The sequence below is a fragment of the Dendrobates tinctorius genome, unplaced genomic scaffold (genome assembly GCF_039654945.1).
Source record: "Dendrobates tinctorius isolate UK_male_01 unplaced genomic scaffold, ASM3965494v1 ptg000251l, whole genome shotgun sequence".
Classification (NCBI taxonomy): domain Eukaryota; kingdom Metazoa; phylum Chordata; class Amphibia; order Anura; family Dendrobatidae; genus Dendrobates; species Dendrobates tinctorius.
The window spans coordinates 9204102-9276190 of record NW_027361918.1 but is presented as its reverse complement, the minus strand read 5'-3'; the positions used below and the strand labels follow the sequence as shown (position 1 = coordinate 9276190).

General features: G+C 45.2%; 1 long non-coding RNA gene and 7 other non-coding genes across 8 annotated transcripts; 5 read left to right on the top strand and 3 right to left on the bottom strand.

Annotated features, from left to right (window-relative positions):
- Positions 1-10538: 10538 nt before the first annotated feature.
- TRNAA-AGC (transfer RNA alanine (anticodon AGC)) lies at positions 10539-10611 on the bottom strand. The gene has a single exon. It is a non-coding gene; the product is annotated as a tRNA-Ala (tRNA).
- Positions 10612-16052: 5441 nt separating this feature from the next.
- Positions 16053-20314, top strand: LOC141065381 (uncharacterized). The gene is made up of 3 exons (XR_012226406.1): positions 16053-16808; positions 17365-17642; positions 19434-20314. It is a non-coding gene; the product is annotated as an uncharacterized lncRNA (long non-coding RNA).
- TRNAE-UUC (transfer RNA glutamic acid (anticodon UUC)) lies at positions 17580-17651 on the top strand. The gene has a single exon. It is a non-coding gene; the product is annotated as a tRNA-Glu (tRNA).
- Positions 20315-27278: 6964 nt separating the features above from the next.
- TRNAS-AGA (transfer RNA serine (anticodon AGA)) lies at positions 27279-27360 on the top strand. Its single transcript has one exon. It is a non-coding gene; the product is annotated as a tRNA-Ser (tRNA).
- A 16003-nt stretch (positions 27361-43363) lies between these two features.
- On the bottom strand, positions 43364-43436 carry TRNAA-AGC (transfer RNA alanine (anticodon AGC)). Its single transcript has one exon. It is a non-coding gene; the product is annotated as a tRNA-Ala (tRNA).
- A 739-nt stretch (positions 43437-44175) lies between these two features.
- On the bottom strand, positions 44176-44247 carry TRNAE-UUC (transfer RNA glutamic acid (anticodon UUC)). The gene has a single exon. It is a non-coding gene; the product is annotated as a tRNA-Glu (tRNA).
- Positions 44248-58304: 14057 nt separating this feature from the next.
- Positions 58305-58386, top strand: TRNAS-AGA (transfer RNA serine (anticodon AGA)). The gene has a single exon. It is a non-coding gene; the product is annotated as a tRNA-Ser (tRNA).
- A 2861-nt stretch (positions 58387-61247) lies between these two features.
- Positions 61248-61320, top strand: TRNAA-AGC (transfer RNA alanine (anticodon AGC)). Its single transcript has one exon. It is a non-coding gene; the product is annotated as a tRNA-Ala (tRNA).
- Positions 61321-72089: the final 10769 nt, after the last annotated feature.

The following is a 72089-nucleotide window of genomic DNA, read 5'->3' as shown; positions in this document are numbered from 1 at the left end:
GGCAAACCGCAGTGGAATCCGCAGAAAGAATTGACATGTCAATTCTTTCTGCGGATTAGAAACCGCAGCAAATCCGCGTGGAAAATTCCGCACAGTCTGCACTGCGGTTTCCATTTCCCATAAGATATTATGGTACTGTACAATGCAGCAGAAACTGCTGTGGATCCGCAGGGCCGAATCAGCTGCGGATCCGCAGCCGAATCCCCAGTGTTGTGAGTTCATTTTTCCCTTCACCATTGAGGTCTGATGAACTCCCTCTTCTGGTGAAGGAAGGTAGTGAGGCTGATTACAAAGCACCTGAGCAGAATGATGATGACTGGGTGACTGGAATTGCTGACTGGATATAAGGCAGTCGATGCCCTTCTGCCTTGCGGGTGATTTCTCTGAGGGATTCTAGGAGACCAGTCTGATTACTGCTCCTCAAAAGCTAAGTTTTCTGCTCTGCTTTTTGCATTTGTGTTTTGGTTTTGTTTTGCCTTGTTTTTCTGGATTTCTGCCTTTCCCTGCTGGGTGAGCTGAATTCCTTTTTGCTCTGTCTTCAGAAAATACCTGAGTACTGATATAGTCTTTTTGAAGCCTAGCGTCTTCAGGGCTTTTTTCCCTATCAGTCTGTTGGCTCTTGTTTTTAGAGGGTTTTGGCGGATTGCAGACAGCAGCTTTTCTATCCTGTCCTATCTAGTTAGCTTGGGCCCCATCATTTGCTCAGCCTATCTTTCTATCTTTGTGAGTGTTTTTTCATCTTGCTTCACCGTCATTATATGTTAGGGGCTGCCTATTGCTTTGGGGTCTGCTCTGGGGCAGTTTAGATTTCCCTTTCTGTCTTTAGGCTATGTAGTTCTCCGGCTGTGATCAAGGGGTCTAGGGCACCGTAGGAACTCCCCACGGCTACTGCTAGTTGTTGCTGTTAGGTTCAGGGGTCTGCAATTCGATAGCTGCCAACTTCTCTGGTTTTCTGGACTTAGCTAGTATTTCTGTTTTTGCCTCCTACGGTGACTCATTCATAACACCGCAGCGTGTGCACACACCCTTAGACTGCTTCCCAGATCCTTCCTGGCCTAACCTCGCCATGATGACAATTCCTTCTGCCTGTTTTGCCACAGAATCGAAATCAGCCACCCGGATTAGTTGCCTCTGGTAAAGCATCCAGCCTGTCTGTACTGTTCCCTGAGAAGCTTCAACTTCTTTCAGTTCCTCACTCCAACTGACTCCCGCCCTAAAGGCGTCCACACAGGCTATGAGTCGCCACATCTTCTTCCTACTCTACTGGCCCACTGTAATGATGCCCATTGGCCGTGGATAACGTGGGCTGTAGCTACTTAACATTGCATGGTTGCCGAGCTGTCCTGGGCCTATAGCCCATGTGAACACTTTGGGCGCCCTGGCCCCGTCTGAACTAACTTCCTTTTAGCCTAGCCTTAACTCCCCCTCCTACACATAACCCTATACGACCCACTAACTATTTTATATACTAGAGTGCCCCCTCTAGTCTCCAACCAAAAGTACTACGCTTTCCCTAAACTGTACACAGGCCATAGTAAGCATCATCACACTATATACAATGAAGAACATGAAAACACAGCAATGATAACATCCAGAAGGGGTAACAGTACCATATCATCCATTAGGTAGTACATGGAACATGTAGCAATACCAGTAAGCAAAAAGGCATAAATACAGCAATGAACTGTCATGATCTGAATTTGATCTGACAGTTTTAAATTGCACAGGGTGAACTTTTTTTACTTTGGCAAGTGCCAAGTGACTTGACTGTCCCCGGTGGAGGTTAGTGGTATCGCACTTTAGGTTTAATATGCACGTAATTATGAATCAGGTGTGGGGCTCTATAAGTGAGTCTCAGGGTGTGCAATCACTGCTGGTGATATTGATTGATTGATTCATTCTGAGTTTGTGACGCCTGGGTGAACATGGAGCTGAAGAGGAGTCCTGCGCAGTCAGCCAGAGGAGACGAGTGGCAGCTAATGGTGTCTGCAGGAATTGCTGGCATGGCGTGGAGGAGTCGCAGTTTATGGTGTCGGCGGGAAGTGCGTGCATGGCTTTGTGGAGTGGTGACTATGGAGAGACTTGCACTCGGCATGCTCAACTTGGTGGCCGAGAGCTGGACTCAAGCATGCTTAGAATTTTGGCAGAGGCTGACTTATCCTTGGGACTTTGATATTGGACTGCTGCAACTGGAGATCGACTCTGCTCCAAGACTGCACTATGGTGTAGGATCCAGGATGGTGATGGATCCGGGTGGAGGAGAAGATGCACGCAGGTGGTGGGGCTCTGTTGCAGGAGCATAAGCACAGAGCCTAAAGCTAAGTGGTGTTTCCCCTGTATTGTCTTCTTTCCTCATGTGTGCTGTTAGTGCAGTGGTGGGATTAGTCTCCGCACCAACCAATTCCCTAGTGAGGGTTTAGGGTCAGGGCGAGCAAGGGTTTAAGGTTCGCGTGCGGTGACAGGTGCGGAGCCTGTATAGGGAACGTAAGGAGTGCAGGGACACTGGCTCAGGGGAGCTTAGGAGGTCTCCACGTCCACATTCCCTATCGCAGGGCCCACCATTGTTAATGTTTCCCAGGTTCCCCTTATTATTTAAATTCGCCACTGGAGGCGCTGTATCCAGGGTCATGTGTGTTATGGGTCCGCCTTGCGGTATCATCTGCGTCCAGACACACGTGACCATGACATGAACATTATTAAACCAACTCCTTTACAGCATCGGGAAAGTCCTAGGATTGCGATGTGATCCTCACATGAGTTATACGTCCATCTGTCTGTTCCCTTATGCTAAAACTTATCCTTGTTATACTAATACTTAAAGTGCACCTGTCACCTATTTTGGCCTCTATAAGATGCGGCCGCTGCCTTTCAGGGCTTATCTACAGCTTTCTGTAATACTGTAGATAAGCCCCTGATCCGACCTGCAAGATAAGAAAAATAAGTTTTATTATACTCACCTGGGGTGGTGGTCCGATGCTGTCCGGACTGATGGATTTTGCAGGTCCGGGTCCATCGCCTTCCATCTTCTTGCGATGCCACCCTCCTGTTGCTTCATCGCGCCCCGGCATCACTCCCCTGCGCAGGCATACTTATTTGCAGGCGCAGGGCCTCTCTGACCTTTACCGGCACCTGTGCACTGCAGTACTTTCCTCTGCCCTCAACAGGGCAGAGAAGTAATCCCACGCAGGCGCGCGATGCCGTGGAGCAAAAGGAGGGCGTCATCGCAAAAAGATGGGAGGCGCCGGACCCGGACCTGTGTCACTCATCGGACCGGACTGCCCCCAGGGTGAGTATAATAAAACTTATTTTTCTCATCTTGCAGGTTGGATCGTGGGCTTATCTACAGCATTATAGAATCCAATTTTACATTCAAAATGTCAAATGGGATGGGATCCAAGATGGCCGCCGACATGAACAGACACACATAGAGGAGCTCCAAGACTGGGCTTATCAATCCACTCCATCCAGCTCAATCAGGACCCCCACAAACAACAATTGGAACACACCTAAACTCAGGATCCCTGAAAGCCAATTATATTGGGATCTGGACTGTAAATTCTTACCCAGGGGAGTCAAAGGCATCATAGCAGATGTGAGGCCTGCGGCCCACACCGACAGATGAGAGCCTGACCAACAGTGATTGATGACCCACAGTAGAATCCCTGCAGCCACCACAGAAGCGGGACAGTAGAAAGGAGCCCCCGGGGTGAGCTGACACAGACCCACCACTGGATGCGCCAAGCCTGGACAATGATCCCACCAGATGAACCCTACAGCAGATGGGACTAGAAGCATCCTCCTCTCCACCTTTCCTGAGAGAATCTGACTCCCCCAGCCTGGCAGTGGATCCACAGCAGCACTTGACTGGTAGGTGCAGGCACTAGGGAGAGAGAGGGCAGTGCAGAGCCAGTGAGGCCATAAAGGCTGAGGGGTGAGAGTCCGGAGGCCAGGGAGTGTTGGCAGACACACATCGGCTGGAAAGTCCCCAGCACAAGCTGGAACTTTGGTGGCATCTTGTGGCCAAGAGAGGAAAACACATTATAAATTTATATTTGGTGTTTGTACACTACATAGCCTCTTGATCATAACACCGAGGGATGAAAACTGAAAATTTGACTACAACTACATAGCCAGTTATTGAGATAAACTTTTTTTTTACAACAGTGCCTGCTTACACCTACATGTGTTTGGATAAATAACGGATAAAGCCCCCTTTTGTCAGGGCTCGCCTTCCGTATTGCGGTTGACCCCGGCCCAATTTGGGATATACTTTCGATAACAGGACTATGCAAGCTTCTTTAGCCATATCTTGGCTGTGGTATTCCCCCCTCTCTCTGTGTATACCTCATGGCTGCATAACTCTCCTCCACCATCCATGGATAAATTCGTGAATCAGGGTAGCTCCAAACCGGTCAAGACCAGAGCTCAGGTTGCCAAATCTCCTCCTAAAACATCTGACTCTAACACCACCATGTCTGAGGAATCCCTGCAAGCAATTGCTGCTTCTATTACAATGAAGCTCATGCCGGTGATTGACGCCAGACTTCAATCCTTTCAACAATCACTGGAATCAATCACATCACAGCTAACTGAACACACCAATAAAATTTCAGTGGCAAAACAACGGATTTCTGACTTGGAGAACACGGTACAATCCTTTGTTACCCAGATAAAGGACAGAGACCACGAGGTAGAGCAGCTTCGGGAGAAATTTGATGACCTGGAAAACCGGAGTTGTCGTAACAATCTACAGATCATCGGTGTTCCAGAATCTGTAAAGGACCTCCACCACTTTACTTCCTCATGGCTCCCACGAGCACTCAATTTGGCTGACATGCCTGGCTCTGTGGTGGAGGAGCGAGCGCACAGAATTGGACCTGAGCGCTTTGATCCAAAAGCTCGTCCACGCCCGGTAATTTCCAAGTTACTCAATTACCAGGACAAACTTCAGTTGCTCCGGGCGTACCGAGTCGCCTCCTTATTGAAATACGAGGGCGATTCCCTCCTTATGTTTCAAGATTTCTCCTCCTTGGTGGTGACCAAGCGCCGTGCTTTTTCTTCAGTATGTAAACTATTACATGACAAAGGCAATCGTTTTGGTCTTCTCTACCCTGCACGCCTTCGGGTGGTGCTTCAAGGAAAACCGGTATTTTTTGATGACCCAGATAAAGCATTAGAGGAAGTTGAGCACTCTTTCCGGGCTTCCTCTCCGGTCACTTGATTGATTTGTAGCCATGTGTTATTTTGCCTTTAAGATTTGATTTTGAGCTTATGGCTTGATTTATATTGAACTTTTGTTCTTATCTCATGTTTTTCCTTCTAGGGGATACCATTAGTTAAGATAACTTAACCGGATGTTTAACTTTTTGGTTTATATGTTGTTTCTCAGTTCAGTTAGGGGTGGGGGGTGGGTTCCCTCTCCTTGGGCACGCTCTATGTCCGGTCTTTTTGGCTAACGTGGGTTGGTAGGTTTGTCTGCTGGGACAAACCTTTGCCTAACTACTCTTTTTTTTCTCATTTCTATGTTCTGGCCCCAATGTGGGATAGGTTAACATGGCCGCCCTTAATAACATAGATTCTCACATTAATATACACGCCATCGAACTTCTGTCATGGAATGTGGCAGGCCTCAATTCATCGGTAAAGCGCAGAAAAGTACTAGATCACATTACTCGTCTACGTCCCCATATTGTCTTTTTACAAGAAACCCACTAGCTATGCAGGCGTCACCCAGCGCTCCGTAATAGATATTATGCGGAGTGTTTGGAGGCTTCCTTTACACAGAAAAAATGTGGTGTGGCCATTTTGTTTCTTAAGGATCTCGATTATTCTATACAGGATGTGGTGAGGGACCAGGCAGGGCGATGTATATTAGTCAGAGCTATTATTGAACAGCGGGAATATTGCCTTATAAATGTTTACACACCCAATACTACTAGCCCGTCCTTCTTTGCTAAACTTGAAGAGATGGTTCACGGCTGGCATCCTAACAGTATATTATTGGGTGCAGATTTAAACTCCCTTCATGATGCTTTTTTGGACAGATCTTCCCCCCTGCCCGCATCTCATCCTCCATCCAGAGCGATTTCTACCTTGTTAAACAGGCTTGACTTAGTTGATACCTGGAGGTACTGCCACCCTACGGAAAGAGAATATACCTTCTATTCTAGGGTACATGATGTTCACACTCGAATTAATTATTGGTTAACTTCTGCCTCTCTTCTTTCCCTTCTAAAAACAGTTGACATTCTCCCTTCAATTATCTCAGACCACTCCCCGGTCTTACTTACTCTGGAACTCCCCACTAATAGATCTATGACTTTGCGCTGGCGCTTCCCCTCTTATCTCTATACTTCAGATGATTTCAAGTGCTATATGACAGGCTGGTCGGAGACTTTCGTGGAGGACAACTTGGAACACTTGGACGATATCAATCTATTTTGGGCCACTGCTAAAACAGTACTTAGGGGACATGTTATCTCTTATGTGTCCCAGAAAAAAAGGAAGTTGTTGTCCTCCTTGCGGCCTCACCTAGACCAGCTCACTCAGTCGTATAGAGACTTTAAATTACATAATACTCCCTCCTCCAGAGAGGCTTACCTGACAGCTAAACAAAATTTAAATACCCTATTACATGAGCAGGCACACAACAAATTAGCTCACCAACGTAACCGTTATTTTTGTTGGGGTAACAAACCAGGCCATCTCCTGGCATCTTTAACGAAGCCATTCAAAGCAGCTACTAGGGTTCCCAATATTGTCTTACCCGATGGCTCTATCACTTGTGACCAAACCCAAATTTGTGTGATTTTTAGAGACTTTTATACAGATCTTTATGGCCCATCTCTGGACTCTCGGGAGGATGGATATGCATTCCTATGCAAGGCTTGTCCACCAAGGCTTTCTGACTCTCAGTGGAAGATCCTAAACCAACCAATTTCTTCTGAGGAGGTAAGATCAGTCATTAAATCTTCAAAACAGCATAAAGCCCCTGGCCCGGATGGGTTCTCGGTAGAGTTTTATAAACTGTTACAACCCTTAATTACTCCACACCTCACCTCTCTTTTTAACCATATTTTGGACTCGGGTTCTCTGCCGGATCGATTTAATGCAGCCTGTCTGTCATTGCTACTAAAGCCGGGCAAAGATCCGTTCTCCCTGCCTCGCACCGCCCGATTTCCCTTTTAAATGTTGATTTTAAATTGCTCACCAAAATCATGGCTATTAGATTACAGTCTATGCTTCATGATATTCTTACCTCATATCAAACGGGCATTGTCCATGGTCGGTCTATCACTTACAATATCATTAATAACACATGTGACATGCACAAATGTGAACAAGTCGGTCAGACAGTGTTCACACCACCCACTGACTGAAACACAGAATGACTAATGTGCAAAAAATACCCTGCAGTAACAAATATGACAGTAGTCAGCAAGTGCTGGTAAAAAGATGACAATAAATACAGGTTATTTAGTCAATACTTTTTTTTTGCAAAAAAGTGTATCAAGCCACTCCACCTCGTCAAGGTAACCCTTATTGGAGCAGTCCCTATCTAATGTATTTAAAACCTGAACAGATGAACAGTGTCTAAATGAAAAGGATTCAGACAGGTGCTTCCTAGTATGGGCACGCGGTTTAAAATGGCTCTTTATATGCATGTCACACAAGAGAGGGGTGGGGTATCTCAAACCATGCATAAGCAAGGAAAAAATGGATTAAAAACACATGTGACATGCACAAATGTGAACAAGTCGGTCGGACAGTGCTCACACCACCCACTGACTGAAACACAAAAAGAAAACACAAAATGACTAATGTGCAAAAAATACCCTGCAGTAAAAAATATGACAGTAGTCAATATCAGGACGGCGTTTGCGGCCATCACACATAGATTTCAGGCTAAGGCCAAGCAGAATATACTGGTCAGCCTCGACGCTGATAAGGCTTTTGACCGTGTGTCCTGGTCTCATCTTATCAGAACTCTGAAGTATAGACTGTTTGTCTTTACCTTTTTTAATTTTATACGCACAATTTACACTAACACCCAATCTTCGATTTGGCTTAATGGTATCCAGTCAACCCCTTTTTCCATCTTCAGGGGGACGAGGCAGGGCTGTCCTCTGTCACCTTTCTTGTTTAATATTGCCCTTCATCCCTAACTAAGGTATCTGGAGATGATCCCTTCCTTTGGGGGCATGGGGGTCGGTCACCATACACTTAAAACGTTGGCATTTGTTGATGATATCTTACTCATGATACCCAATCCTAAGGAAGCCATTTCCTCTATAACGGACGCCTTTAATGAATTGGGAGCAGTTTCGGGATTTCGTATAAACTTTAATAAATCTCATGCTTTAGCTATTTTTAAAATTGCTCAGAATCGGTGGCCGTTCCCTTTTCCCTTTCAGTGGAGGAGAAATTCTTTACCTTATCTTGGCGTTGACCTACCGTCAAATCATTATGATATCTATAAATTAAATGTTCTGCCTCTTATTTCTGTAGTTATACAAGAAATTCAAACCTGGAAATCCCTTAAATTATCCTTTGCAGGTAAAGCCCATCTAATTAAAATGATCTCTTTCCCTAAAATTTTCTTTCCTTTACAGACGCTCCCGGTTCTACTTTCTAAAGCTGATGATAGGCTACTGACTCGAGTCTTCCGACAATTTATTCGGGGCTCAGAAGGGGGCTCTAGAATTAGTGTTTTTAAGCTACAGCAAACAAATCTTTGGGTGGACATAATCTCCCAAATTTACACCTCTACAGTATAGCGGCTGCTTTTCGCCATTCCCTTGATTGGATATACGCCTTTAATCGCTTCACTAATACCCCAATAGATAAGGCCATGTGTAGACCCTTCAGCCTCCCAGCATTGCTTCACCTACGAAATGCTGAAATTCCAGTGGAGGTTAGCGATAATCCTCTATTATGGTCGGTAATCTTGGGATGGCGTCAAGCTAGACGAGTTAGCGGTCTTGACCCCCACATCTCGATGTTTCTTCCCTTTCAAGGTAACCCCCCTCTTTTCTACAAGGCAAGTCACCTCCCATTTACAAGGTGCTTGGAAACAATGGGTGTAGGCTGGTCCGAGACACGTTAACAAATAATCAATACCTTCTTACCTTAGAGGACAAGGTTTTCAAATACCCAATCCTTACAGAAGACAATTTTACTACCTCTCAAATTAGGCATTACGTAAGCTCAATATTGCGAGACATACCGGATGATGCTAGAACACGCCCTCTAAATGTAATATCCATTAAAGCCCAAATGGGAACTTATTCTATGAGTCTTATATATAAATCATTAAAGCCGTCTATACATTGGTCAGACTCTTCACCAGGCCCTGGAAAATGGGTGGCTCAATTAGTGAACTGTCGGGTAAATGACCTTCTGAAAGCCACTCTGCGTATTAACTCTATATTACCATATGACAGTTACATAACCATGTCTCTTATGATATTTCATAGAGCATACATCTCCCCGGAGGTCAAGTCTAAAATGTCCCCCTCAGGGGACTATCCCTGCCCTAAATGCTTACACTCCCCAGCTGATATTTTCCATTGCCTTTGGGACTGCCCAAAAATAAGGGAGGTGTGGGATACACTTCTGCAACATCTCATCAACACTTTTGGCATATCTCTCTCCCCGGAGGGGGCCATATGTAATATTCTCGCACAGGACCAGTTGGTGAGGCTTTCTGTCCAGCAGCGCCGCATCTTGTTCATATGGGCGGCAGCCACACGTAAAAGCATCCTCCATTTGTGGGCACAGGGTGTAACATCTTCTTTAAGCTTAATTACTACAAAAGTAACATATCTCTTCAAAACGGATTGGATAGAGGCCTGACTTAATAAAGAAAATGACACGGAGCGCTTTTTTTCCACATGTTCCTCTTTTATCAATACTCGGACATCTTCCACGCGACAGGGGATACATAGTTGTTTCCAGCTCACCAACCGGTATATGAGAGAGCGGCTTGCCGGTAATATCCCTGTTAGACTGGATTGAAATACGAAGTTATGGAGTTTGCCCGGGGGAGAGGAGGGGGTTATAGTTGGAAAAATACCATCTAATGTTAATAATATTGCATAAATGTTCTTCTGTTATGTTATTGGACATTATATGTATACTTTGTATTACACTCAATAAAGACGGTTAAAAAAAAAATCAAAATGTCAAATGGCGCTCCTTCCTTTCCAAACCCTGCCGTCTGCCAAAGCAGTAGCTTTCCACTACATATAGAGAGAAATTTCGCAGCAAAGTTTATGATGCAATTTTGTGAAAATTCAAAATGTGGGGCTAAAACAACATTTTTGTGAGAAAAATATGATTTTTCGTTTCCTCGGCTCAACTTTAAAAATTCAGTGTAGCAACGTGCTCACCACACATCTAGGTAAATTCAGTTTAGGCAAATCAGGGGCTCTCCAAAGGTGGACTTTGTAGCTTTCCAGTGATAGTCCATGATTCATTACACAGAGACTAAGTGGGTTTGAGCTGAACAAAAAGATAAATCTATTGAAAAAAAAAAGTGGAGGATGCGGGCATCGATCCCGCTACCTCTCGCATGCTAAGCGAGCGCTCTACCATTTGAGCTAATCCCCCTGGTAGTGTTCAGCACTGGCTTTTGCCTCTGACTAGGTGGCCGGTCTGCTGATCACGGAGCATTATATGATTCTCTCTGCCAAAATACCGATTCCCAGAGACAGGAGCAACGTTCTCACTGCACAGAGAAGGCCGAACACAAAGAAATATTTACTGGTAGATGCAAATTGCCTCTTCAGAGAGGAAGAGGACTTGAACGCTATAGCGATCCTACAAGTCACAATCAACCCTTTAGCGAGTCTTGTAATATGACTTAGGATAAAAGCCAAACCAGAATCTCAATTCAATTCATACTTTGCACTGACGAGGGCCAATAGCCCGAAACACCGAGTCTGCAAATTGAGATTCTGGTTTGGCTTTTATCCTAAGTCATATTACAAGACTCGTTAAAGGGTTGATTGTGACTTGTAGGATCGCTATAGCGTTCAAGTCCTCTTCCTCTCTGAAGAGGCAATTTGCATATTATTTTCCCAGAGGAGCATTGCACGGCAAATACGCCTCCTTACCTTGACAAGCCAGAGCTGGCATGTCACTCTACACAAGGAGAAACCTTACCCCTTAGACTACTGGCAGATGAGAACTCTGCTGATCCTGCTGCTGGTGTAAGTCACAGACATTTCCCCGGTTCTCCCTGTTTCCCAGGACAGGACATCTTCCTCGGCCTTTCTCTCCTCTCACCGCAGCATCCAGATGTAGAGTTTCTATTTATTTTAGAACATTATCTGTAACCACGATCAATTCCAGAGGAAAGTGATCAGAGAAGGCGACTTCTGTCTGGATGATCCGCGCTGCAGTGAAGTATGAACCGTAATCACCCTAATAGAAGCCCCATATCAGGAGAGTGAGCAGGAAGAGGTATTGTTAAGGAAAATTAATATTATGACTGATGTGACCCCATCAGTAATGCGGCTGATTAATCCTGTAGATAATTAGATAATTCTACTAATAAATAATAAAAAGTCCGTCGAACCGGAATCGAACCAGTGACCTAAGGATGTCTGTGCTCCACTACAGTCCTCCGCTCTACCAGCTGAGCTATCGAAGGCTCGTGTGCTGCAGCTCTCCTGCCGTCATCTCCTCGCTGCGTCTTCAGGTTTATGGGTCACATAACTGCACATTCCTATAATCTATTACACATGTACACATAATCTATTACACATGATTCCCTTGTAGCTCTGACAGAGCTTGGTGGCAGCTATTCAGGAGGAGAGCTGCATTCTGGTGGTGGACTCTGTTGCCAGGAGCAAGAGCAACAGAGTAAAGCTAAGTGGTGTTTCCCTGTTTGTGTTTTTCCTTAGTGTGTATTTGTACAGTGGTGGGGCCAGTACCTGTGCCACCCAGCTCCCTAGCAAGGGATAGGTGTAGGGTGTGCTAGGGTGACAGGTCCCTGATCGGCGCCTGGTGAGGAACCGGCTTAGGAAACGTTAGTAGCGTTAGGGACACTGACTCAGGGGAGTGCAGGAGGTCTCCACGTCCCCTTTCCCTATCGCAGTGCCCACCGTTGTAACTATTTCCCCTTTCCCCGTGTCTTGTTGTTTTAGTTACCGGCCTGCGGGCCGTGAAACACAGGACAACTTCACATGCCGCATCTTGTTGTTTCAGTTACCGGCCTGCGGGTCACGTCACACAGGACAGGTCATCGTGACAGACAGCTACAGCTTCAACCGCCCTTGCCGTGCTTCAGCAGTGATTGCAGATTGCAGCTCACCGACTGGTGTGTGATGTCCCAACGCATTGGAACTGCACTGCATATGTTAAAAAGGATTTGTGAGCAGAAGCAGGCAGTTGTTGAATATCAGCATCAACAAGGCCGTCGTTTTTCAGGTTTGACTCCACACATAAGACCTCAGGAGTGGACATGGATGTCAGACATATGTAGCATCCTCCAAAACTTTGAGTAGTTCACCAATATGGTGAGCGCCGATGACGCCATAATTAGAGTCATCATCCCGCTCATCTGCATTCTGAAAAGCTCTCTGCTCACAATGAAATAGGAGGCATTGCAGGTGGAGCACGACGACATGGATCAAGGAACCATACTCACCCCTCCCCCTGTCTGACCACAACCTACTGACATTCTCTTCCTTCTCCTCTCCTACTGCGCAACCCCCACTCCACAAACTCGCTCACCCTCGCAGGAATCTCCAACACCTCAATTTACAATCACTCTCTGAGTCCCTTCTCCCTCTTACAGACATAACTTCCCTTCATGACACAGACGCTGCTGCCACTTTTTATAACACCACAATAGCAACAGCACACACCTCTTCAAACTTTCACTTACAAATGGTGTCTGTCCCTCACCGTACAAACATGCCTCAATCACACCCATCCTCGACCCATCCTCTGTGTCTAACTATCACCCGATATCTCTTCTCCCTTATGCCTCAAAACTACTGGAACAGCATGTATTTCTTTAACTGTCCTCCCACCTCTCCTCCTGTTCCCTCTTTGACCGACTACAATCTGGCTTCCGACTGCATCACTCAACTGAAACTGCCCTAACTAAAGTCACTAATGACCTACTAACCGCCAAGAGCAAGCGACACTAATCTATCCTCCTTCTCCTGGACCTGTCTTCTGCCTTCAACACCATGGACATTCCCTCCTGCTACAGATTCTCTCATCTCTTGGCATCACAGACTCAGTCCTATCCATCCTGGATCTCATTATACTTAACAGACCGAACATTTAATGTCTCCCTCTCACACACCGCCTCCTCACCTCGCCCCCTGTCTGTCAGTGTTCCTCAAGGCTAAGTCCTAGGACCCCTACTCTTCTCCATCTATACCTTCGGCAAGGGACAGCTCATAGAATCCCACGGTTTGCAGTACCACCTCTATGCTGATGACACGCAGATCTACCTATCTGGACCTGACCTCACCTCCCTACTGACCAAAATCCCACAATGTCTGTCAGCTATCTCAGCTTTCTTTTCTGCTCACTTTCTCTGAACATGAACAAAACAGAGTTCATCATCTTTCCCCCATCTCACTCTACCCCTCCACCAGACCTATCCATCAATGTCAATGGCTGCTCGCTTTCCTCAGTCCCGCACGCTTGGTGCCTTAGGGTGATCCTCGACTCTGCCCTCTCTTTCAAACCACATATCCAAGCCCTTGCCTCCTCCTGCCACCTCAAACTCAAAAATATTTCCCGGATCCTCGCATTCCTCAACCATGAGACCACAAAAACACTAGTGCATGCCCTTATCATCTCCCGCCTCGACTACTGCAACCTCCTACTCTCTGGCCTCCCCTCTAGCACTCTGGCACCACTCCAGTCCATCCTACACTCTGATGCCCGACTAATCCACCTGTCTCCCCGCTATTCCCCAGCCTCCCCCCTATGCCAGGCCCATCACTGGCTTCCTATTACCCAGAGGCTCCAGTTCAAAACCCTAACGATGACATACAAAGCCATCCATAACCTGTCTCCTCCATACATCTGTGACATGGTCTCCCAGTACCTACCCGCATGCAACCTTCAATCCTCTCAAGATCTTCTTTACTCTGCCCTTATCTCTTCTTCCCACAACCGCATACAAGACTTCTCCCGTGCTTCCCCTATACTCTGGAACTCTCTACCCAACATATCAGACTCTCACCAACAATGGAAATCTTCAAGAAGAACCTGAAGACCCACCTGTTCCGGCAAGCCTACAGCCTGCAATGATGCTCAGTCTACTAAACCACTGCACAACCAGCTCTACCCTCTCCTAGTGTATCCTCACCCATCCCTGTAGACTGTGAGCCCTCATGGGCAGGGTCCTCTCTCCTTCTGTACTTGTTTGTCCTTTGTCTTACACATGTTTATTGTACTTGTCTATATTTTCCCCTTTGCACATGTAAAGCACCATGGAATAAATGGCGCTATATAAATGTATAATAATAATAATACAGGGTGATTTCACACAGCCCAGCATCACTGAGCACTATATATACCTTGCATATTGGGAAGGGGTTAAACCTTCATCACTTGTATTGTAGGAGCCTGAGGAAGAAGCTGGATCATTTCTGTAATGCACAGCTTGACTAAAGATGTGTTTTTTTCAAACAATTTCCTCTCTGGCTGATGGCAGTGTAAGGGGGTAAACAGGAACAGTGCCATTGGTCTGGAGCATCCTGCCAGGGCCGTGCGGTACTCGGTACCAGGCTGGTTCTTAAAGGATGTGTCACAGCGGCAGTGACCCGGTCCGTAGCCCTGGGTGTCCAATTAAAGGGGATATTTACAGAGGAAATAAGAGTTTGTAATAAAGTATTCATGATGCCACCTGTGGTTTCTGGTCAGGGGTGACCAGCGCTGCAGTGTAGATCCTCTGGGACTGGTGGGGATGCAGAAGAGTTGGTACAGCTCTCCACAGGCAGAGCTTAGTATCAGGGTGGATGTATGTTGTAGAAGATGGAGGTAATGTAGTATTTGGCAGGAGATGTAGCAGTGCTGAGTAGGTGACGCAGGAATAATTAGAGGACACAGCTGGGTGCAATTCCAAAGGTTTGCTCAAGGTTCTCATGGGCCCAAGTGCCCGCTTGGTGCTGTGTCCTCCAGGTGAGGGGTGCAGCAAACTCCCAGGTAAATCAGGATCCACTTTCCCAGGACTCCCTTCAGTGTGTGCCTTTCCTGGTCATCTCACTGTGCTGGTTTCTCACCTCTTCCTACCCAACACCTCACAGTCAGTGTCCCAGGCCAGCAGCCGTGGACCCTGTCGGGTAACATCCTCTTTGTGTTCCCTTGCTCCTATAAGGCAGCCTTTTCAGCAATGTAACTGTGGCTTGTCACTGAGACACCTACAGGTGCCTCTGCCTCCGGCTTTCTAGCTGAGCCTGATGATCACTCCACTAGGCTAGGGGCCGGTACCCCACTGGGACCTGATCCCTCCACCCAATGTTAGCCGGCATGGAATGATCCCCACGGGCAGGATGGTCACTGCACCATGCCTCTCGGATCCATTCCCTCTTCAGGGAGCTTTCTTCTTTCTGTTTCCTTCCCAGCAGCTGCTCCTGACAGGAAGCTGCTTCACACACGTCTTTCCACTTTCTCCCCTCCTGATGGTCTCTCCCACTAAACTCTCTTCTCCTGCTCTCATCCTACTAGCTCCACCAACCTCTCAACATCCTTTACTATCCAGGCAGGGTTGAGATCCTCCTCCCGTAGGGTCCATCCAAGTTGCCCTGCTGTTACAGGGTGTATGTTGGGTGCAGGTGTTAGAGTCCTGTGAGGTGCTCCCTCCTTACCTGAGAGTGGGTATTACACCTCTGGGTTAGGTGCAATATCTCTGTGGTGACAGAACCCTTAGGGGTGCCACAGGACCGAGATACGTGCTGGAGCCGGAACTATTGGGGCCGTCACCACTGTTGCAGGGAGGTTACTTGCCTGGGTAGGGAGAGCTTGATCACCTAAGAGAAAGGGGCGTGGGAGACTTAAAAAGGGCTGAGCGCAGGAAGGAGAGGGACTTGGAAGGAAGGCGACTTCAGAGCACGAAGAAGGTTGACACCCTCTCCTCAACTACGGTCACTGATGCCAGCCCTTTACAGACTGTCCGCCTCTTGCACTCATTACTCAGTGCACCTCCATGAACGAGACCCGTAGCGGGTAGTGCAGCGGACTACTGACTTTTCCTGAACTTTGTGATTGTGTACAAGGCCTTGTCACCCTTGCGGCCTGCACGGCGTTTTCCTGGTGTACCGCGTCACATTTTAGGAACCCACAGAAGGAACTGTATCCCCTCTCCAACAGACGCAAGTTCCACGGACCCTAGACCAATGGATCTGGATACTTTGGCATGATCAGGAGACAGTGCATCTCGTTTCTGCACAGCAGGACCAGAGGCTTTGTTCACGGAGTGCGAGCTGCTCCAAGAACTCCAGTCGATAAGTCTTTACCTTTACTTTTCCATTTCTTGTTGTTTTTGTTGTATAGTTCACTATTTTCGTTAACACCTCCCTGCACAGAGATTTCCTTGAATTCATACTCAGTAATTGTTTAAGTACGCTTTTGTTAACCCCTTCTTTGCCTCCTGCTGTTTTCTGCATCCGACGAACCTTTACAGCGGTGCTTTATAGCCCTTAAGTTTTAGTGTTTTAATCCATTTTGTGTCATCTGGATCCTCATCATCCGAAGATCGGCAGATGTAGGTGCTGTCAGCGGAGAGCCCTTCCCTGCTTACAACAGTTGTGCCTGACGCTGCATGAATTCAGGTGAGAGAACAGTCACCAAAGTCACCCGGGATTTCCCCATTGATCTGCACAAGGAGCAATGTGATGTCCTCTCTTTCGATTTGATTTCCAAAGAAGAAACTGCAAACAATGTTTCTCTGTGCAGAAAAATCATAGAGATCTGAGCAACAAATCTGCAGAGTTCCCCAGTAGTGATGAGTGGGTATACTCGTTGCTCAGGAGTCCTCCGAGTATTTGGAAGTGCTCGAAGATTTAGTTTTCATCTCAGCTGCATGATTTGCGAGTGCTGGAAAGGCTGAATACATGTGAGGAATGCCTGTTTGCTAGGGAATTCCCACGTGTTTTCAGGCTGCCTACAAGTCGCAAATCATGCAGCTGCTTGGACACAAACTAAATCTCCGAGCACGCCATAATACTAGGAGGACACCTGAGCAACGAGTATACTCGCTCATCACTACTGGGGAACTCTGCAGATTTGTTGCTCAGATCTCACGATTCCCCAGCGATCGTTCTCCTCCTACTTGGCAAGGACTTAAAAGATAAAGAAGTGGAAAGATAATCATCCCTCCTATGTCAGTTTTTTTCATATCTCCAGGGGATCAGAGCTACAACAGTGATGGGTGGAGGATACATGAAGTGACGGGCGGCACAAGCCTGTGATGTGGTTCCAGCAGCCGCTACGTAAATGGAGGAGTCTGTATAAGGGAAGAACATCCAGCGACTCCTGTGTCATCTCCAGAGGTCGGGTCTGAGGGTCTCAGCTCTTTGCTGGTGCTGCACATCTACAGTTTCTCCCATATGGTCTAGCGGTTAGGATTCCTGGTTTTCACCCAGGCGGCCCGGGTTCGACTCCCGGTATGGGAAAGATGTGTCCTTTTATTTTTGCCGTTTCCTTATAATTGTTACAGTCAGAATCTTATTGATCAGCATATAATGTACATGTGTAATATATTAGAGCAGGGGTGGGGAACCTCATGCCCCATGGCCATTTACGTCCCTCAATGACCGTTTTTCAAGCCCCCGAGCAGATTCTCGGGGACAGCATTCTTGGGCAGGGAGCTGTATTTTGTTTGCCACAATCTCATTAATTTCTTCTTGATCTGTTGGCACACACACGCAGTGTTCACTGCTGAACATTGAAGGGCGTGTAATGAAAGATTAAGTCATGAAACCAGTGCCAGAGTCAGGAGGTACTTTGTGGGCGGAGTTTGTACGCCCCCGAAGGATGGTATAAATATCCAAATGGCCCTCGGCAGAAAAAAGATTCCCCACCCTGTATTATAGGAATGTCCCATAAACCTGGAGACGCAGCGAGGAGATGACGGCAGGAGAAGCTGCAGCACACGAGCCTTCGATAGCTCAGCTGGTAGAGCGGAGGACTGTAGTGGAGCACAGACATCCTTAGGTCACTGGTTCGATTCCGGTTCGAAGGACATTTTATTACTTATTAGTAGAATTATATAATTATCTCCAGGATTAATCAGCCGCATTACTGATGGGGTCACATTAGCCACAATACTCAGTTTCCTTACCAATACCTCTTCCTTCTCGCTCTCCTGATGTGGGGCTTTTATTAGGGTGATTACGGTTCCTAATTCACTGCAGCGCGGATCACCCAGACAGAAGTCGCCTTCTCTGATCACTTTCCTCTAGAATTGATCGTGGTTACAGATAATGTTCTAAAATAAATAGAAACTCTACATCTGGGCGCTGCGGTGAGAGGAGAGAAAGGCCGAGGAAGATGTCCTGTCCTGGGAAACATCTGTGACTTACACCAGCAGCAGGATCAGCAGAGTTCTCATCTACCAGTAGTCTAAGGCCGGAGTCACACTAACCTGCGCAAAATACGGTCTGTAGTTTACTTACGTAATACGGATGAATGACCCCTAAACAGTGCCCCGTAGGTCATCCGTAAGCAAGGTGAGGTCACGTATTTTGCGCATGTGTGTCTCCGTATGTAATCCGTATGCAATCCATATGGCGAGATTTTCTCGCAGCCTTGCAAAATGGACATTTAACGGTTTCGAGGCCTGCAAACAATTTAAATCATTAGCCTGCACCCTATTTAGACACTCAGAAACAGGTGGCTGCCTCCATTCTGTCCATTTGTCACCTTGCTTTCACGAGGTGTGTTGGTGTTCTTTGTGCAGCATGGCAGAGGGTCTGCGATTCAATACAACTGAGCAGGTTCTCTTTACCTGACTTTTGTCACGGCGCTTTGGGCAACCATATCCTGTGATAGTGGATCCGCGGAGGAGGAGACGCATGTGGGTCCATCCACTTTTGAGGCAACGACTCACAAGAGGTCATTTTCACCGCCTCTATTCTTCTCTGCGGGAGCATCCGGCTAAATTTTACCATTACTGTCGCATGAGCATTTCCACATTCTCTATGTTCCTAAGGTGTGGGCTAAATTATGTTTTTTGGCCTTCTTGGACAAAGTTTAATGCCTTCATCTTACTCAAAATATGCTTCACCTGACACAGCACAATGTTACATCTAATATGTCCTGCATATCACTTAGTCATTGTGCCACCACATATGTGTGTGTTGTTCTCTCTCATTTCCTAACAAGTTTGGTCGGCATGTAACTGATTTTTTTTTACTTTAGCCATTCTAACCTGGACTATTTCTGTTGTTCTACAGCTTCCTGTCCACTGGCCTGTCTTATGCCGCCCTCCACCATGAGTTTCTCATTGGAAGATCAACCATTTCAGGCATAGTGAGGTCTACATGTGCACAAATCTGGACAAGACTCCATCAAGTGGTCATGCCCGAGCCCAGGATGGAAGACTGGTTAAGGATATCAAGGGACTTTGAGGAGGACTGCCAGTTTCCAAATTGTATTGGGGCCCTGGATAGCAAACATATCAGGGTGCGTAAGCCGCCGAACTCAGGCTCCCTCAATACAAGTTTATAATTGTTGACATTGGGGCCTATGGAAGGACGGGAGACTCTAGAGTCTTCAATACTTCCATAATGGCTCAGCGGCTACGCACCAACCAGTTGGATCTACCACCACCACGCCAGCTACCAGGCTCCCCCGAACAATCAGTCCCTTATGTCCTTGTGGCAGATGAGGCCTTTCAGTTATCGCGCAATGTCATGAGGCCATATCCCCGGCGCAACCTTGACCACAGGCGCAGAATTTTTAACTTGCGCCTATCACGTGCTAGGCGACTGGTGGAGTGTTCCTTTGTGATTCTTTGTGCCAAATGGCGGGTACTCCAGTCTGCCATTCAGTTGAGTGAGCAAAATGTGAATGAAGTTGTGAAAGCCTGTGTGGTTCTTCATAACTTCACCAGGATACATGATTGTTCCTCCTCTGATGGTGTTGTGCGTAGGCCGGACAATGTGCGCAGGGTGAGACCACCTATGAACCCTCAACGTAGACCGCTCTCTGGCCTCAAAGTGCGTGATATATTCACTAATTACTTTATCTCACCTGAGGGGGCAACTTCTTGGCAAGAGAATGCTGTGTCTATGTTATAATTTGTTTCTTTAAGTGTGTCTAAATATATATTACTCAAGCCTTAATGATTCTATGAGTGTTTCATTGCATTGGTTGGTGTCTGTTAGTATGTTGTGAGGGATTGTGAAAAATCACACAGAGACGTTAACTAGAGTAGACAAATTTTTAGTTTTGCCTTTTTTTTTGTTTTGCTTAAAGGCAAACATAATATTGCCATAAGACAAATTTGGCAATGGCCAAAATGACCCTTTGTGCCTTCTTTAACTTGGTGTTAAATTAACATTACAGAACAAAACAGCAACAAACATTAGGCAATAACAACATTGCTGCATGACTAGATTAACCTTGATTAGGCAACAAAAGGTGAGCTCCATCACCAAAATAAAGGCAACAAGATAACACTCACATTTCCTCATAATGTTATCCAATCATAGAAAGATTCCACCATGACAGGCAAGGCTACCTCACATCTTTCACACAGATATTACCTGTCTGTAGAACAGACATATTTAAGCATGCTATACCGGAAAGGATGAAAATACAAAAATCACTTGTTAAGACATAGAGAGAGCGTGATATTCTGAAGGCTGGTCGCCTAGAATTTTTTTACTAGAGATTGCTAACAAAAAAGTTGACTACTTAACTAAAGGCCAGCACGCCTTTCCTAGGCATTAGCAAGTGAGTAGTGTATTTTCATCCTTTCATTTTACAGTATAGCGCATTTAAATATTCTCTTTTCTACACACATGTAATATCTGTCTGAAAGGCGTGAGGTAGCCTTGCCTGTCATGATGGATTGTTTCATATGTTTGGAAAACATAGTTTAAAAATGTGAATGTTAAATTATGTTCTAAATGTTGGTGAAGGAGAACACCGTTTTTTTCATTTATATTAGGAGCACCAGTTACATCTCACTGGACATCTCCACCCATCAGAATCATAAATCCTCATATGTTGGGGAAGGGGAATGTGGAAGAACAGCCTGTGGGTGCTGCTGGACATTGTGGCCAACATCGCCCTGTGTGGGGCCATACTGTTGCCCATGATGCTGGAATTGTCCTGCCTCCTGGGACTGTTGGGGATACTGGCCAGAGTAATGATGATGGTGAGGGGCTTCTTGTTGGCTCTGGTAGGCCCGTGGCTCATACCCACCAAGATAGCCAGATCGTCCCCAACCAGGTTGGGACCAGCCTCCAACACTGGGTGGGTACAAGTGGCCATATTGGTGGGATTGGCTTGAGGAAGACATTTGGGGCTGCGGAATAGAAGGTTGGGTAGGGGGAGGAAGGGGTTGAGGTGTTGGCCCACGTATTAGTGGCTGTTCAGACTCTGCTTGAGCAAGCATCTGTGTGGATGGTCTCATGCGCATTAAATTTCATGGTGAGAGCTGCCACCTCTCCAGAAATTCAAAAACCTGATATGGGGTATTGGGGGGGTGCTTGCATCAAGCAGGATCTGAATACATCCCCTAATACGGAGCCTGACCTCACGGGTAAGGGCACGGAGATAAAGGGTGAGGCTACGTGCATAGGCCTCCTCCCCATCATCTGTAGTTACTCTGGACAAATAATTGAGCACCCCTGTGTCCACATTGGTCCTGCTCTCTTGAATAGAGACCTGGCGCCTTCTTCTTGTTCGCCGTGATGCTAGAGCAGCCTGTGGGGAGGACCTGATCTGGGCAGTTGGGCTGCTGCTCAAGTTGCCCGGCTCTTCCAGGATGGGTGAGGTGGCAGCAGCAGACCGTCCTGGTGGTGTGGTGTGTAGGCCAGCCATTGTGTGGTCTTGTGATGCCTTATCTTCAGCCATCCTTCTTGTAGGGGGAGAAGATGGGCCAGCCACCTCATCCCCTACAGGATCTATAATGGTCTCTGCCTCTGAGGTCGTTCCTCGATCCGTAAGGTTGGATTGAGTTCTGTTATGAAATAGAACAGAGGCAAAAATACATCAATATTTTTGTCCCTGTAAAGTATTTGTGTAAAGTATCTGTGTCATGTGGTGTGAGGTATCTACTTACGGTCTCAGATCCAGAATTGGGGGGAGGAAGTTCAGCCGGTCATAGTAGATATATTTTCTTTTCACATGTCCAGCATCCCCACTCCTGGACCGCTGCTGGCGTTCCCGGCGGTACTGGTCCCTGATGCTTCGCCAGAGTTTCATCACATCTTCCACTGCAATGAGACAGGAAAGATTGTCAAAATCACATATTTGAGAGGTCACATTTTCTAACAGTAGTCTAGGCATGGGGCCTTCTGGGGTGTGCGTTCTACCCATGGTGGCATATGTAATTGGGCCGATACCCAGGGTCTCATTAGCTCCCCTGAAACTAATTTTAGTGGCTAGGAGGATGAGGAGCTTGTGGCCTAACCCCTAATTATGACTGTGTGAAGCCACGTGTCACATCCAAATGTAACGGCCTCATGAGGCTAATAAAAGTACATGCACAGGAAGGGGGGGGCTGATTGTAGAATCATTTTTTAGCGCGCGCTAAGGTTAATGATGTTTTGATGGTTGCACTTACGAATTTTCTGCTGCTCCTCACGTGGTCTGTCACCAAAGTCATGGTACATCTGGCGACAGATGCGCCTCCATGACGCCTCCTTTCTTGTCCGGTTCCCATAATTTGCATCGCGTGGGTCCCAGATTTCAGGACGCTCCTGCACCAGGACAATGAGCATCTCTACATTAATATATGTGGACGCCATGCTGCTGCTGTACTCCGTGGAGGCGTACTTCCTGGATGTCTGGAGCGGTTTTTGAGCTCATTTGCATGTCTAGGCTTCCTGATGATGGATTGGCCCATTTCCTGTCACCAGCCAAAAGACCTGCGTATTGCTCGCAGGTCACACGTGTGTTCCGTGTGTAATCTGTATTTTTTGTGCACCCATAGACTTGCATTGGCGTACCTACGGGCGTAGTACGCTGCTGCGATTGGCACGGAGCGTAGGATACGGATGAGGAATATACGCTTGGTGCGACGAACCCCATAGAGAATCATTGGTCCGTGTCTAATGCCTGCTTTTTGCACCTCTCACTCTCCCGTATTCCTCGCCAGTGTGACTCCGGCCTAAGGGGTAAGGTTTCTTCTTATTGAGAGTGACATACCAGCTGTGGCTTGTCAAGGTAAGGAGGCTTATTCGCCGTGCAATGCTCCTCTGGGAAAATAGTATGCAAATTGCCTCTTCAGAGAGGAAGAGGACTTGAACTCTATAGCGCCACCTGTTGGTAGTAGCGATCCTACAAGTCACAATCAACCCTTTAACGAGTCTTGTAATATGACTTAGGATAAAAGCCAAACCAGAATCTCAATTTGCAGACTCGGTGTTTTCGAGCTATTGGCCCTCGTCAGTGCAAAGTATGAATTGAATTGAGATTCTGGTTTGGCTTTTATCCTAAGTCATGTGACAAGACTCGTTAAAGGGTTGATTGTGACTTGTAGGATCACTATAGCGTTCAAGTCCTCTTCCTCGCTGAAGTGGCAATTTGCATCTACGCGTAGACATTTCTCTGTGTTCGGCCTTCTCTGTGCAGTGAGAACCTTCCTCCTGTCTCTGGGAATCGGTATTTTGGAAGAGAGGATCATATAATGCTCCGCGATCAGCAGACCGGCCACCTAGTGATGTCAGCGCTGAAAACTGCAAGGGGGATTAGCTCAAATGGTAGAGCGCTCGCTGCGAGAGGTAGCGGGATCGATGCCCGCATCCTCCACCTTTTTTTTCAAATAGATTTATCTTTTTGTCTTTTTAGTTCGGCTCAAACCCACTTAGACCTGTTTCACACATCCGTTTTTGTGTCCGCCAAATGGATCTGTTTCTGTTTTTTGCCGCAAACGGATGCAAACGGATTTGTTTTTTTAAAAAACGGATCCGTTTTTTGACGGATCCGCGGTAACCACTAATGGAAGTCTTTGGGACAAAAAAGGATCCTCCAAAAAAAGGCAGATCCGTTTTTTGACGGAAACCAACGGATTTTGATGGATTTGAAAAAACGGAAGTGTGATCCAGGCCTAAGACTCTGTGTAATGAATCATGGACTATCACTGGAAAACTACAAAGTCCACCTTTGGAGAGCCCCTGATTTGCTTAAACTGAATTTACCTAGATGTGTGGTGAGCACGTTGCTACACTGAATTTTTTAAAGTTGAGCCGAGGAAACGAAAAATCATATTTTTCTCACAAAAATGTTGTTTTAGCCCCACATTTTGAATTTTCATAAAATTGCATCATAAACTTTGCTGCGAAATTTCTCTCCATATGTGGTGGAAAGCTACTGCTTTGGCAGACGGCAGGGTTTGGAAAGGAAGGAGCGCCATTTGACACTTTGATTTTTTTTAACCGTCTTTATTGAGTGTAATACAAAGTATACATATAATGTCCAATAACATAACAGAAGAACATTTATGCAATATTATTAACATTAGATGGTATTTTTCCAACTATAACCCCCTCCTCTCCCCCGGGCAAACTCCATAACTTCGTATTTCAATCCAGTCTAACAGGGATATTACCGGCAAGCCGCTCTCTCATATACCGGTTGGTGAGCTGGAAACAACTATGTATCCCCTGTCGCGTGGAAGATGTCCGAGTATTGATAAAAGAGGAACATGTGGAAAAAAAGCGCTCCGTGTCATTTTCTTTATTAAGTCAGGCCTCTATCCAATCCGTTTTGAAGAGATATGTTACTTTTGTAGTAATTAAGCTTAATGAAGGTGTTACACCCTGTGCCCACAAATGGAGAATGCTTTTACGTGTGGCTGCCGCCCATATGAACAAGATGCGGCGCTGCTGGACAGAAAGCCTCACCAACTGGTCCTGTGCGAGAATATTACATATGGCCCCCTCCGGGGAGAGAGAGATATGCCAAAAGTGTTGATGAGATGTTGCAGAAGTGTATCCCACACCTCCCTTATTTTTGGGCAGTCCCAAAGGCAATGGAAAATATCAGCTGGGGAGTGTAAGCATTTAGGGCAGGGATAGTCCCCTGAGGGGGACATTTTAGACTTGACCTCCGGGGAGATGTATGCTCTATGAAATATCATAAGAGACATGGTTATGTAAGGGTACCGTTACACCTAACGATGCACCAGCGATCCCGACCAGTGATATGACGCGGTCAGGATCGCTGGTGCATCGCTAGGTGGTCGCTAGTGAGCTGCCACACAGGCAGATCTCACCAGCGACATCGCAGGGGTCAGGGGTCGCTACTTACCTGTCAGACACGGCGATCCTGCATCCTCCCGCCCGGCTCCACGCGTCGCTCGTCGTCACAGCAGGAACCCCAGCAGGAAGTGACCGACGAGGAATGATCCAGGAGCTTCTCGCGCGATCAGCGATAACCAGCGGGGGAGCCGGTCGGAGGTAAGTATCACATGCAGCGATATCGCAGTGTGTAATGGGGGCTTAACTGTCATATGGTAATATAGAGTTAATACGCAGAGTGGCTTTCAGAAGGTCATTTACCCGACAGTTCGCTAACTGAGCCACCCATTTTCCAGGGCCTGGTGAAGAGTCTGACCAATGTATAGACGGCTTTAATGATTTATATTTAAGACTCCTAGAATAAGATCCCGTTTGGGCTTTAATGGATATTACATTTAGAGGGCGTGTTCTAGCATCATCCGGTATGTCTCGCAATATTGAGCTTACGTAATGCCTAATTTGAGAGGTAGTAAAATTGTCTTCTGTAAGGATTGGGTATTTGAAAACCTTGTCCTCTAAGGTAAGAAGGCATTGATTATTTGTTAACGTGTCTCGGACCAGCCTACACCCATTGTTTCCAAGCACCTTGTAAATGGGAGGTGACTTGCCTTGTAGAAAAGAGGGGGGTTACCTTGAAAGGGAAGAAACATCGAGATGTGGGGGTCAAGACCACTAACTCGTCTAGCTTGACGCCATCCCAAGATTACTGACCAAAATTTTCATGTCACAGTATACTTATAGTCAAATGTGCCATTGAGTGCTTTTTTTTTTTTTAAGTACAGATTCCTTTCTCCCATATTTGAAGAACATCTACGGAGTTCACAATGTAGAAAACCAAAAGCAAAACACAAAACAAATATCCTGGAATAAAAAAGTAAAAAAATATATTGCAAAAATTGCATGAAGGTAGTAATAATAGTAATAATAAGGGTATTTAGTTAACATAATTTTGATCAAAATAATGTAGAAGCCATCCCGCCACGTCACGGCAACCCTTGTGGGACAGTCCTAACTCTTGTATTTAAAACCTTTCCACTTGTCAAGTGACGTAAATGTGAACAAGGACAGAGGGACTGAACCACCAGTAATAGTATAGGCCAGACAGGATGGATTTTCCAACTCAGAAACAGGGCGGTCACACCCTTATATGCACAGAATGCGCAATGAAACAAATGAGAAACTGGGTCTGAGCAGAAAAAGTAAATTAATGTGCATGCAAAATGTAATTGCATATGAACACATGACCTTTACACAGAGAAAACCAAAAGCAAAACACAAAACAAGTCACTCGGCCAACTGAAAAAGGCACCTCTCGCATGCTAAGCGAGCGCTCTACCACTTGAGCTAATCCCCCATGCCCGACGAACGCCATTATCAGTTTCACGCCACACCATGTCACAGTTTACTTATAGTCAAATGTGCCATTGAGTGCTTTTTTTTTTTTTTTTTTTTTTTTTTTAAGTACAGATTCCTTTCTCCCATATTTGAAGAACATCTACGGAGTTCACAATGTGAATTATGGCCTACAAATACAGTCGGGCAATTTTCTAGCAAACCATTTCTATGTATGTAGAGAACCAGACTGGGGGAGTAAAAAAAACTTACCTAGTTTGTAGAAAAAAGTTGTAATGCAGCACAATCCCAAGCAAAAAGATTGACCTTTTATGGTTTGGTTTGAATATAGAAAATGCTGAGAGGTCGCGAATCTCCTTCTGGTCCTTTGGCACGAGTTGTACTGGGATTTAGGATTTTGACTAGTGTTTTTGATCCGAGACACGTTTGCTGTTGACAGAAACGTTCAGATCCCACATCACAGACGCAGCTGTAGTCGTGGCCGAGTGGTTAAGGCGATGGACTAGAAATCCATTGGGGTCTCCCCGCGCAGGTTCAAATCCTGCCGACTACGAGGAAAAAATATTTTCTTGAAAAAAATAATTTAATTTAATATTGGGTTCCAAGACATTCTGATAAATATAAATATTTATAAGGAGCTATCTCGAGTAACTCGCAAGCTAACAACCGTTAGAAGATGATTCCTTTTATTTTCGCGGTTTCCTTATTATTGTTACAGTCAGAATCTTTTTGATCAGCATATAATGTACATGTGCAATATATTATAGGAATGTCCCATAAACCTGGAGACGCAGCGAGGAGATGACGGCAGGAGAAGCTGCAGCACACGAGCCTTCGATAGCTCAGCTGGTAGAGCGGAGGACTGTAGTGGAGCACAGACATCCTTAGGTCACTGGTTCGATTCCGGTTCGAAGGACATTTTATTACTTATTAGTAGAATTATATAATTATCTCCAGGATTAATCAGCCGCATTACTGATGGGGTCACATTAGCCACAATACTCAGTTTCCTTAACAATGCCTCTTCCTCCCACGCTCCTGATGTGGGGCTTCTATTAGGGTAATTATGGTTCCTAATTCACTGCAGCAGATCATCCAGACAGAAGTCGCCTTCTCTGATCACTTTCCTCTAGAATTGATCGTGGTTACAGGTAATGTTCTAAAATAAATAGAAACTCTACATCTGGGCGCTGCGGTGAGAGGAGAGAAAGGCCGAGGAAGATGTCCTGTCCTGGGAAACAGGGAGAACCGGGGAAATGTCTGTGACCAGCAGCAGGATCAGCAGAGTTCTCATCTACCCGTAGACATTTCTTTGTGTTCGGCCTTCTCTGTGCAGTGAGAACGTTCCTCCTGTCTCTGAGAATCAGTATTTTGGCAGAGAGGATCATATAATGCTCCGCGATCAGCAGACCGGACACCTAGTAACGTGAGAGGCAAAAGCCAGCGCTGAAAACTGCAAGGGGGATTAACTCTCCGACTAGGGCAAAAAAAGTCGGAGTTTCGTCTGAAACCCGACCCCAATGCAAGTCACTGGGGAATAAAAGTCAGCATTGAGTAGATGAATGTCATCCCCCATTGACTTGCATTGGGGTCGGGTTTCGGAAGAAACTCCGACTTTTATTGCCCTAGCCGGGCCAGTTTCATCCAACTCAAATTTTGTTTCATGAAACCCGATCCGACCAAAGTCGCTCAATTCTCCTCACCGTCGCTGTCAGCGCAGTGTTCACAGCAGTGTAAGCTCCCGCTGCAGCGCTCTGACCACTGACTCAGCTCTGCTATGTCAGCATAGTGCCTCATTCAGACGCTGGGCAATTAACCCTTTATCTGTAGCTTCTTTTTTTTCATCACAGTTTCCCTTTAAAAATACAAAACATCAAAACTTTTAAAATTATTTTTCCTATGTTAAACCATTATTTTTTATTATAACTTTATTTCTTTACATTTCCTTCAATATCATGGAAAAATGTTTTTGATGAAAAATTATCTTCTATGTTTTTTCTCTGGAGTTAAAAATTACTCAGAAAGTTATATAGTTAATGCAAAAATTATCTTCTGCGTTGGCCGGGAAACCCAGTCAACTGCTTGGAAGGCAGCTATGCTCACCACTATACCACCAACACTCCATATCTGAGCCCTCCGTGTAGCTCCAGCACAGAACCAGGGGTGGAGGACAAGGTCTCACAAGATGTCTCACTATAACCCCTTTGTTCCCCTGCTGTTCCCTCACAGTCAGGGTGTCTGGAGCAGGATCAGGAGCTGTGCCGCTCCATACAGGGCATGTGGCGGCTGTAATACAGCAGAATCAATAAGCTACAGGTCTCATAAAATGAGGAAACAAACGCGTTTTTTTATTTTCAAATTCCAGAATTTTTTTTCATACTAAAATAATTAAAACAAAGTATAAATGGCATCATGATGTGGTGATGGCTGCCGCAACCTGACGTGACCTCCTGATGTCGTAACGCAGCAATCTGAAGATACAAACAGGACTGAACGGGTGACAATGAGGAGTGGATGGAGGGGCCGAAAAGATGAGCGGTAAGGGGATTAACAGGGATATTAGGTGGTCCTCTATATATTAGATCAATTACATCCAGCAGGAGCCATGTTACTGAGCTCATAAGGACAGACCCCAAGTCAGATAACAAATGCACTCACACGATGCAGCAGACCCCCATGGTAAAGGCAGGAGCGGCTTTCATCACTATTTTGCCCCTGTGCTGCCCCTCTACTGGGGTCTACTCCATCCTGCCAGTATACTTATAATAAGGGCGATAGACGCAGGAGAAACAAAGACGTGCACATACTTGGTGTCGCCATGACTGTAGTGACCCAACCTACAAGACTGGCACACTAGTTTACTCCTTCAATGAACACCGTAAAGAAAATAAATTAAAAGCAAGGCACAAAATAGCTTTTTCATCATAGCGGTCCACAAAAAGTGGAATAAAACACAATCGGTGGCAAATGGCATCGTGGCAGCTTCACGCTTGATTTTCCTCAATTCATGGCCAGTTATTTTGAGCCTTTTTTTATCAACACGCTTCTTGCGACCCTGTTGGATATTTGCCATGAAATGCTTGATTGTTCAGTGATCATGCTTCAAAAGTTTGGCAATTTTAAGACTGCTGCATCCCTCTGCAAGACATCTCACACTTTTTTTTGACTTTTCAGAGTCCATTAAATCTCTCTTCTGACCCATTTTGCCAAGGGAAAGGAAGTTACCTAATAATTAAGCACACCTTATATAGGGTGTTGTCATTTGACCACACCCCTCATTACAGAGATGCAAATCACCTGATTTACATAATTGATGGTTGGCTTTCAAGCCTATACAGCTTGCAGTAAGGCAACATGTATAAAAAGGATGATGTCATCAAAATACTCATTTGCCTTATAATTCTGCACACAGTGTATAAGCCCATCATACACTGGAGCATAATCCATGGGGCCCATTATATATGGGGCATTATATAGGCCCACCATAATATGAAGCATCATCCATGGGGCCCATCATATACTGGAGCATCATATGGGGCCCATCATATACTAGTATTGCAAGTGCTGGTGCCCTGAGCAAGCAGGGGGCCCACTCATGGGCGATGGCACTGGCACAAGGCCCCTCATAGTACGACGGTGTCTGTGATGGCGAGTGGGTCCCACCACCATCAGAGACACCGGCGTACTGTGAGGGGCCCTGTGCCAGTGCCGTCGCCCATGAGTGGACCCCCCACCTTCTCAGGGCACTGCCACTTGCCTGGGTGTGCCAAGTGCTGACGCTGGCCCTGGGGTGGGGTACAGCCCAGTTAGGGAGGTGGAAAAACTGGCATATGTTGAGGTGTAGGCTGGACGTTCAGCAGCTGCAAATGGTGGAATTGGAGAAGTCGGAGGAAGAGGAGGACAAAGCGAGCCATTTTGCTGGCAACCTATGTGTGATCATGGGAAGGTGGGACAAAATCCTTTGAAACCCATGCATGGTTCATTTTAATGAAGGTGAGATCACCAACAGTTTGGGTTGACAGCCGGGTCCTTCTTTCTGTCAGGATTGATCCAGCAGCACTGAAGACTCTTTCTGATAGCACACTACCAGCAGGGCAAGCGAACTCCTGTAAGTCATATTGTGCCAATTTCACGCCATGTGTCCAGTTTCCAAGCCCAGTAGTCAAAGGAGAATGAACTGTGAGGGAGAACATAGATAGGGGAGGAGAGGTAATTTTGAACCATAGTTGACAACTGCTGTCTCCTGTCTGTTGCAATCGATTCAGTATTAACAGTCGTGTGAGCGGTCCTTGAGAAATCAGTCCACAACATGGTCATGAAACCCCTGTCTCCAATGCCATTTCAGCTGTGTGCACCATGAACACCTCTTCCATTTGGCCCGGTATGGATCATGGTAGAACCTGCACCTCTGCTGTGTGCTGGGAATGTGAAGGGTTAAAGCTAAAATCAGAGCTGAAGTTTCATTTTCTCCATTCTCTGAAGGTTTTGTTTCTCCATTTTTATTGTTTTAGATACATTTTTTGTAATTGGGATGAAAAGTTCAGGCTGTCATGAAACCAGACTGTTCCTCATCAGGTACAAGATAAGGGACCCGGGGGTGTACTATTCTGAAGAATATGCCATTATACTACTTTCTATGCTATTTGGATACGGACATATATGTAGCTTCCGGTTTTCTTGCAATATTATTGGTTTATAAAGTGAAGCATTACCATGATGTTATTGGTAGTTGAGAACTTTGCATAATTAAGCAAAATATTATAAAAGAAGTGACTAAAATAAACGGGTTTAGTGATCTCTTTGGATCATCCCATACAGAGAAACGTCTCTGTTTGGTCATTTGAGTTGCTAGCAACACTGTGGAATAATTTGGAAATCACTGGATCAACCGTGAAGGGTTAATTTAACCCTCTCTCTATCAGCTGGTGCCCAACATGGGGCCCCCAAATAGGGACGCCTCTGCCCCCCGGAGGACAGCAAGACAAAGGACCCTCGGAGCGAACACAGGTGCTGGAAAATTGGGACTGATCATCCCCCACGACAACCACGGTAAGTTGGCAGTTATACTGTTGAGACTGACCGTTGGTGTGGTTTTCCTGTGTCTGTTGCTGCAAAGAGGATCTGAGGTTTGTCCCCGATGGTGGGGTGATTCTTGGGTGGAACCATATAGAGGTGCAGTTCCGTTGAGGGCCCAGTGCTCGAACCGTACCTCATAAGGGATGGACACCCCGGATTGACCAGTGATTGTGGCTCTCTTTATAGTCAAAATATCCTGAAATCCTGATCACTGTTAGTATCAGGCGTGGTGAAGTGATCGAAGATTGGGTAGGATACAATACTCAGTAATATATATATATAATTATATATATATAACCAGAGGTGTTCGGAGGGATAGTCTTAGATGCCCTCCTCCTTTCACTGAGTATCACGTTGAATTTTGGGCTTCACAGAGGGGGATTGACCCTGTGGAACAGACTGTATGGCCGCTCCAGATCTGTGCACAACTGAAGTAAGGATATTTAGCTCTAAAGGAGAGAATTATGAATCCGTGGAAGGAAAAGAATTTTGTGGCTTGGCACATGAATTGTGTGACGAAGGTGTTAAATAATAATAATAATCTTTATATAGCGCCAACATGTTCCGCAGCGCTTTACAGCTTAACAGTTTCAAAACACAAGCCATAAGTAACAACGATAACAATACAACAAATAAAGCAAAATAAGACGAAATAAGACAACCCTGCTGGTGAGAGCTTACACTCTACCATGAGGTGTTAGGAGGAACAGTGGAAGTGAATTGTCTATTATGACAGGGACTGGATGTTTTGTGGTTCAAGAAAGTGACTGTGGTGTGAGGAAGTGATTGATTAAGAAAGAACTGAGATTGAGACTAATGTGTCAGGCAGACAAAAAGTTAAGAATGATTTGAAACAAGAAGTTTCCCTGCTAGATGATAAGGTCCCTCCCCAGGGAATCACGCCTCTCCTCCCGACTGTAAGCTCTGTGCCCCCTAACCCTAAGGCTCCAATATATCCTGGACTACCAAAGCAGCCCCTACCTTTCCTTTGTTAAACGCTATTATCATCCGTCTCCAGCCTCAGTCCCCGTTATGCTTAATATTGTTAGTGGTTATGAGTATACTCCCTTCACCCCATCCCAAATAGACACCCTTTGCAATCAATTACCCGATCCAGAGATTTCCCCCATGGCTTTCTACAGGCAAATGGCAGCAAATCGAGAGTAATGTGCCAACTCTGGACAATGCATTAGAGTAGAAAAAAAAGTTTCCAGAAGAAATTAACCTGCTCCGTATCAACAGAGGAAAAAAAAAAGCAAGCTAGCAGCCAGCAGCTGCTCCAGTAATCCCAGCTCCCCCTCCCACATCGCCCCCACTGCAGCTCGTTCACACACAGCAAACCCCAGCCCCTTCCTGCCAATTCTCGTCTGCAGTGCTGGTGCTGTGGCCGACTCGGACACTTTCAGAGAGACTGTCACACGCCCGCTGATAGATGCTACCCTCAAGTTCCCTCTTCCAATTGTAATCTAAATACTGGGAACCCTAGAGGATACCCCAGTTACAGAAGTTGTTGAAAGTGATCAAGGTCTGGCCTTTTCTTCTCATGTGTACCAAGAAGTTCTGACAATGCTTGGATCCACTGTAGCCCTCCATACTCTGTATCACCCACAATCCAATGGGAAAGTTGAGAGGCTGAACGGCACACTTAGGGGACAATTGACCAAAATGATGCAGGAGACTATGGCTCCATGGCCAGAGCTCCTACCCATTGTACTATACCACATTCGTACTACTCCTATTGTAAAATATGGCCTGTCCCCATATAAGATATTATTTGGTGCTAGGCCCCCAGTTGCAAATTTCCAGCCTCAGCAGTTATCAGAAGAAACTGACCGTGCTGTTCAATTTGTTATTCAGCTTAGTATAAATCTTGCTAACACCCATGCTCTAGCTTCTTCTTCTCTTTCAGATTCAGCAGAAACCGACACCTGTCATAACTTGAAGCCTGGTGATTTTGTAGTCGTGAAAAGGCATGTCAGGAAGCACGGACTAGAACCTTGTATGACGGTCCTTATCAAGTTCTCCTCATCACCCGACAAGCCAATAGTAAATAAAGGGGGCATAATGTTTTGGTTTTTGTATTTTCCATATTATTATTGGTAGAAGTTAAAAGTTAAAGTTAGAAGATATTCAAAGACTCAGAGATCAATACGATAAAGATAATGATCTTAATAAGGACAGTTGGTGGTCAGACACCTTCTCCTTTCTCAATCCAGCCAATTAGTTTAAGGGAATTGGGGGCTGGATAGCTGGGATCTTACGGAGCTTGTTACACATTGGTGCCTGTATCCTTGTTGTATATGTGATACTAAAACTTGTTTTTTGGTGTATTTCTGTATGTATTAGGAAATTCTGCACTAAGACAGTTTATGGTAGTTGAGAACTTTGCATAATTAAGCAAAATATTATAAAATAAGTGACTAAAATAAACGGGTTTAGCAATCTCTTTGGATCGTCCCATACAGAGACACGTCTCCGTTTGGTCATTTGAGCTGCTAGCAACACTGTGGAATAATTTGGAAATCACTGGATCAACCGTGAAGGGTTAATTTAACCCCCTCCCTATCCGCAATGCCTCTAACAAATGGTTTACCAGAGTTACTTGTTTGTTCACCAATATTAGCACTAGGTTCTCCTGTGGCATGATGTTCTGTAATTTGCCTTTATAACATGGATTGAGGATGCTGGCCAACCAGTAGTCGTCATCCTTCATAATTTTGGCAATGCGGGGGTCCCTTTTTAGGATCCACAATACATAATCACACATGTGGGCCATTGTTCCAGGTGTAAGTGATGCACTGACAGTGGTGGGTGGAGGAGCACTTTCTGCCAAATCCACATCCCTCCAGTCATGCACAAACCCTGTACCTGACCTTGGCAAGCCAACATTTTCTCTTGTCCCCCGAGAAGTTTCCTCCTCATCCTCCTCCCCAAAATAATCATCCCCATCATCCTCCTCCTCCTCCTCTTCTTCTTCCACCTCATCCAGGACAGTTCCCTGAGCAGACAATGGCTGACTGTCATCAAGGCTTCCCTCCTCCTCTTCCTCCTCCTGTTCCTCTGCTGCTGCAGACACCTGATCCTTAATGTGCATCAAAGTTTGCATGAGCAGACACATAAGTGGGATGCTCATGCTTATGATGGCGTCATCTGTGCTTACCAGCCATGTGCATTCCTCAAAACACTGAAGGACTTTACAGAGGTCTTTCAGCTTTGACCACTGCACACCCGACAACTCCAAGTCCGCCCTCAAACTGCCTGCCCGTGTATCCTCCCACAAATGCATTACAGCCTGCCTCTGTTCACGCAGCCTCTCAACCATGTGCAGGGTGGAGTTCCACCTTGTTGTAACGTCGATAATTAGGCGGTGCTTGAGAAGGTGGAGCAATTGCTGCAGCTTCTGCATACGACTGGAGTGTACAGGCGACCGGTGGATGTGCGAGCACATTCTTCGCACCTTATGGAGCAGGGGTGTAAACTCCGGATAATTATTGAGGAAGCACTGCACCACTAGGTTCAAGTTGTGAGTCAGACAAGGTATGTGTCTGAGTTTTGCAAGGGCTGTGGCAGTAGCAAAATTTCGGCTGTTATCACTGACTACCTTGCTTGGCTCAAGATGTAGACTGCCCAGCCTTGACTCAGTTTCTCGCTGCAAGTAGTCAGCCAGTACCTCTGTGGTGTGTCTGTTGTCGCCCAAAGACATCATCTTTAAATGATAATAATATAATAGTAATAATAATTTTTATTTATATAGCGCCAACATATTCCGCAGCACTTTACAATTAAGCGGGGACATGTACAGACAATAAATTCAATACAAGTTAAGACAATTTAAACAGTGACATTAGGAGTGAGGTCCTAATGGTTAGTGTCTCTCAATATTTCATCTAAACAGCATGATTAATGCAGCGCTGGGGTCAAACCCCACAAAGGACAACATCTGCACAGAGTTTGTCTGTTCTCCCCGTGTTTATGTGGGTTTCCTCTGGGTTCTCCGCTTTCCTCCTACATTCCAGACATATTGATAGGGAATTTAGATTGTGAGACAGTGATGAAAATGTCTGTAAAGCGCTGTGGAATTAATGGAGCTATATAAGTGAGTAAAATAAATAAATTAATGTGCTGTATAGACTTGTGTATAAGACGATTTTTTCAGCACATTTTTTGTGCTGAAAATGCCCCCCTTGACTTATGCAGGGGAGGAGGGAGTGGCAGGTCACAGAGGCAGGAGCAAGGGAGGGGGAGGGGCAGCCACCGGCTTCCAGCATACAGCACTGCATCTCGTTCTTGCCGCCGGTACCGGCAGCTCTTGCTGCCGAGTGATCCCATTAAGGTAATGAATATGCACTGCTCTCCACTCCTATAGGCGTGGAGAGCATATTCATTACCTTAATGAGCGGGGCCACGTGACCATGTTAAATATTAATAATTCGTTAAATATTTCTTATTACACCCAGTTCTGTAGATTGCTTTAGCTTATATGACATAGGCTATTTTTAAGCTTGGCTCATGGTAGAAAGACAGCTCCATATGTGTAGAGACCACGTGCTTTAGGAGACGTATATAATTCATGGCTAACTGTAGAGGTCGCTCTTCTTCCCTCACCATCATGAGAGACAGACACGAAGATGTCTTCTGTGCTGGGCCATGACATGACATAACAGCTGGTATGTTACTTTAGTACGAAGAAGCCTAAGAGAGACAGACGCCATTTGCCATGTGAGATCCCAGAGAGAAAGAAGAATACATGTTGCTTTTGCCATGTGGGATCTCAGAGTATGAACTATGGACAATTTCTCTTTCACCTATTTTTATTCACCTGTTTTTCTGTAATAACCTTTCTTTGATGGAAGAATCCAAATAAACCACTATATTTTTATCTGGTAACTAGTCCTGAGTATTTTACAGGATAAGCATTATTTTACATTGGAGAGCCAGCCAGATCTGAATTTTTGTACTTTTTTGCGAATTTCCCTCCACTTGCCCAAAAGGGGGATTGGACTTTGCTAACGTCAAATCATATGTGCAAGTTATCGGGAATTCCACTACTTACAAGAATCATACAGAACCTAGAAGTAAGAATTACCAGATAGATTGAGAAGTACTACAAGTGCCAAAAGTACCAGACGTAAGCCAGACGTGTGAAGACAACAGGAACCCAGCGTTGTCCATCAAAGGAACAAGCTGAGACATTTCAAGGTAAGAGAAATGGATGTAATTAATTCTTATGCTAAGCAGAGTAGATTGAAATTTAAGTCTGTAGACAATTCTAATTCAGAAGTTTTATGGTTAAGTTTATATGCCGAGTGTGAACTCGAGAATCAGAGGTTAGATTCTAAGTTTTTCAATAGAGAAAGAGAGAGATTAAAAAATATTCTACAGATGGTAGATATATTTCATAGATCTGTGTCAGAGAAATCCAAAAATGATTGTTGTGATGTTCTCGAGATTTACTGTAATGTGGAGAAACAGTTACAAGTAGCAGCAGCCATGGAAGGTGACCTTGCAGACGTGGAACAAGATGGAGAAGTAGGAGGAGACTTCAGAACTGACGTAGAGGACGTACAAGGGAAAGACGTACCACTAAAAATAGACGACTCACAGGCCCAAACCCGAAGGAAAGTAAGAAAAATTTTGCTTAAGATATGCGAAATAATTCCTGCATATGAAAACAAAATAGATGTTTGTAGAAACTCTGAGGTTTTTTAAAGTTGTGTTGATAAATTTGATTTATCTAACGAGGAGAAGAATCAGTTGTTCAAAATGTGGATCCCTGTAAACTTTGCTAGGAGATTGACTTTAAAGTTATCTGGTGAAACACATGAGAATTTAACTGATAAGGACAGATTAAAAATTCTCATTTTTTGTTCATCAAATGAAAATCATCCAGATATTGATATTCTTCAAAAATTAAGGATTGGTCGGAAGGAATGTATTTTTACATTTATGTCCATATACAGTATATATAGAGTGTTTGTAGAAGTAGAAATAGTAGAACTGTATTTTTTAATGAAAATTAAAATCTACATCAGTAATAATATTTAGAATATGAATATGATATTAACCTTCTCTTTTATGTTTCCTTAGAATTTTCATTTCAAAGCAGGACTTAATCGGGAAAAATTCTCTTCCAAGGATTTATGTCTTTATTTACACAGGAAGTTGCAATAATTGCATGATATATATATATCTAACCCTTAAAAGGAAATAACTAATTGCATTTTTTAATGTGTTCTGTGTGTGTGCTTTTCTGCATGGTTCGAATGACAACCACAGCAGGGAAATTTGAACCTTGTTCTAATAATACAAGTATACCAGTATACTATGTCCCTGTTCCTTAAGAAAAGAATTTTAAAGGGGGTCTCAACTTTTGCAAAGCAATGGAATTTTTTTTTCCAGGCCTAAATGTCAAGTATAGCTATACATATACATATATTTATGTCATGTGTATTTGGGGAATATTCAAAGAAATATTAAGAGACTAAATTGAAATAGTTTACAATGCATTGATAATTAGGATAATTTGGGTTAAAATACGTGTATTCATCACACCTTCGTATGTGAGGTATTTGGTTTAAACTTAATATGTGACACAGTCTGAGTGACAGTGACTGAGTGTATGAGCAGCTGCTGAGCGAGTAATGTGATATGTTTGTGAGGCCTCAGGATCCTGAATGCATGAGAGAAAGAGAAAAAAAAAAACCCCAAAAGCTTTTATCTTTAGGAAATTATTAGAATATTAAGATACATAATGAAATATTATCTATACAACATATATTTCTATATTTCTATAGTAATTATTATTTCTTGATTTAGTTAATAGTGGATAAGTGCAATCGCACATCAAAATGGTTTATGCAAATTAATTTTTTCAAAGGATAATTTTATGATATTCAAATTAATTTTGATGGTTACACATCTTCAGACAAATAATGGTATAAGCAAGTATAAATTCACATAATTTATAAATTATTTTAATTTTGGTTTTGATAAATGTATTATTTCATAGAACAATATTTTTTGGTATTAAGGGGGAAAATATGTTTTTGATCCTGACTACATCATCACATTTGCTTAATACCTCTTCTTCACACATTTTAATAAAGAACAAATAGAAATAAGGTACAATGGTATAAGTATTGGGTATAATAATAAGTATTATAAAGAGTCATTTCTTTACAGTAAGAGGAATATTATATGCAAAGTTGCATAATTTGAATATTTTGGTAACACAAGTTTATGACAATTATGAAATAATCCAGATCATGGAAATATTAAGGGTATATGTCACTGAAGACATAACTACACTGCATCAACATAAAGGCCTTATTCTTATTTTTATTTTTATTCTTATTCTTATTTTTAATTCTCAATTTTTTATTCTATTTTTATTTTTAATTCTTACATTTTTATTTTTTCTTTCAGCAATAGTAAAGTAATATCTACTATAGAATTTTGCTTCATTAAATATAACAATGATACGGTTTCATTACAAAGGAAAATGTTTCACTTCTGAGTTATATGCAACAATTCTTTTATTCATTCATTCGCTCACTCATATATTCTTATTTTGGTTCATGGCTATACATTCCTACATATTATTAGTATAATAAATATATTCCTTATTAATAAAGATGAAAACACTGATTACATAAAACACAGTGACACCTATGGGTTGAAAAAGGTAATTACACCTATGACATAAAAATGTTCTATCACATGAAAAAATATGGATAATAATGTATTATCACTTATTATTGGTTTAATATTTCAAACATTGAAATCTATATATGGTACAAATTCTGATAATAATTATATGGATATTACTGATTGCTATGGTACGCTGTGATATTATAGGATAGGAAAATTACCGGATTTGGTATAGACTAGGGAATGAAGACTTCAAGCAAGATACTGAAATTACGTTAATAAAGACTTTTCATATTAAAATTGATTCTTATCAGTTGCAAGAAGAAGAATGCCGCGATCCAGAAGTCCCAGAAGGTAACAAAGCTATGACTTCTCAGTAAGACTGTGTTAATTACAAGTGCAGTATCCACCACTGACAGTCACAATTAAAGTGTCTAACCTGACAACCAGAGGACGATGATCCTATGATGCTGATGTGAACTGTGTTATCACGTTCTTATCAAGTTCCAGAAGTTTTCAATCACCTGAAAAGCTTCGATGTAAAGCTGGTGAACAATAAGGTAATTGTCAGGAAGCTACAACCCTGACATATGTCCTGTGCATTAGGACAAGGACTGGTTATGGTGCTATGTTTAGCAAGGAAGAGTCATTTTAACCCTTGCTTTGCTGACCAAAGACGTCACACCTGTTCAAAGACCAGTACCGATGGAGGATTCCAGAATATCCAAGGCGAGCCAATGTAAGCCCAGGTTTTTAAAGGTGACACTACACAGATATTAAAGCTGCATAGACTTTGTTTTCGTATTAACATTTGAATTTATGGACTTTGATTTGATACACCACACAATTCCTACAACATCTATATGCTAGAGAAAAACTGTGTTTTTAAAAGAACCAAGAAGAAGACAGAAGACATCAAAATGAAGACCAGATGACATCAGATGATAATGACTGGACCTGAGATGCTTCAATTTAGACTTAGGGAAGTATAATTATACATATTTTATATGAATATTGTTCACGGCTTACCATAACATGAATTCACATCAATTATGTCATTGAGTACTTATAACGGTAATCTGATATTATTATTGTTATTGATATTAAATTATTTTGTCAAAGAAGAAGAAAAGAAGAAAAAAGATCTTGTTATATTTGAGGGTTCCAATTAATGTCTGTCTCCCTCAAAAGGGGGAATTGTTAAATATTAATAATTCGTTAAATATTTCTTATTACACCCAGTTCTGTAGATTGCTTTAGCTTATATGACATAGGCTATTTTTAAGCTTGGCTCATGGTAGAAAGACAGCTCCATATGTGTAGAGACCACGTGCTTTAGGAGACGTATATAATTCATGGCTAACTGTAGAGGTCGCTCTTCTTCCCTCACCATCATGAGAGACAGACACGAAGATGTCTTCTGTGCTGGGCCATGACATGACATAACAGCTGGTATGTTACTTTAGTACGAAGAAGCCTAAGAGAGACAGACGCCATTTGCCATGTGAGATCCCGGAGAGAAAGAAGAATACATGTTGCTTTTGCCATGTGGGATCTCAGAGTATGAACTATGGACAATTTCCCCGAGTGGATCTGGAGGACGCAGGAGCAAGTACAAGTACGCACAAGCCCTGTCGTGCCTCTGGGATACAATGGTCACCAGAAGGTAAATATTACACACCACATGTGAAAAAAAATGTTTAGATGTAACAATTTTTTTTCAGCCAGGGCCATACCATGTCACTATTTTAATTGTTTTTTTTTCCACTGCACGGTGAGCAGCACTCGGGAGCCTGCACGATTGGACCCTTCTGAGGCGATCCCTGAGGAGACCGGCACCGAGGGACACTTCGACCGCCCCGGTACATCTGCACCTTCCCAGCCTTCCCACACATTCGACCCATCTGTCCCATCCACCAGCACAGGAGCATCGTGGCCGCCTACATTACATGAAGCTGCTGGTGAGGAGATCGCTTTCCCTTTACCCCACCCTTCTGCCCCTGCCACCTCTAGTACACCTGCGGGTACTGGGCGGCAGAGGGGTCAGGAAAGACTTATGCGCCAGAGTTCTTGCATCTGAATGCATCTTTCCAGAACTGTCTCAAAGTCTTGTCAGAGCAAATCTCCGCAGGCTTTCAGCAGATCAACTCCAGCATTCTGGAGGTGAAGACACTTCTGCAAACCATGCATTCAGAAGCAAGATCTTCGCCAAACCACACCTTTTTCAGGTCTGTTGTGAAGCGCATGGAAACGCTGTCTCCTACCCAGCAGATGCATGTAATGCATTTGTGCCACGGTGCTCTACAGCAAGTTACCTCCCAACCTCCACCTCCCACCACTGTAGTTCCTCCACCTGCACCCCCTCCAGCCACTTTCCATCCTCCCCCTCCTATTACATACCAGCCACCTCCCCAGTACCAGCAACCTCCCCAGTACCAGCAACCTCCCCAGTACCAGATATCTCCCCACTTCCAGCAACCTGCCCTGTTATGATGAGTCACCGAAGGAGGAAAAAACAAAATACCAGCTAAGTCCAGAAAAACCAGAGAGGTTGGCAGCTATCGGATTGCAGACCCCTGAACCTTTCCACAACAACTAGCAGTAGCCGTGGGGGGTTCCTACGGTGCCCTAGACCCCTTGATCACAGCCGGAGAACTATATAGCCTAAAGACAGAAAGGGGAAAAACTAAACTGCCCCAGAGCAGACCCCAAAGCAATAGGCAGCCCCAAACATGTAATGACGGTGAAGCAAGATGAAAACACTAACACAGATAGAAAGATAGGTTGAGCAAATGATGGGGCCCAAGCTAACTACATAGGACAGGATAGGAAAGCTGCTGTCTGCCATCCGCAAAAACCCTATCCAAAATGAGCCAACCGACTGATAGGAAAAACAGGCCCTGAAGTCGCTAGGCTTCAAAAGACTATATCTGCACTCAGGTATATTCTGAAGACAGAGCAAAATATCAACAGATAAGAGACAAAAAATGAAATCCAGCTCACCCCCGGCCGGGGATGGCAGAACTCACAAAAAACAAAGCAAAACAAAAACAAAACTGAAGAGTACAAAGCAGAGCAGCAAAACTTAGCTTTGAGATGCAGGAATCAGACTGGTCTCCAAGAATCCAGCAGGAAAATCACCAGCCAGGAAGAAGGGCGTCAGCAGCCTTATATCCAGTCCTCAATTCCAGCCAGCCAGTCATCATCCAGCTGCCCAGGTGTTTGGTAATCAGTCTCACTACCTTCTTTCACTAGAGGAGGGAGTTCATCAGACCTCAATGGTGAAGGGAAAAATGAACTCACAACACTGCCCCGTACCAAACTCCTTCCCCATACAACTTTCCATCAACATCATCTGCTCCTACAGTCCCTGCCCAACCCTCCACTCCACCGCCCACCACCTCTTCTGCCTCCCACATGTCCCACGACCATTTAGCGATGCACCAGCAATCTCTGCAACGATACGACCCGGTCAGGATCGCTGCTGCATCGCTAAATGGTCGCTAGTGAGCTGCCAAACAGGGAGATCTCACAGCGATGTAGCGATGCAGCAGCGGTCGTTACATACCTTTCAGATGCGGCGATCCTGACGTCCTCCCACCCGCGTCCACGCGTCGCTCGTCGGCGCCAGCAGGAAGCGCCCGACGAGAAATGGAGCAGCACGATCTCGCGCGATCAGCGATGGACAGCCGGTCGGAGGTAAGTATCACACATAGCGATATCGCTAGCGATATTGCTGCTGCGTCACAAAATCGGTGACGCTTTAGCGATATCGCTATGTGTAAAGGCCCCTTAAGTGATAAATGATAAATCTATTTGAAAAAAAAAAGTGGAGGATGCGGGCATCGATCCCGCTACCTCTCGCATGCTAAGCGAGCGCTCTACCATTTGAGCTAATCCCCCTTGCAGATTTCAGCCCTGGGTTTTGCCTCTCACATTACTAGGTGTCCGGTCTGCTGATCGTGGAGCATTATATGATCCTCTCTGTCAAAATACTGATTCCCAGAGCTAGAAGGAAGGTTCTCACTGCACAGAGAAGGCCGAACACAGAGAAATGTCCACGGGTAGATGAGAACTCTGCTGATCCTGCTGCTGGTGTAAGTCACAGACGTTCTCCCTGTTTCCCAGGACAGGACATCTTCCTCGGCCTTTCTCTCCTCTCTCCGCAGCGCCCAGATGTAGAGTTTATTTATTTTAGAACATTATCTGTAACCACGATCAATTCTAGAGGAAAGTGATCAGAGAAGGCGACTTCTGTCTGGATGATCTGCTGCAGTGAATTAGGAACCGTAATTACCCTAATAGAAGCCCCACATCAGGAGAGTGGGAGGAAGAGGTATTGTTAAGGAAAATGAATATTGTGACTGATGTGAACCCATCAGTAATGCGGCTGATTAATCCTGGGGATAATTATATAATTCTACCAATAAGTAATAAAATGTCCTTGGAGCCGAAATTGAACCTCTACCAGCTGAGCTATCGAAGGCACATGTCCTGTAGCTCTCCTGCCGTCATCTCCTCGCTGCGTCTCCAGGTTTATGGGACATTCCTATAATATATTGCACATGTACATTATATGCTGATCAATAAGATTCTGACTGTAACAATAAAAAGGAAACAGCAAAAATTAAAAGGAATCATCTTCCCATACCGGGAGTCGAACCCGGGCCGCCTGGGTGAAAACCAGGAATCCTAACCGCTAGACCATATGGGAGAAGCTGGGATTGTGCAGCACCAGCAAAGAGCTGAGACCCTCAGACCCGACCTCTGGAGATGACACAGGAGTCGCTGGATGTTTTTCCCTTATAAGGACTCCTCCATTTATGTGGCGGCTGCTGGAGCCTCATCACAGGCTTGTGCCGCACGTCTCTTCATGTGTCCTCCACCCATCACTCCTGGAGATCTGATCCCCTGGAGATATGGAAAAAACTGACATAGGAGGGATGATTATCTTTCCACTTCTTTATCTTTCAAGTCCTTACCAAGTAGGAGGAGAACGATCGCTGGGGAATCGTGAGATCTGAGCAACAAATCTGCAAAGTTCCCCAGTAGTGATGAGTAGAGTTGAGCGAAACGTGTCAAACAATTTCAAAAGTCGCCGACTTTTGGCAAAGTCGGGTTTCATGAAACGAAACCCGACCCTAGGATGAGGTCGGCCACGAGGTCGGCGACTTACGCACCAAAGTCGCGTTTCAAAAGTTTGTTTAGCGCTCTTTTTCAGCCAATCAGGATCCACGGACACTGTGGGCAACGTGATGACATAGGCACGGGTCGCCACCATCTTTCAGAAGGGCATGCAAGTGATTGGCTTGCTTTGGTGGGGGTCACAGGGGTTATAAAAGGGCGTGCACGCCGACCGCCATCTTACTTCTGCCGATCTTAGCATAGGGAGAGGTTGCTGATTCTGTAGGGAGAGCGTTAGGCAGGGAAGAAGAAAAAAACTGCTTCTGCTGCTAGCGATTTTGCCTGTGCAACACACCAGTCACTGTGTGTGCAGTGCAAGGGGAGGCTATATTGTGGTGGATCAGCGGTGTTGGTTGTTAGGCTGCCTTCTAAGGCTTCCTGACAGCTGCATTGCTGTTTCCCCACTGCTCTGCAAACTGCTTTTTTAAAAGCAATCCCAATTTTTTTTTTGTCCTGCTACGGTACTGAGCGTGCATTTATTCACACCATACAGCGTTGTACGCTCCTCACACAGTACCGTGTAACGGCTGTTATCACAGCCACAGTGAAGCTATCTGTGTGTCACTGTGGAAGGATAAGAGGAGGACTTGTTCCGTTCTTACAGACCTACACTCTAGGAAGATTCCTATTCTGCCCAAATCTACAATTCACTTTTTTCACAACTGTGCCATCGAGCCTGTCACATAGCGCTCTGATATTCAGTGGGACTCACACAATCCAAGTGTCCAGTGTCCACAAGTGTCTGCAGAAATTCAAAATCTCCCTTATCCTGTAGTCACTTTTTTCACACCTGCTGCATCGAGCCTGTGACATAGCACTGTGATATTCAGTGGGCCTCACACAATCCAAGTGTCCAGTGTCCACAAGTGTCTGCAGAAATTCAAAATCTCCCAGAAATTCAAAATCTCCCTTATCCTGTAGTCACTTTTTTCACTCCTGTGCCATCGAGCCTGTGACATAGCACTGTGATATTCAGTGGGCCTCACACAATCCAAGTGTCCAGTGTCCACAAGTGTCTACAGAAATTCAAAATCTCCCTTATCCTGTAGTCACTTTTTTCACACCTGTGCCATCGAGCCTGTGACATAGCGCTGTGATATTCAGTGGGCCTCACACAATCCAAGCGTCCAGTGTCCACAAGTGTCTGCAAAAATTCAAAATCTCCCTTATCCTGTAGTCACTTTTTTCACAACTGTGCCATCGAGCCTGTCACATAGCGCTCTGATATTCAGTGGGACTCACACAATCCAAGTGTCCAGTGTCCACAAGTGTCTGCAGAAATTCAAAATCTCCCTTATCCTGTAGTCACTTTTTTCACACCTGCTGCATCGAGCCTGTGACATAGCACTGTGATATTCAGTGGGCCTCACACAATCCAAGTGTCCAGTGTCCACAAGTGTCTGCAGAAATTCAAAATCTCCCAGAAATTCAAAATCTCCCTTATCCTGTAGTCACTTTTTTCACACCTGTGCCATCGAGCCTGTGACATAGCACTGTGATATTCAGTGGGCCTCACACAATCCAAGTGTCCAGTGTCCACAAGTGTCTACAGAAATTCAAAATCTCCCTTATCCTGTAGTCACTTTTTTCACACCTGTGCCATCGAGCCTGTGACATAGCGCTGTGATATTCAGTGGGCCTCACACAATCCAAGCGTCCAGTGTCCACAAGTGTCTGCAAAAATTCAAAATCTCCCTTATCCTGTAGTCACTTTTTTCACAACTGTGCCATCGAGCCTGTCACATAGCGCTCTGATATTCAGTGGGACTCACACAATCCAAGTGTCCAGTGTCCACAAGTGTCTGCAGAAATTCAAAATCTCCCTTATCCTGTAGTCACTTTTTTCACACCTGCTGCATCGAGCCTGTGACATAGCACTGTGATATTCAGTGGGCCTCACACAATCCAAGTGTCCAGTGTCCACAAGTGTCTGCAGAAATTCAAAATCTCCCAGAAATTCAAAATCTCCCTTATCCTGTAGTCACTTTTTTCACACCTGTGCCATCGAGCCTGTGACATAGCACTGTGATATTCAGTGGGCCTCACACAATCCAAGTGTCCAGTGTCCACAAGTGTCTACAGAAATTCAAAATCTCCCTTATCCTGTAGTCACTTTTTTCACACCTGTGCCATCGAGCCTGTGACATAGCGCTGTGATATTCAGTGGGCCTCACACAATCCAAGTGTCCAGTGTCCACAAGTGTCTGCAAAAATTCAAAATCTTCCTTATCCTGTAGTCACTTTTTTCACACCTGTGCCATCGAGCCTGTGACATAGCACTGTGATATTCAGTGGGCCTCACACAATCCAAGTGTCCAGTGTCCACAAGTGTCTGCAGAAATTCAAAATCTCCCTTATCCTGTAGTCACTTTTTTCACACCTGCTGCATCGAGCCTGAGACATAGCACTGTGATATTCAGTGGGCCTCACACAATCCAAGTGTCCAGTGTCCACAAGTGTCTGCAGAAAATCTAAATCTCCCTTATCCTGTAGTCACTTTTTTCTCACCTGTGCCATCAAGCCTGTGAGATAGCGCTCTGATATTCAGTGGGCCTCACACAATCCAAAAGTGTCCAGTGTCCACAAGTGTCTGCAGAAATTCAAAATCTCCATTATCCTGTAGTCACTTTTTTCACACCTGCTGCATCGAGCCTGTGACATAGCGCTGTGATATTCAGTGGGCCTCACACAATCCAAGTGTCCAGTGTCCACAAGTGTCTGCAGAAATTCAAAATCTCCCAGAAATTCAAAATCTCCCTTATCCTGTAGTCACTTTTTTCACACCTGTGCCATCGAGCCTGTGACATAGCACTGTGATATTCAGTGGGCCTCACACAATCCAAGTGTCCAGTGTCCACAAGTGTCTGCAGAAATTCAAAATCTCCCTTATCCTGTAGTCACTTTTTTCACACCTGTGCCATCGAGCCTGTGACATAGCGCTGTGATATTCAGTGGGCCTCACACAATCCAAGTGTCCAGTGTCCACAAGTGTCTGCAGAAATTCAAAATCTCCCTTATCCTGTAGTCACTTTTTTCACACCTGCTGCATCGAGCCTGTGATATAGCGCTGTGATATTCAGTGGGCCTCACACAATCCAAGTGTCCAGTGTCCACAAGTGTCTGCAGAAAATCTAAATCTCCCTTATCCTGTAGTCACTTTTTTCACACCTGTGCCATCGAGCCTGTGACATAGCACTGTGATATTCAGTGGGCCTCACACAATCCAAGTGTCCAGTGTCCACAAGTGTCTGCAGAAATTCAAAATCTCCCTTATCCTGTAGTCACTTTTTTCACACCTGTGCCATCGAGCCTGTGACATAGCGCTGTGATATTCAGTGGGCCTCACACAATCCGAGTGTCCAGTGTCCACAAGTGTCTGCAGAAAATCTAAATCTCCCTTATCCTGTAGTCACTTTTTTCACACCTGTGCCATCGAGCCTGTGACATAGCGCTGTGATATTCAGTGGGCCTCACACAATCCAAGTGTCCAGTGTACACAAGTGTCTGCAGAAATTCAAAATCTCCCAGAAATTCAAAATCTCCCTTATCCTGTAGTCACTTTTTTCACACCTGTGCCATCGAGCCTCTGACATAGCACTGTGATATTCAGTGGGCCTCACACAATCCAAGTGTCCAGTGTCCACAAGTGTCTGCAGAAATTCAAAATCTCCCTTATCCTGTAGTCACTTTTTTCACACCTGTGCCATCGAGCCTGTGACATAGCGCTGTGATATTCAGTGGGCCTCACACAATCCAAGTGTCCAGTGTCCACAAGTGTCTGCAGAAATTCAAAATCTCCCTTATCCTGTAGTCACTTTTTTCACACCTGTGCCATCGAGCCTGTGACATAGCGCTGTGATATTCAGTGGGCCTCACACAATCCAAGTGTCCAGTGTCCACAAGTGTCTGCAGAAATTCAAAATCTCCCAGAAATTCAAAATCTCCCTTATCCTGTAGTCACTTTTTTCACACCTGTGCCATCGAGCCTGTGACATAGCACTGTGATATTCAGTGGGCCTCACACAATCCAAGTGTCCAGTGTCCACAAGTGTCGGCAGAAATTCAAAATCTCCCTTATCCTGTAGTCACTTTTTTCACACCTGTGCCATCGAGCCTGTGACATAGCGCTGTGATATTCAGTGGGCCTCACACAATCCAAGTGTCCAGTGTCCACAAGTGTCTGCAGAAATTCAAAATCTCCCTTATCCTGTAGTCACTTTTTTCACACCTGCTGCATCGAGCCTGTGATATAGCGCTGTGATATTCAGTGGGCCTCACACAATCCAAGTGTCCAGTGTCCACAAGTGTCTGCAGAAAATCTAAATCTCCCTTATCCTGTAGTCACTTTTTTCACACCTGTGCCATCGAGCCTGTGACATAGCACTGTGATATTCAGTGGGCCTCACACAATCCAAGTGTCCAGTGTCCACAAGTGTCTGCAGAAATTCAAAATCTCCCTTATCCTGTAGTCACTTTTTTCACACCTGTGCCATCGAGCCTGTGACATAGCGCTGTGATATTCAGTGGGCCTCACACAATCCAAGTGTCCAGTGTCCACAAGTGTCTGCAGAAAATCTAAATCTCCCTTATCCTGTAGTCACTTTTTTCACACCTGTGCCATCGAGCCTGTGACATAGCACTGTGATATTCAGTGGGCCTCACACAATCCAAGTGTCCAGTGTCCACAAGTGTCTGCAGAAATTCAAAATCTCCCAGAAATTCAAAATCTCCCTTATCCTGTAGTCACTTTTTTCACACCTGTGCCATCGAGCCTGTGACATAGCACTGTGATATTCAGTGGGCCTCACACAATCCAAGTGTCCAGTGTCCACAAGTGTCTGCAGAAATTCAAAATCTCCCTTATCCTGTAGTCACTTTTTTCACACCTGTGCCATCGAGCCTGTGACATAGCGCTGTGATATTCAGTGGGCCACACACAATCCAAGTGTCCAGTGTCCACAAGTGTCTGCAGAAATTCAAAATCTCCCTTATCCTGTAGTCACTTTTTTCACACCTGTGCCATCGAGCCTGTGACATAGCGCTGTGATATTCTGTGGGCCTCACACAATCCAAGTGTCCAGTGTCCACAAGAGTCTGCAGAAATTCAAAATCTCCCTTATCCTGTAGTCACTTTTTTCACACCTGTGCCATCGAGCCTGTGACATAGCGCTGTGATATTCAGTGGGCCACACACAATCCAAGTGTCCAGTGTCCACAAGTGTCTGCAGAAATTCAAAATCTCCCTTATCCTGTAGTCACTTTTTTCACACCTGCTGCATCGAGCCTGTGACATAGCGCTGTGATATTCAGTGGGCCTCACACAATCCAAGTGTCCAGTGTCCACAAGTGTCTGCAGAAAATCTAAATCTCCCTTATCCTGTAGTCACTTTTTTCACACCTGTGCCATCGAGCCTGTGACATAGCTCTGTGATATTCAGTGGGCCTCACACAATCCAAGTGTCCAGTGTCCACAAGTGTCTGCAGAAATTCAAAATCTCCCAGAAATTCAAAATCTCCCTTATCCTGTAATCACTTTTTTCACACCTGTGCCATCGAGCCTGTGACATAGCACTGTGATATTCAGTGGGCCTCACACAATCCAAGTGTCCAGTGTCCACAAGTGTCTGCAGAAATTCAAAATCTCCCTTATCCTGTAGTCACTTTTTTCACACCTGTGCCATCGAGCCTGTGACATAGCGCTGTGATATTCAGTGGGCCTCACACAATCCAAGTGTCCAGTGTCCACAAGTGTCTGCAGAAATTCAAAATCTCCCTTATCCTGTAGTCACTTTTTTCACACCTGTGCCATCGAGCCTGTGACATAGCACTGTGATATTCAGTGGGCCTGACACAATCCAAGTGTCCAGTGTCCACAAGTGTCAGCAGAAATTCAAAATCTCCCTTATCCTGTAGTCACTTTTTTCACACCTGTGCCATCGAGCCTGTGACATAGCGCTGTGATATTCAGTGGGCCTCACACAATCCAAGTGTCCAGTGTCCACAAGTGTCTGCAGAAAATCTAAATCTCCCCTGTCCTATAGACACCTTGTACCTTGTTTTACATTACTATATAGTTTGTTGGATTTTGTCTACATTTCTACCAAAAATGAGGAAGGCTGGTGGAAGAGGCTGTGGAATTGGGCGGGGGTTGGCAGCTGGTAATGATGGTGTTGGTGGTGGATCTGATGGTAGTGGCAAAAGCAAAATAGGACCGAATGCAGGAGGTGTTAAGCCTGCGTCATCGTCTGGCTACATAAGGCATCGAACGCTTAGTTTTCTAGTAGTTGGCAAACCGCTTTTAACGCCAGAGCATCAGGAAAAAGTTTTGTCTTACATTGCTGACTCAGCCTCCACCTCTATCGCCTCCTCTTCTGAAGTTGTAAAAAGTAAAAGCACTGAGTCGTCATTGGAGGCTCATGTTCATGAACCACACCTTTCCTTGTGTCCTTCACCACAACCAAGATTGAAGGATGACGCAGGCCATACTACTGATTACTCCATGGAGCTGTTTTCACATACCATGCCTGGATTATCAAGTGAAATGGTGAATTACCCAGGCCAAGATGAGTCTGACATGGAGTGCACTGATGCACAGCCGCTGATAGATGATTCTGCTGGTACATTCACTCAGAGCACTACATTGTCCTCGCAGTGTACAGAGCCAGATTCTGACCCTGATGAGACTTAGGTGCCCCTTCCCGCACACTATACCACCATACACGGTGACACAGAGGAAGGTGCACATGACATTGAAGAGGAGGTGATGGATGACCCAGTTGTTGACCCAGATTGGCATCCATTGGGGGAAGAGGGTGCTGCTTCCAATAGCTCAGATGAGGAGCATCCACAGCAGACATCGACATCGCAACAGCTGTTATCTGGCAGGCCCGGAGCACTCCAAAGACAGGTTCCAAAAATCAAAAGAGTTGCTGGACAGCTTGTCCAGAGGGTCAAAACATCACAGCGTGCTAGGCCGCAAAATGTCTGCCAAAGTAGGAATAGTGCAGTGTGGCACTTTTTTGAACAAAATCCTCATGATCAGGCCAAGGTTATCTGTAAGAAGTGCGCAAAGACCTTTAGCCGAGGGAAAAATCTGAAAAATTTGAATACCAGTTGCATGCTTAGACATTTAACCAGCATGCACTTGCAAGCGTGGACACAACACCAAACCTCAAGTGCCACATGTGCAACTGATCACAACGAAGGTAGTCAGCAACGCTACATTGTTTCCCCCACTGTAAGCCCACCGGTTAGCACAGCAGCAAATGTTGAGGTGTCATTGCAAGGCCACAGCAGTCAGGGAATCCCACTGTTATATCAACGAAATACTGAATCTAGGCCATCAGAAAGAACACCAACTCCATCACCATCATCAACCCTCTCTCAGTCCGCCCTGTCCACCGCTACTTCCACCATATGCAGCTCTCAAGTACAGCTCACCCTCCCAGACACTATGAGTAGGTCAAGAAAGTACTCAGTCTCTCATCCGCGTACACTGAGTTTGAACGCCCACATTGCCAAACTAATCTCGTTTGAGATGATGCCCTATCGGTTGGTGGAAAGCGCAGCTTTCCGTGAACTCATGGCCTATGCAGTACCACGCTATGACCTACCCAGTCGCCACTTCTTCTCTCGCAAAGCCATCCCAGCCCTCCACCATCATGTGAAAGACCGCATTGTCCATGCACTCAAGCAGTCAGTGAGCGGAAAGGTGCACCTCACAACTGATGCATGGTCCAGTCGGCATGGCCAGGGCCGTTACGTGTCCATCACTGCGCACTGGGTTAATGTGGTGGATGCAGGGTCCACAGGGGACAGCTCCACCTTCCCAACCACCGCCTCATTATCGACATTTCAACAAGGTGGAACTCCACCCTGCACATGGTGGAGCGGCTGTGCGAGCAGAGGCAGGCCATAATGCATTTGTGGGAGGATACACGGCCAGGCACTTTGAGAGCAGACATGGAGTTGACAGGTGTGCAGTGGTCGAAGCTGAAAGACCTCTGTAAAGTCCTTCAGTGTTTTGAGGAATGCACACGGCTGGTAAGCGTAGACGACGCCATCCTAAGCATGAGCATCCCACTTATGCGTCTGCTCATGCAAACTTTGACGCACCTTAAGGAGCAGGCGTCTGCAGCCAATGTTGATGAGGAGGAAAAGGAGGGAATCCTTGATGACATTCAGCCATTGTCTGCTCAGGGACCTCTCCTGGACGAGTTGGAGGAAGAAGAGGAGGAGGAGGATGATGATGGGGATGATTACTTAGGGGAGGAGGATGCATCTCGTGGGGCAAGTGAAAATGTTGGCGTGGCAAGGTCTGGTACAGGGTTTGTGCGTGACTGGAGGGATGTTGATTTGCCAGAAAGTGCTCCTTCAACCAGCACTCGCAGTGCATCATTGACACCGGGAACATTGGCCCACATGTCAGATTATGCCTTGCGGATCCTAAAAAGGGACCCCCGCATTGCCAAAATGATGAACGATGACGACTACTGGTTGGCCAGCATCCTGGATCCACGCTATAAAGGCAAATTACAAAACATCATGCCACAGGAGAACCTTGACCTAATATTGGCTAATAAACAAGCAACTCTGGTAAATCGGTTGCTTGAGGCATTCCCAGCACACAGCAGCGGTGATGGTTCTCACACGAGCCGTACGGGCCGGGGGCAGCTTGGCAGAGGTGTTCATGGTGCACACAGCAGAAGTGGCGTTGGAGACAGGGGTTTCATGACAATGTTGTGGACTGATTTTTCAAGTACCGCTCACACAACTGGTAATACAGCATCGATGGAAAGTGACAGGAGACAGCAGTTGTCAACTATGGTTACAAACTACTTTTCCTTCTATATCGATGTTCTCCCACACAGGTCATTCCCCTTTGACTATTGGGCTGCTAAACTGGACACCTGGCCTGAATTGGCACAATATGCCTTACAGGAGCTCGCTTGCCCAGCTGCAAGTGTGCTATCGGAAAGAGTCTTCAGTGCAGCTGGATCAATCCTGACAGAAAAAAGGACCCGTCTGTCAACCCAAAATATGGATGATCTAACCTTCATTAAAATGAACCATGCATGGGTTTCCAAGGATTTTGTCCCACCTTCCCCTGATGACACATAGGGTGGCAGAAAAATGGCTTGCTTTGGTCCACCTTTTCCTGGGACTTGAGCTATTTCGCCTTTTGCATCAGCTGAATGTCCAACATCAACATATGCCACTTTCTAAAACTCCCTAACTGTGCTGCCTCCCCCCCCATGGCCGGGGTCACCACCTAGCGCATGACACCGTGCGAGTGCCGTTGCCCTGGACAGGTGGGTAGGCCGACTCTTGGGCGCGGGCACTGGCACAGGGTCCCTCATAGTGCAATCAAGTGTCTCTGACGGTGGTGGTGCACACCCGCCGTCAGACACACCGCCGAACTATGAGGGGCCCAGTGCCAGTACCGACGCCCACGAGTGGGCCCCCATTGCTTGGGCAGGGCCCCAGCATTTGCAATCTTTACCTCTCCCTGCTCCTCCGCTGTGTAGTCTGGGCCGTCAAATCCATACTGTGCCTGGCACCGTCTGAGCCTGCCTCCTGATGTATAGACATATCTTTTGAATGTGTACGCTATCCATACATGTTATCCGGGGATACGGTACCCTTTCTCACCTTTGTGCAATCACTTGCAAGCCATACTGGGCCTAACACCGTCTGAGCCTGCCTCCTGATGTATAGACATATCTTTTGAATGTGTACGCTATCCATACATGTTATCCGGGGATACGGTACCCTTTCTCACCTTTGTGCAATCACTTGCAAGCCATACTGGGCCTTACACTGTCTGAGCCTGCCTCCTGATGTATAGACATATCTTTTGAATGTGTACGCTATCCATACATGTTATCCGGGGATACGGTACCCTTTCTCACCTTTGTGCAATCATTTGCTAGCCATACTGGGCCTAACACCGTCTGAGCCTGCCTCCTGATGTATAGACATATCTTTTGAATGTGTACGCTATCCATACATGTTATCCGGGGATACGGTACCCTTTCTCACCTTTGTGCAATCACTTGCAAGCCATACTGGGCCTTACACCGTCTGAGCCTGCCTCCTGATGTATAGACATATCTTTTGAATGTGTACGCTATCCATACATGTTATCCAGGGATACGGTACCCTTTCTCACCTTTGTGCAATCACGTGCAATCCATACTGGGCCTGACACCGTCTGAGCCTGCCTCCTGATGTATAGACATATATTTTGAATGTGTACGCTATCCATACATGTTATCCGGGGATATGGTACCCTTTCTCACCTTTGTGCAATCACGTGTAACCCATACTGGGCGTGAGAACGGCTGGCGAGCTGTTAAGCAAGCTACAGCACCTGTGGTTTGCACACGTAAGTTTTTTATTTTTTTCAGGAATGACGGTTAGGCCTAATTCCGGAACTGCGGTTGACCTGCACTTACTGGGAAATCATCGTTCGCGAGTAATAATTGTAATCAGTGATCCCCATCACTAACGTTGTTCAGCGGGTTATCTGCACCTGTAAGCGACAAACGCTGGCCTTTTCAGTGTAGCGCACATGCAGCCACGGACATGTAAGGGCATGACACACCAGTTATTGGCCAATCTCATGTGCCAGAGCCTCACGTGTCCCTCTAGTAAGCCGGACTCGGACCGCGGGGCATGACGGAGTCTCGTTCGTTAACGGAATTAAGCTTGCAATGTGTGCATCTGTTCTGTAGCTGGCATGGTTGAGGTTGCCCGTGTTGAGTCAAATTACGCCGTAGGCTCCACTCCTGGTGGTGCCCTTCTAGACATTCCTTTAAGGTTCAGCTTTGCAACCATACTGCCCACGTAAAACAAACACTTTGCCTTCATGAACGCTGTTTGGAGGGTCATGACTCGTGGGAATAACGCCGCCCAATCAGTTAACCTGCTAGAGAGATCCTTCGTTGCTCCCAAGCATGACATCACACTCCCTAGGAGGAAGGTAATGCCACTGTGGCGACCGTACTCCTGGGGGCGACACAAGTGCACTGATGCCCAGCCACTGCTCGATGAATCTGCTGGTACATTGACCCAGACCACTACATTCCCCTCGCACGCTACCCGGCCTGAATCTGACCCTGATGAAACTCAGGTTACCCTTCCCATATACAGTTCCATCTTACACGGTGACAAAGAGGAAGCTGCAGATGAAAGTGCAGGTTCGGCCCACCCGCCATCAGACACACCACCGTACTATCAGGGGCCCTGTGCCAGTGCCGTCGCCAACGAGTGGGCCCCCCCTGCTTGCTCAGGATCACAGCACTTGCAAGGTTGAAATACTGTGCAGTGAGATGGAAGATGGGGACGATGAGGAGTCCAGTCTAGTACAGGGACTCCCTAGCGATGAGACTTATTTGATTGTTTTCAATGTTGGGACAGCAATTTTTGGGGAGCACTATACTCTGGAGAATGATAGATGGGGCCCACCATACACTGGAACATTCCAAAGGTGGACATCAGACACTGGAGCAGCATTTACAGGGCCCATTATACACTAGAGCATTAGAAATGGGGCCCATTATGTTTGGAGCATTATTTGGGCCCATAAGACAGTGGAGCTTCATCCATGGGGACCAACATATACTGTAGCATTATGTGGAGCTCATCATATACTGTTTCAAACATTATATGGGACCAATGATTCTGTATGGAGAAATAGATGGGCCTCGTCATGAGATGTAAAAAGTGAAGTATTTTTCATTGTACTATATCGCTATTTCTCTGCCATATCGGAGCATGATGAGTTGTGGTATGTGTTAAAGGGGCGCTCTTTCGCCCAGGGCACATGAAAACTGATTAAATTTGCTGATGACACAAAGCTAGGAGGGATAGCTAATACTAGAGAAGAGAGAGAGAGGATTCAAAAAGATTTAAATAAACTGGAGAAGTGGGCAGTAACTAACAGAATGGTTTTTAACAGGGAGAAATGCAAAGTACTACATCTGGGCAATAAAAATGAAAAAAGCATATATAGAATGGGAGGAATAGGGCTAAGTGACAGCACATGTGAAAAAGACTTGGGTATACTAATAGATCACAGACTGAATATGAGTCAACAGTGTGATGCAGCAGCAAAAAAGGCAAATGCAGTTCTAGGATGTATTAACAGAAGCATACAGTCTAGATCACGTGAAGTCATTATTTCCCTCTACTCCTCTTTGGTCAGACCTCATCTGGAATATTGTGTCCAGTTTTGGGCACCACATTTTAAAAAAGACATCAACAAACTGGAGCAAGTTCAGAAAAGAGCGACCAGAATGGTGACCGGTCTGCAAACCCTGTCTTATGAGGAAAGGTTGCAGGATTTGGGAATGTTTAGTTTGCAAAAGAGAAGACTGAGAGGAGACTTAATTGCTGTCTACAAATATCTAAAGGGCTGTCACATTGTAGAAGGATCAACTTTATTCTCATTTGCACAAGGAAAGACTAGAAGCAATGGGATGAAACTGAATGGGAGGAGACACAGATTAGATATTAGAAAAAACTTTTTGACAGTTAGAGTGATCAATGAGTGGAACAGGCTGCCACGAGAAGTGGTGAGTTCTCCTTCAATGGAAGTCTTCAAACAGAGGCTGGACAGACATCTGACTGGGATGATTTAGCGAATCCTGCTTTGAGCAGGGGGTTGGACCAGATGGCCCAGGAGGTCCCTTCCAACTCTACGATTCTATGATTCTATGATTCTATGATTCTATGAAAACCTGGAGCCAGCCCTCCCCCCCCACAACTTTAGCCAAATAACCCCCATTTTTCAGTGCGTAACTTGTATTATGAAGTTAATTAAGGTTGACCAGCTTAAGTAAGAAGAATTGATGCTTTTGGTATTCAAATGGGCACTGTAGGTGTGTTTCCTGTCCTCCTCTCACTGCCGACTTTTATTCCCCATTGACTTACATTGGGTTTCGGGACGACCCCGACTTTTCCCTATAATCGGCCGATCTTGCTCGACCCGACTTTTGGAAAAGTCGGGTTTCATGAAACGAAACTCGACCATAAAAAACCAAAAGTCGCTCCACTCTAGTGATGAGCGAGTATACTCGTTGCTCAGGTGTCCTCCTAGTATTATGGCGTGCTCGGAGATTTAGTTTGTGTCCAAGCAGCTGCATGATTTGTGACTTGTAGGCAGCCTGAAAACACGTGGGAATTCCCTAGCAAACAGATCAACAATATTAGCTACAATCTAGTGGAGCGGCCTTGGGTGCTAAGTTTTCACCTTCACGAGATAACCATCACTGGAGACAACAAGGTGTTAAGCGCCTGTCACACTAAGCGATATCACTGTGTCTGATACTTTCCTCCGACTGGCTCCCCCGCTGGATATCGCTGATCGCGCTAGAACATCCTGCACCGACATTTTATGGCCATTACTTACATAATGTCACAAAAGAAAGCAACAAAGACAAAAAAACATAATCAGATCCCCAGGAGGACTCTAGTCCCAGATGTCTCCAGAGGAAAGAATGTCATGGGCTCTCCTCTCCTCCTCAGAATAGTGACCAGTGTGTGTAGATCATGAGCCGGTGACTCCACATCACAGACGCAGCTGTAGTCGTGGCCGAGTGGTTAAGGCGATGGACTAGAAATCCATTGGGGTCTCCCCGCGCAGGTTCAAATCCTGCCGACTACGAGGAAAGTTTTTTCTTGAAAAAAATAATTTAATTTAATATTGGCTTCCAAGAGATTCTTTCTGCTGACCAGATGACAGGTTTCTGATGCAGATTGCGATTACCTTGTACTGCTAATGTAGTTATCGCAGGTACGTTAAGGAGCTATCTCGAGTAACTCGCAAGCTAACAACTGTTAGAAGATGATTCTTTTTATTTTCGCGGTTTCCTTATTATTGTTACAGTCAGAATCTTATTGATCAGCATATAATGTACATGTGTAATATATTATAGGAATGTCCCATAAACCTGGAGACGCAGCGAGGAGATGACGGCAGGAGAAGCTGCAGCACACGAGCCTTCGATAGCTCAGCTGGTAGAGCGGAGGACTGTAGTGGAGCACAGACATCCTTAGGTCACTGGTTCGATTCCGGTTCGAAGGACATTTTATTACTTTTTCTTACAATTACATAATTAAGTCCAGTATTAAGCAGCCACATTACTAAAGGGGTCACATTAGCCACAATATTTATTTTCCTTAATAATACCTCTTCCTTCTCGTACTCCTGATGTGGGGCTTCTACCAGAGTAATTACGGTTCATACTTCACTGCAGCGCGGATCATCCAGACAGAAGTCGCCTTCTCTGATCACTTTCCTCTAGAATCGATTGTGACAGGTGGTTTATTGTCAATGCGTTTCAGAGTGAAATCCGACTCCTTCCTCAGGGCAAGACTTTCACATGTGGGCAACACAGGTGCCAAAGAAAACCTCCCTCACCTTCAGCAGGAGGCAGCCAGGCCCTTTGGTGTTGGGTGATTTGGAGCATCTGTCTTGTGGGGTGCACTTATATAGTTTATGATTAACACACTGGCGCCAGTCCACTTGGACAGAAAAGGAAGGTCCACTATTCCCAGATGCAGCTGGTGAATAACAGGCTCTGTGCTGGTGCCTGTTCAAAAGAGCTGAAGCTGATAAGGAAAGAAATACACCGCGCTATACTGGGAACTGAAAAAATAATATAACTGAGTACTCACTTGCTGGTGTGTGAAAAAAATCACGTATTTGGATGCCAAAACTGCTGAGTAGAAAATATAGGGTTAAATGGGGGTGAGCTCGTTAGTGTGTTTCAGAGGAAAAAAAAAATGAACTAATCTTGATTTACTCACTTAAGGAAATCAGAACCATATAAAATACATGCTGTAAATGTAGCCATTGCCAGGTATTAAGATTGGAATGTTGCAACATTCTAATCTTAACCCTATATTTTCTACTCAGCAGTTTTGGCATCCAAATGCAAGGCAATATACATCTATGACAAGGTGAGTAGTCTCAGAATACTGCTATACATCCACCACCACGTGATTTTTTTCACACACCAGCAAGTAAATACTCAGTTATATTATTTTTTCATTTCCCAGTATAGCGCGGTGTATTTCTTTCTTATCACTTATATAGTGCTGGGTGACCGCCTGATCTAATAGCATGGGCATCTTCAATAGGCTGTAATCCGGTCACTGTGCATCACACGTGACCGGTGCCCTATACAAGCATCATCCGGGTTCATGTATAATACTACGCAGCCGCCCCCGCCATGACTTGGCGGGTTTGTGGGTGGTTGTTTTCATCAGTAGTTTGCACCTTTGCTGCCCCCGCCTTGATCATGGAGGTCTGCTGCATCCTGCAGTGCATTTGTAACCTGGCATGGTGTTGGTGAGGCTGTTCTGTCCTTCTGAATTCAGTAACATGGCTTCCGCTGGATGCCATTTACATACCTCCCAACTTTTGAAGAAGGGAAAGAGTGACAAAGGCGCGCTGTGGCAAATTGCAGGCCATGCCCCAACCCCACCCATTTCACAACTAGTCACATCCATGTCCACGCCCCAACCACACCCATTTAGCACTGCTGATCACATTGACTGGTACTGAGGTCACAGAGGCTGTCATTAGGGGCACAGTGGCTGGTACTGAGGAAAAGAAAGAACAGAGAGAGAGAAAAAAGAAAACAAAGAAAGAAAGGAGAGAGAGAAAGAAAGAGGGGAAAGAAAGAACAGAAAGTGAAAGAAAGAAAGAGAACAGAGAGATAGAGAGAGAGAAAGAAAAAACAGAGAGAGAAAGAAAGAAAGAACAGAGAGAAAGAAAGAAAGAACAGAGAGAGAGAGAGAAAGAAAAAACAGAGAGAGAAAGAAAGAAAGAATAGAGAGAAAGAAAGAGGGAAAGAAAGAAAGAACATATAGATAGAGAGAAAGAAAGATGGGAAAGAAAGAATAGAGAGAGCTTGTAGAGCGGAGGACTGTAGTGGAGCACAGACATCCTTAGGTCACTGGTTCGAAGGACATTTTATTACTTATTAGTAGAATTATATAAATATCTACAGAATTAATCAGCCGTATTACTGATGGGGTCACATCAGTCATAATATTAATTTTCCTTAACAATACCTCTTCCTCCCACTCTCCTGATGTGGGGCTTTTATTACGGTAATTACGGTTCATACTTCACTGCAGCAGATCATCCAGACAGAAGTCGCCTTCTCTGATCACTTTCCTCTAGAATTGATCGTGGTTACAGGTAATGTTCTAAAATAATTAGAAACTCTACATCTGGGCGCTGCCATGAGAGGAGAGAAAGGCCGAGGAAGATGTCCTGTCCTGGGAAACAGGGAGAACCGGGGAAATGTCTGTGACTTACACCAGCAGCAGGATCAGCAGAGTTCTCATCTACCCGTAGACATTTCTCTGTGTTCGGCCTTCTCTGTGCAGTGAGAACCTTCCTCCTCTCTCTGGGAATCAGTATTTTGGCAGAGAGGATCATATAATGCTCCGCGATCAGCAGACCGGACACGTAGTAACGTGAGAGGCAAAAGCCAGCGCTGAAAACTGTAAGGGGGATTAGCTCAAATGGTAGAGCGCTCGCTTAGCATGCGAGAGGTAGCGGGATCGATGCCCGCATCCTCCACTTTTCTTTTTTTTTCAAATAGATTTATCATTTTTGTCTTTTTAGCTCAGATCAGCCCATTAGTCTCTGTGTAATGACTCATGGACTATCACTGGAAAACTACAAAGTCCGCCTTAGGAGAGCCCCTGTGGTGCCTAAACTGTGGAAACCCTGCACAAATGACCGCATTTTGGAGACCCCTAAAGAAATTTATCTAGATGTGTGGTGAGCACCTTGAACTCACAGGTGCTACACTGAATTTTTTAATGTTGAGCCAAGAAACCAAAAAATCATACTTTTTCCACAAAATTGTTGTTTTAGCCCCACATTCTGCATTTTCACAAGGGTAACAGGAAATATTTCATCATAAAACTTGTTGTGAAATTTCTCCCCATATGTGGTGGAAAACTACTGCTTTGGCGCTTGGCAGGGTTTGGAAGGGAAGGAGCGCCATTTGACTTTTTGAATATAAAATTGGCTGGATTATTTAACAGACGCCATGTTGGGTTTGGAGAGCCCCTGATGAGCTGAAACAGTGGAAACCTCCCACAAGTTAACCCTTTTTGGAAAATACACCCCTCAAAGAATTACACCACATAATATGCTGTGCAACTTATTCTGAGTATACTGATTCCCACATGTGGGGAAAAACTACTTTTGAGTCAGAGTGTAAAGCTCAGAAGGGAAGAGGCGCCATACTGGAGCTCAGATTTTGCTGGAATTGTGTGAGGGGGCCAGGTCACATTGGCAGCACCAGAGGTGTCAGAAGAAAAGAGAGCAAGGACATAGCGACTGCGGTTGTAATGGCCAGGTCCGGTGGCTCAGGGGCCCGCCAACGCCAGCAAATCCTTGGATGCACATCCATTTGAAGTGTATTGTCACACAAAGACCTGTCGGGTCCATGCACGGCAATACAAACTGCCCGGCCAATCAGACGCCAGCAGCTAATGTTGGCGCGCACGTGACCAGGGGTGCTTGGTTGTGATGCCATGCACACCTGCCGCTGGTATGCTGAATTCAGATACCAGTTCAGGTTCCAGAGAAGATTCTGAGAGGCCGGGAAGTGAAGGGAAGGTCGGTGAGTATTTAAGGAAATAAAGGAAAAATGTTCCAGGATGGAGGCCATATATAATCTATATCTGGAAGGCGGGCCCCAATTCAAATCTTGCACTGGGGCCCATCAGACTCTAGCTATGTCACTGTCAGAAACCCCCCATATGTGACCTCATTTTACAAACTACACTCCCCAATTAGGGATGGTCCGACCTGACAATGTTCGGGTCCGTCAGGTCCCCCGCCCCTGTCATTGTATGGATAGCTCACCCATCCTGTCCCTGTTTCCATGACACCCCCGTCCCCTCCCTTTGTTCTACATGACATGGAAAAGATGTTGTGTATTCTTTCTGTTAGGTTTTTTTCCTGTTTGTTAAAAGTTTCTTCAATAAAGAATTTATAAAAACAAGGGCACGTCAGCGTGTTTTGTCCACGAACACACAGTCCATAGAAACATACTGACGTGCACAGACCCATTCATTTGAACGGGTCTACGTGTGTACGTGTGAAAACTGTCACCACACGTACCGGAGACATGGACGTGTGAAAGAGGCCTAAGAGAGGATTGCCATTAGGTCCTGGAAACAACAATCGCCTTACCGTGGCTTCCAGGTCCAAATGAATTGACCAATTTAAGCATTCTCAATTTTTCATATTTCTAGTGCAGTGATGCAATTCAATTTTCATATTCCATGTTTGCATGCTATGGCTACTGCTGGAGATAAGACTCCTGATTTATGATGAGGTGCGGCGCCTCTTCCTGCAGGCAACTCCTTATTATGACTGACAGAAATATTGCGGATATTAGTAAATTCTTCCATAGGTTGCTGCAGACATTTTTTATTTAGACTTTTTCCACATAATCTTTTTCATGTGTCCTATAGAAAATCCTAAATGCAGAAAACCTTGATGATTCTGTATTTAAGGAAACGTCATTGATCTAAAAAAAGGAGAATAAAAGAAATAACAGCCACAAAAAGGCGAAGACGCAGAGCGGTTTTATGTTTCCTTTGGAATAACAGCTGAAAACTATTTTTTATATAAAGATTATGGTGCACTAGTAAGGAGGTGGCGGGGACCCTCATTTGCCTCCTCTCTCCTATACAATGCGCCCATTGTTTCCTCTATGTTTAAGTGTATTAATGTGTAATGTTTTATATATCCCATGTCATTGTATATTCTATGTTATGGCAATTGTACTAAGTTAGTGTAGTGATAGAAGGGGGTTAAAAAAAGGGGGCTGGTCCAGCAGGCTGTCTGCACAGGAAGTTCCTGCTTCTGGATCACTGCCCGGGCAGGTTTGCCCAGGGAAGGACGCTCTGCTTGATCGGGAGCATCATATACCTCCAGAGAGGAGAAAGTGCTGCCAAAGGACTGCCGGGCAGTCAGAACGGGCACTGGAACTGTGTGAGTGACCAGCAAAGGACTGTTTGCTCCCTGGAATCGGATGGAAGCTAAAGAACCTATATTTTCGAATAGGGAAAGCGCAGGAAGTGTCATTTTCTTTATCTCATTGCCATTAAAAGCTTGCCATCATTGGAACCGATGTGTGGTGCCTTCAGAGGACGCCTTTCCAGTGTGCTTTTCCGATATAATGTCATCAAAATTCATACAGCTTTATTGATAACATGGACAAACAGCTGATTAAAAACATTTAAAAACATGTAATAATGATACAATAACCTACCACCACCCCTGAATATTGCTTCAAATATATGGGTGAAATGCAGAAACCACCGGGGGCGCTGGTGAGGCAAGAAGGCTGTTAGTAGCGCCTCCAACTAATAGATAATAAATAGCCCCAATGAAGAATAGTAACATTGCATGGTAGACGGGTCACGATGAGGCGAATTAGCAAATATTTGGAGATGGAAAAAGAAGGGCAAACGGTAAGCAGGAAAACAATACTGCTTAAATAATGACAGAAAATATGCGGATTGTTCACCACAGATGGTCCTAATTCAAGGGCATAGAAAATGCTCCTAGAACACCACAAGATGCCACGATAAGCATAAAACACAGAAGCCAGGGGTGCGGGGAGAGACCCCCATGCGTATCGCTGTTATAAAACAGCTTTGTCAGGAGTCACGTGTCCATGTATCAGGTATTACTTAACCCCTTCCTGACATCAGACGTACTATCCCGTCCATGGGACCCGGGCCCATGGACGGGATAGTACGTCTACCGCGATCAGCGGCGCCCACGTGGCGAGCGCCGCTGATCGCGGCCGGGTGTCAGCTGATTATCACAGCTGACACCCAGCACAATGTGTCAGGGGCGGTCACGGACCGCCCCGACATGTTAACCCCTTGCACACCACGATCAAACATGATCGCGGTGTACCGGGGTTTAAAGGGAAGCATCGGCAGGGAGGGGGCTCCCTCCGTGCTTCCCTGAGCCCCCCACGGCAGTGCAATGTGCAGTGCTGCTGCGGGGGGCTCCTATCCTCCAGGCCCCCGAATCCAAGATGGCGACGCGGGCCCTCGGGGGCCTGCAGGAAGCTGGCTTCCTCAGTGCCTGCAAAGCGCAGGCATGAGGAAGCCTTTTGCAGTGCCTGTGACAGATCGCTGATCTGTCACAGTGATCTGTGATGTGACAGATCAGCGATCTGTCACAGGACAGTGATGTCCCACCTGGGACTATTTAATAAAGTAAAAAAAAAATAAAATAAAGTGTTAAAATAATTTAAAAAAAATCGCCAAATAAATTACAAAAAAAAAAAAAAAAAAATATTCCCCCAATAAATCCTTTTTTGAAAATAAAAAAAAACAAACAATAAAAGTACACATATTAGGTAGCGCCGCGTCCGTAACGACCCGCCCTATAAAACTGTCCCATTAGTTAACCCCTTTAGCGAACCCCTTAAAAAATAAAAAACGAAGCAAAAAATAATGATTTATTATCATACCGCCAAACAAAACGTGTAATAACGCGCGATCAAAAAGACGCATATAAATATGCATGGTACCGCTGAAAACGTCATCTTGTCCCGCAAAAAACGAGCCGCCACACAGCATCATCAGCGAAAAAATAAAAAAAGTTATAGCTCACAAAATAAAGCGATGCAAAAATAATTATTTTTTATATAAAATAGTTTTCATTGCATAAAACCGACAAAACATAAAAAAACGACCTAAATGAGGTATCGCTGTAACCGTACTGACCCGAAGAATAAAACCGCTTTATCAATTTTACCGCACGCGGTGTAAACGCACCCCCCAAAAGAAATTCATGAAACGCTGTTTTTTGTTCATTCTGCGTCCCAAAAATCGGAATAAAAAGCAATCAAAAAATGTCACGTGCCCGAAAATGGTACCAATAAAAACGTCAACTCGTCCCGCAAAAAATAAGACCTCACATGACTCGGTGGATCAAAATACGGAAAAATTATAGCTCTCAATATGTGGTGATGCAAAAACTATTTTTACAATAAAAAGCGTCTTTTAGCGTGTGACAGCCGCCAAACATAAAAACCGCCATAAATAGTAAATCAAACCCCCCGTTATCACCCCCTTAGTTAGGGAAAAATAATAAAATAAAAAAATGTATTTATTTCCGGGTTAGGGTTAGGGCTAGGATTAGGGCTGAGATTAGGGTTAGGGGTGTGTTGGGGTTAGGGCTGAGATTAGGGTTAGGGGTGTGTTGGGGTTCGGGTTGGAGTTAGAATTGGGGGTTTCCACTGTTTGGGCACATCAGGGGCTCTCCAAATGCAACATGGCGTCTGATCTCAATTCCAGCCAATTCTGAGTTGAAAAAGTCAAATGGTGCTCCTTCCCTTCCAAGCTCTGCTATGCGCCCAAACAGTGTTTTACCCCCACATGTAGGGTATCAGCCTACTCAGGACAAATTGCAAAACAATTTTTGGGGTCCATTTTCTCCTGTTACCCTAGGAAAATAAAAAATTGGGGGCAAAAATACCATTTTTGTGGAAAAAAATGATTTTTTTATTTTCACGTCCGAGCGTTATAAAATTCTGTGAAGCACTTGAGGGTTCAAAGTGCTCACCACACATCTAGATAAGTTCTGTGGGGGGTCTAGTGTCCAAAATGTGGTCACTTTTGGGGAGTTTCAATAGTTTAGGTACATCAGGGGCTCTCCAAATGCACATGACACCCGCAGACCATTCCATCAAAGTCTGCATTCCAAAACGTCACTACTTCCCTTCCGAGCCCCGACGTGTGTCCATACAGTAGTTTTCTCCCACATATGGGGTGTCAGCGTACTCAGGACAAATTGGACAACAACTTTTGGGGTCCAATTTCTCCTGTTACCCTTGGGAAAATGAAAAAATTGGGGACTAATTGATCATGTTTGTGGAAAAAATACGATTTTTTTATTTTCATGCCCGGGCATTATAAACTTCTGTGAAGCCCTTGGGGGTTCAAAGTGCTCACCTCACATCTAGATTAGTTCCTTAGGGGGTCTAGTTTTCAAAATGGGGTCATTTGTGGGGGGTTTCCACTGTTTAGGTACATTAGGGGCTCTCCAAAGGCAACATGACACCCGCAGACCATTCCATCAAAGTCTGCATTCCAAAACGTCACTACTTCCCTTCCGAGCCCCGACGTGTGCCCATACAGTAGTTTTCAACCACATATGGGGCGTCAGCGTACTCAGGACAAATTGGACAACAACTTTTGGGGTTCAATTTCTCCTGTTACCCTTGGGAAAATAAAAAAATTGGGGACTAATTGATCATGTTTGTGGAAAAAATACGATTTTTTTATGTTCATGCCCGGGCATTATAAACTTCTGTGAAGCACTGGGGGATTCAAAGTTTTCACCACACATCTAAATAAGTTCCTTGGGGGGTCTAGTTTACAAAATGGTGTCATTTGTGGGGGGTTTCCACTGTTTTGGTACATCAGGGGTTTTCCAATCGCGACATGGTGTCCGATCTCAATTCCAGCCAAAAACGTCAAATGGCGCTGCTTCCCTTCCGAGCTCTGCCATGCGTCCAAATAGTGGTTTACCCCCACATGTGGGGTATCAGCGTACTCAGGACAAATTGCGCAATAACTTTTAGGGTCCTGTTACCCTTGGAAAAATAAGAATTGAGGTGAAAAGATCATTTTTGAGGAAAAAATATGATTTTTTAATTGTACGGCTTTATGTTATAAACTTCTGTGAAGCCCTTGGGGGTTCAAAGTTCTCACCACACATCTAGATAAGTTCCTTAGGGGGTCTAGTTTCCAAAATGGTGTCATTTGTGGGGGGTTTCCACTGTTTTGGTACATCAGGGGTTTTCCAATCGCGACATGGTGTCCGATCTCAATTCCAGCCAAAAACGTCAAATGGCACTGCTTCCCTTCCGAGCTCTGCCATGCGCCCAAATAGTGGTTTACCCCCACATGTGGGGTATCGGCGTACTCAGGACAAATTGCACAATAACTTTTAGGGTCCTGTTACCCTTGGGAAAATAAAAATTGGGGTGAAAAGATCATTTTTGTGGAAAAAATATGATTTTTTAATTGTACTGCTGTACGTTATAAACTTCTGTAAAGCCCTTGTGGGTTCAAAGTTTTCACCACATATCTAGATAAGTTCCTTGGGGGGTCTAGTTTCCAAAATGGGGTCACTTGTAGGGGGTTTCCACTGTTTAGGTACATCAGGGACTCTCCAAACGTCACATGGCGTCCGATCTGAATTCCAGACAATTTTGCATTGAAAAAGTCAAACGGCGCTCCTTCCATTCTGAGCTCTGCCATGCGCCGAAACAGTCGTTCCCCCCCACATATCAGGTATCAGCGTACTCAGGACAATTTACACAATAACTTTTGCAGTCCAATTTCTCCTGTTACCCTTGGTAAAATAAAAAAAATTGAACCTGAAGTCCTTTTTTTGTGAAAAAAAAGTTAGATGTTCATTTTTTTTTAAATATTCAAAAAAATTCCTGTGATGCACCTAAAGGGTTAATAAACTTCTTGAATGTGGTTTTGAGCACCTTGAGGGGTGCAGTTTTTAGAATGGTGTCACTTTTGGGTATTTTCTATCATATAGACCCCTCAAAGTGGCTTCAAATGTGATGTGGTCCGTAAAAATAAAATGGTGTTGTAAAAATGAGAAATCGCTGGTCAACTTTTAACCCTAATAACTTCCTAACAAAAAAAAATTTTGGTTCCAAAATTGTGCTGATGTAAAGTAAACATGTGGGAAATGTTAGTTATCAAGTTTTTTGTGTGCCATATCTCTGTGATTTAAGGGCATAAAAATTCAAAGTTGGAAAATTGCGAAATTTTCAAAATTTTTGCCAAATTTCCATTTTTCTCACAAATAAACGCAAGTTATTTGAATGAAATTTTACCACTAACATGAAGTACAATATGTCACGAGAAAACAGTGTCAGAATCACCGGGATCCATGGAAGCGTTCCAGAGTTATGACCTCATAAAGGTACAGTGGTCAGAATTGTAAAAATTGGCCCGGTCTTGAACGTGCAAACCACCCTTGGGGGTGAAGGGGTTAAAAAGAAGCGCCTAATGCTCGTGCTCAGTTTCCATGCACGCTCGGAGCGGAACATGCCTTGCCAGGTGCCACCCATCGTAGCCACGTTACACACCGGTATCTCATTTGTTTATTAGGAGCTTCTCTATATTAAGCAATACCTGATACATGGACACGTTACTCCTATTAGTGAAAACTATTTTTTATCAGCAATGACCTCTCTAAATAACTTGTGTTTATTCACTGCAGGTTTATATCGCACTCTGAGGAGGAGCGCCATTTCTATTCTGACCTCAGGCAGCAGGAAAGGAAGAATTGGCACACCTAGTCATCCTCAGTGACAATGTTCACACTTCAGTATCACACTCAAGTCACCAACAAAATGTCTCCGCTCTGTGATCCTGAACGCTGTCCTCCAACACCCAGAAAGAGAAGGGAGGAGACATCACTCACATATCAACAGATCCCGCCCACATTTACTGCAGTCGTAAGGCGAGCTAGCAGTGCAGAAGGTTTTCATGTGAAATGTCCACAGCTGCTCCCCCCTAGTCTTTAAAAGTTGTAAAAATCAAAACTTTTTATATTATTTTTCATTTTTTATACCATTAAAAAAGTTAATATTTTACAATTTTGCAATTGACAAATTCCCATTAACAGTGACCTGGTTCAGGGAGTTTAGAAGAGAGGGACTTGTACTAATTCACTGTTTATATTCCTGTGTTCCTGTGCAGTCCCCATTATTAATATATACTCCATCATTGACAATTTCATTGTCATAATCCATTTTTGGATCTGTGTCAGAGTCTGGACTCTCTTATATAAACCGTTTTCCTTTCAGGCCATCGGGGATTAATGTCAGTTTTTGCCCCCGGTGGCCGCTGGTGTTACCACAAGTTTAGTGAGTATGCTTCTTTTATTTTATTTTTTTATTTTGGGGTTCCCTCCACTGGCTGCTGGTGTTACTACATGTTTAATTAGTCAGCAGGTGGTGGTCTCCCCCCTCCTTCCTATAAAAGGTCATCAGCTGCTTCTGCTCCCTGTTGGTAATGCTGGTCATTTGCTAACCAACCTTGGTGAAGGCTGGACCTACCTGGTGGAGAGGAGGTTCAGCTTATCTGGGGCAGTGGTGATGCTGTTGGATGCTGATCGGGTGCCTCACCCTGCTGCTTGGAGCATTGGCAGCAGATAAAGCTAAGTTTGGGTTTTTAGTTGCTTTAACCCCGTGGTGTCTGTTTTATTTTCCCTTGTGTGTTATTTGGTGCAGTTCACTTTATTCCCGGTCTCACCTACTGGAGAGGGGGTTGTGAGTTTAGCTCAGGGATAAACAGGAGATAGGGACAGGTCAGGGACATGGGCCTCACTACCATCAAGTGTACCCCCAAGTTAAGGAAAGTGAGGACACCTCCTTAGCCTGAGGGGCAGTTCAGGGGCCCAGGTTCCACGTCTCCTGCTTTTTCCCTACTGCCCCGTGGCAGTTGTCCAGTGAACATTTTGCTGCATGTATGCTCTGCTGGACAAGTCGTGTGGGGAAGCATACTGCTCTGTGAGATGTGAGCACATGGTACATTCAAAAACCCAAGTATTAGATCTAAGTTAGGAGGAGCACAACAATTTTTGTCCAAGGTCCACATAGCTATACTGAACCAATTGCAAAGGACACAAATGTTAAAGGTTTACTTACATGAATACATCACCAGTAGCACCATCAGTGCATTAATACATCACCAGAACCAAGTTTTGAGTATTTGGAGAGTTTCTGCTTAAAAAAAAAATCAGTGTCAAACTCAGTTTTTGCATCAGAAGCACTCCAAATCCTCCTCAATTTCAAATCTCTAAGTTTTGATGCTTTTTAAGTTTATGCAAAGCCATGAAGCACATTATGCATTGCTGCATGAATACAGCACCAGTACTACTGTCAGTACATGAATGAAATGCCAGGTTCACCAGCTGAACATAAATGCAGAGACTGAAACTGTCATTGTATGCATGGCTCCCCGGTCCCTGTCATTGTATGCACGGCTCCCCGGTCCCTGTCATTGTATGCACGGCTCCCCGGTCCCTGTCATTGTATGCACGGCTCCCCGGTCCCTGTCATTGTATGCACGGCTCCCCGGTCCCTGTCATTGTATGCACGGCTCCCCGGTCTCTGTCATTGTATGCACGGCTCCCCGGTCCCTGTCATTGTATGCACGGCTCCCCGGTCCCTGTCATTGTATGCACGGCTCCCCGGTCCCTGTCATTGTATGCACGGCTCCCCGGTCCCTGTCATTGTATGCACGGCTCCCCGGTCCCTGTCATTGCATGCACGGCTCCCCGGTCCCTGTCATTGCATGCACGGCTCCCCGGTCCCTGTCATTGTATGCACGGCTCCCCGGTCCCTGTCATTGCATGCACGGCTCCCCGGTCCCTGTCATTGTATGCACGGCTCCCCGGTCCCTGTCATTGCATGCACGGCTCCCCGGTCCCTGTCATTGTATGCATGGCTCCCCGGTCCCTGTCATTGCATGCACGGCTCCCCGGTCCCTGTCATTGTATGCACGGCTCCCCGGTCCCTGTCATTGTATGCATGGCTCCCCGGTCCCTGTCATTGTATGCACGGCTCCCCGGTCCCTGTCATTGTATGCACGGCACCCCGGTCCCTGTCATTGTATGCACGGCTCCCCGGTCCCTGTCATTGTATGCACGGCTCCCCGGTCCCTGTCATTGTATGCATGGCTCCCCATCCCATCCTGGTATACATGGCTCCTTATCCCCTATCCTACTTACCAACCAGCGTGCCCTCATAGCGCCTTCACAGCATCTTGATAGTTGTGGCTTCCAGGAGCTCTTCCCATGCGATCACATGGCGCTGCTCATTAAGGTAATGAATATGCACTCCATGCCTATGGGAGTGGAGATACTTGCATATTCTTTACCTTAATAAGTGAGGCCATTTGATCGCGCTGGAAGAGCTGCTGGAAGCCGGAGCCATTGAGATGCTGCAAAGTCACAGGGACCACCGAGATGCTGCGAGGGCATGCTTGTGGGTGAGTAGGGTGTCTTCTGGAAGCCGGCGGCTGTCACTGTGCGCTGCTATAAGAGAAATGAATATTAATTTCTAGTGTTGAGCGATACCGTCCGATATTGAGATATTGAGATTGGATCGGCCGATACCTAAAATGTATCGGGTATCGCCGATTCCGATACCGGAAGTCCCATTCAAGTCAATGGAACAGAAATATCGGAATTAAAAAATACCCTTTCTGTACTTGCAAATCCTGTTCGGGGGGGGGGAAGAGTGTGGGCGGTGCGTG